We start from the raw sequence: 72,089 nt of genomic DNA on the forward strand, positions 1-72,089 counted from the left end.
AAGAGGAAAAAAATACAATAGAAAAATGACCTTATCAACAGATTTGCTAATTGAAGACATTTTAGGTACTGAACCAAAACACATTTCACAAGATATCTGCACAACGTTAAATGAATACCTCGAAAATAAGGGACTTGTTAAAAGGAAAGCACTTTGGTGCAAGAGGATTTGTTAGGTTTCCACTGCATTAATACTTCATTGCAAGGTCTGTTTTCCTTGGGACAGCTCCTCTGCTGGCGTAAATCAATGTAGCTGCATTGATTTCAATAGAGTTATGCTGATTTATACCAGCCGAGGATGTGACTCCCATGTGTGTAACACAGATGTTAATGGGAGTTGCATGAGGGGAAAACAAGCCATTTTCATTGCACACAATTAGTTCATCAGGCCACCCAAATATGGGAGTTTGACAAATTTGCCATTCAGCTGAGATCATATCTCTGCAGGGTTCCTTTTTCACAGACAAGCCTGGTTTCTCTAATTTTTTTCTTCTTTAGGGCTTCCCTGTGTTTTTGGGGTTCATTTTCCTAAATAAATATATAGTATGAGATTTTCTTGCTTTTTGGTTAGGACTCAGACCTCTTTTACTGTTAATGTTTTCTCTGAGTAACAGAATCAGTATCCACAACAGCCGTGGCACTTTGTATTTGGAAAAGGATTCTGGAAATATCAAGCTTTGCTGGGACATTTCTTAATCAAATGGATTTTGTTTGGAAGCAGTAGAGAGAGATGGAGCAACCAGAAAAAAAAATAGAAGAGAAAGAATGGGAATCTCTCATTCATTGTCTATTAATAAGGCAGAGAATTTGTAAACTAGGCCCCAGATTGCCTCCTCAGACAGGAAAACCACAGAAGAAGATCAATGGGGGAAAAAAACATCTTTAAGTTCTACTCAGGTTGTTTTCTCCTTGACATACCTTTCCCCTCCAAAGCAAGGAGGTTGGCCCCCAGACTCTGGATCTCAGGGGATCAGCTAGGCAGTGTTATTCATGCAGAGGTTCTGCACCTCTCATGCTTCCTGGCTTCCCGCTGCTTTCTCCTTTTTTCTCCTGCCATCTGCTGGCTCCAGGAACTTCCCTTGTTCCACAGCATGAAGTGACTCTGCTTAGGAATTATTGCACTGTCAGACTGGTTAAACCCCTGTGCCACTATTCCGAACAGGAAGGATGTTAACTTCAGTATTCTGGTCACCTCAGTTTGGGCAGTTAAGCATTGTCTAACCTAATTTTCCCTCTACCTACACCATTTCGTATTATTGCGGCGTGCTGTTTAATACTTGCTATGATCCATCCCAGAGAAGGCTGCATTTTCCTGGTCCCTTATGTTCTCATTAGCCCCCTGTCTGTGTGAACTGCCAGGACAAAAGACACCATATAAAGAGGATCTCTATTATTACAATTACCTTGTATGAAACTAGTGTAAATCAAGGAGTGTATTTAGCCATATTTAGGTGAGTAATTCTTAATAAGATTTCACTTTACAGTCACATAGAACTGTTTATGGCACAACATACCATACAAACAGAAGAACCCTCCAGGATCTATGTAAGCAGCGAAAGAAGAGCTTACTCAAAGAATATATTAGGCACATTTGATTAAAACTGAGAACATTCCATGGCCTTACACATAACCTCAGATTGGAACAAAGTCAATGGAATCATTGAAGGGGATCAATTTTTTTTCTGCCCAATATGAACGCATAGGTACTATTAACGATAATGGGAGTTACAAGTATTCATCAAAGGAAGAAATGACCCATAAAAGCAGTTAGCTCTGTCCCGCAGCACAAGTCAACCTCTTTTCTATATATAAAATGATGGGGTTAGGAAGGAATGTTCATCAGCCAATCCACTGATCTGATTGGCTGCACATCCCTAAGTACTTTATAATATGTAGTTATAAATAAATATGTTTTTAATAATCAATTGGTATTTAAATAACATACAATAACTGTCTTATTAAATCCAGCTCTTTAAAATGAATAAGCAGCTAAATGTTAAAGACGTGGGTACCAAATGGCCACAAGAATCCAGTCTATTTTCTTTTTTATATACAAGCCATAAATATCACTATGGAATTGCTTGGTTAGCCAAGAGCCTAGTGGAATCCAGCAGAAGACCTTGTTCTCTGATGTCCCTTTAAGCGCTCATATATTTTAATGCTAGCATGTCTTTTTAAACAATAACCACACATTGTTTTCCTTGGCCTCTGCTCACATTTCAAAGGGGATGGCCTAGAGCTCCAGATTTGAAGCAAGTAATCTGTCCTCAAACCATAGCTCAAAAAGCAAGGAGCAACTAATAGCAGGTTTGAAATTATGGTCTCAGTCATCTGGAGCTACAGTGTTTCCAGAAGTTAAACTCATGCATTGCTTGAAGGAAAATCAAATCAAGAATTAACAAAAAACCAGCACCTACTCCCTTCCAAAAAAAATTGCCTTTATCTGGCATACACGCACAAACACACACACACAGACCTCACACATGTACATATGCACACAGAGAGACTTCAAACCTATGCACACATTTCTTTCCCTTGATTTTACTTTTTTTTTAAGGAGAACAATTATGTGTTGACTGGCCTAGAGTGCTGGTCCTCCACCAAGTGGTGAATATAGCTGAACAGCTCGGAATAGCAACCATAATATAATTGAATTTAACATTCTTGGAGGGAGAAAAATGTCAAAAAACCCCCCACCACTGTAGCATTTAGCTTCAAAAAGGGGAACTGCACACAAATGAGAAAGCCTGTTCAATGGAAATTAAAAGGAACAGTCACAAGAGTAAAATGCTTGCAAGCTGCATGCAAACTTTTTAAAACACCATAATAGAGGCTCAGACTAAATATATATCCCCAAGGAATAATTTAAAAAATACAGTAAGAGGGCCAAAAAAATAAATGTTGCCATAGTTAAACAATAGAGTAATAGAGGTGGTTAGAGACAAAAATACATTAAATCCTGCTGAGGAAAATAAGGAGTATAAACTCTGGCAAGTGAAATATAAAAGTATAATTAGGCAGGCCAAAAAATAATTTTCAGAACAAGTACCAAAAGACACAAAAACTAACAGCAATTTTTTTTTAAGTACATCAGAAGCAGGAAGCCTGCCAAACAATGGGGCCACTGGACAATCAAGGTACTAAAGCAGCACCCAAGGAAGACAAGGTCATTGCAGAGAAGCTAAAGAAATTCTTTGCATCAAGTCTTCAGTACAAAAGATGTGAAGGAGATTCTCATACCTGAGATGTTCTTTTTAGGTGATGGATCGGAGGAACTGTCCCAGACTGAAGTGTCAACAGAGGGGTTTTTGGAGCAAATTAATAAATTCAAAATAATAAGTCACCAGGACCAGATGGTATTCACCAAAGAGTTTTGAAGGAACACAGGTATGAAACTGCAGATCTGCTAAATGTGATATGTAACCTATTGGTAAAATCAGTTTCTGTATGAGATGACTGAAGAATAGCTAATGCGAAGTCGATTTTTGAAAAGGCTCCAGAGGTGATTCTGGCACCTACAGGCTGCTACGCCCAACTTCAGTACCAGGCAAATCAGTTGAAAATATAGTAAAGGACAGAATTATAAGACACATAAATGAAAATAATATGCAGGGAAGAGTCAACACAGCTTTTGTAAAGAAAAGTCATGCTTCACCAATCTATTATAATTCCTTGAGGGTGGGGAGTGTCAGTAAACGTGGACAAGTGTGACCCAAACATAGTGTACTTTGACTTTCAGAAAGCCTTTGACAAGGTTCCTCACCAAAGTCTCTTAATCAAAGTAATCAGTCATGGGGATACGAGGGAAGGTCCTCTCAAGGATCACTAACTGAGTAAAATATAGGAAATAAAGGGTAGGCATAAATGGTCAGTTTTCATAGTAGAGAGAGACAAATACCAAGGTCCTCCAAGGATCAGTGCTATTAAACATATTTATAAATTATCTGGAAAAAGACATAAACAGTGAGGTGGCAAAGTTTGCAAATGATACAAAGTTACTCAAGGTAGTTAAGTCCAAAGCTGACTTGAAAGAGTTACAAAGGGATCTCACAAAACTGGGCAACTGGACAACAAAGTGGCAGATGAAATTCAATGTTGATAAGTACAAAATAATGCACACTAGAAAACATAATCCCAACTATAAACACAAATGATGGGGTCTAAATTATCCGTTACCACTCAAAAAAGAGATCTTGGAGTCATTTGGAAAGTTCTCTGAAAACATCCACTCACTGTGAAGTAGCGAGCAAAAAAGCTAAGAGAATGTTAGAAACTATTAGGAAAGGGATAGATAATAAGACAGAAAATATCACAATGCCACTATATAAATCTATGGTACACCCATATCTTGAATACTGCCAATGGGTCTGGTCATCCCTTCTCTAAAAAAGATATATTAGAATTGGAAAAAGTACAGAGAAGGACAAAAAATGATGAGGGGTATGGAACAGCTTCCATCTGAGTAGAGATTAAAAAGACTGTGCAATTTAGAAGAGAGATGACTAAGGGGGGCTATGATAGAGGTGTAGAGAAAGTGAATAAGGATGTGTTATTTACCCCGTCACATATCACATGAATCAGGGGTCACCTATTAAATTAAGAGGCAGTAGGTTTAAAACAGACATAAGGAAGTACTTCTTCACACAATGCACAGTCAACCTGTGGAACTCATTAGCAGGGGATATTGTGAAGGCCGAAAGTATAAATGGATTAAAAAAGAATCATGGAGGATAGGTCCATCAGTGGCTATCAGCTAAGATGGTCAGGGACGCAACCCCATGCTCTGGATGTTCCTAAGCCTCTGACTACCAGAAGCTGGGACTGGACAACAGGGTGGATCACTTGATAATAGCCCTCTTCTGTTCATTCCCTCTGAAGCTTCTGGTGTAGGCCACAGCTGGAAGACAGGCTATTAGACTAGATGGCCTACTGGTCTAACCCAGTATGGCCATTCTTATCTTCTTACATTGTGATGAGAAGGAGGAATTGCTTTTTGTGTGTGTGTAAGCAAAGCACATGTTACTGTTGGTTTTAAGTATTGTGAATTTGTATGCCCAGATTTCCACTTGCTGGTGCAAATTAAACCTTTTTGCACCAGTGAGCAGTACTGGACTCATGGAGAAATTATATGAAGGAGACAGTAAATGATGGCTCTATAGTGGCCTTTGCTGGGTTTCTTTTGGGCAAAGGTAGTTTTAATCTCGGCTTTGAGCTTTACAGGTTCATTACCAGCAGACATTACTGCAGCAATGCATTAAATCATTGCATGCTTCAACCATCCTGGCCATGTCCCCTCTCCAGGTGTTGCTATCCACCCTCAACCATCCATTATGCTGCATCAGGTTACATTAAGATTTTTTTTGTACTGTGAACTTAACTGGGATTAGCACTGGCACAGCAGGTCCCCATGTAAGAATGTTTGAAGTCTCCATTCAGTGAAATTCCTGCACACGTGTTGGAATTCACCCATCAGCTCAGGAGACATGGAATGCATTGACACTGTGGTGGTCTTCTGTAGAGGTATGGAAGCAGATGTACATGGGAAGCAGAGGGATTGCAGAGATGGACTGGGAGAGAAATGTGGGTGTAGCTATTGGATCTGTGACAAATGGATCCACAGGTCACAACCTTCCATATTGGAGATGTGGAAGGGTCAATAGAGTTGTCCTGAACTGTGCTCGCTTAGTTCCCCTGTTGATTCTGGCTTTGGGAAGAGTTGGGGTAAGATGAGATGTCTCTGGGCAGAGCCATCCTTAGGTTCTGTGGGACCCTGTGACAAGTAAGGAATGTCATGCCTGAGGCAGACTTTTGAAATCTACAGAGGCTGTGGTGGTGACATGCTAAATCACTCCAACCTTCCACCATCCTAGCTGTGCCCCTTCCCCAGCTGGCACTGCCCACTCTCAGCAGGTGAGAGTTATGCAGTCTGGATCAGGGTATTTCAAGTATGCGTGGGTGGAGTTGAGTGATTACAACTGAGGGGAGAGGCTACACATTTTGCTGGGTTGTTGCGGGGTTTGATTGGACAGAAACCCACATAATGTGGGGCCTTATGCAGCCACCCATCAGCACATACCTAGGGCCGGCTCTGCTGTTACCACCAGCTGGCTGCTCCTTTCCTCTCCTCCAGCAACATAATGATCCCTTTTCCTTTTTAAACCCTATCCATACAGCTGAGATTTTCTCCTCAGTACAGAGGCTTCTGCAATTTACTGTAGCTCCCCTCCCTCAGTAAATCTGAATGTTAGGGCAATCCAGCACCAATTCATGCAGTGCATCAATCTGTCTTTGGTGCCTGCAGAGCCAAAGGGAGCCCAAGATCACAACATTTTGAAATCGTCCAGAGCCCTGAGTGGCAAAGCTCCTAACTCCCAGAGAATGAGAGCAAGTCAGAGATAGCTTACCAACATGCTTGCTCCAGTAACTTCTCCCATCACACTCTTTTCCCAGTTATTATTATTTTTCTCCCTTCCTTATTTTATTTTAGGCGCCTCCGAGAGTTCAACTGTCGCCCAAGGCTTCAAACTAATTTTCTCTTCAGAAATGATTGCAGAGAGCAGCATGCATAATAAATCCCGTTATTGCTCTTGTTATTAAAATAGGTTGTTAGGGAAGTGGACTTGGAGGCCTTTTCATCTGATGACAGCAGTTCTTCTTAGCTAGGCGCTTATGGCTTATTGACTGAGGCTGCCAGGTTAAAGAAGAAAAAAAAAATAAAAAAAAGAAGGAGCTGTGACGGCTGTTTAATAGTAAGAAAAGTTGGGATGATTCGAGGCAGTTCTTTTCATCACATCCATAGGCCATGTTTGAAAAGACAGCGTATTCTCAGTGTCTCTGAGACTCTATCAGGAACCACTGCAGGAAAGTGTGCAATCCTTTCTTCAAAATGATTTTGATTTATTGTTTATATATCAATAGGTGCTAGAAGCCCCCTCTGAGATCAGGGACCCATTATGCTAGGTGCTGTACAAACACATTAAGATACAGATCCTTCACTGAAGAATTTATAAACAAATAGCTAAAACAAGGCAAAAAGCAGACATGGAGTATTATTTTAGTTTTACAGGGAGGGAACTGAGACATAAGGACACAAAATGATTTGCACAGAGGATGGGTATGGCAGAACTGATAACTGAACCCAGCTCCCCTGAGTGCTAATCCAATGTCTTCCCCACAAGCCCATCTTTCCTTTCCTTGCTTAAATGAAACACCTGTTTCCCAAGCACCAAACTGAAAACTCTAGTGAGCTAAAAGTGAAAACTCTTTTACAATGAAGCACAGTGAAAGAAACAAATCAGCTGTAAGAATGAATTCCTAAAGCAATGCCAGGTTTTAAAGCAATAAAAAATAGATTTGATAAAGAGAAGCATACTTTCCATCTACTAAATGGAGACATTTTCTGGTTACCTGCACACCAAAATGTATTTCATAAATACCATTGCCCTGTGAAACGAATATCTGATCTAGGGAGACACTTGTTAAGGGGAACAAATGGGGGGCATTTAGCAAGTTTCTTGTGCATGTACAGTATGCTCTGAAGTATAATATATTCCTACTTGGCTAAGCCATCCACATGGTAACCATACAAAGCCAAGTACTATGTGTTCAATGCTTTTATGCAGAAAACTCCCATGGTGGCAATTGTCCCTATAAATGCAATTGCATGCCAGTTGCAAGTTGAGTTTTCAAACCAGGTAGCCATACCTGGGAACCATGGATGACAATTGTTTAAGCAGTCACCTCAATATGTATTATTGACAGTAGCTTATCTTATGATAGTTACTAAGGGAGACAGTTCATAAGCACCTAACTTCCCTTTATGCCTAACTCCCATCGACTGATGTCTTGTTGTGCCTTTCAGCATCTCCCTTTTAATATATGCATACCGCTGCTATATATCTGAGGATCTGCAGTAAAATTACCACTATCAGCACAACTATTTGCCTTGGAAACATGAGTTTTTTAATAGGATACTGCCCTGAGGCAGGACGTGTTCTGCACACTATTCACTATAGCTTCCCAGTAAGTCTATGGGAACTGTGTGATGACTGATGGCACTCATGGATAGGATACTTTACTAACTACGGTACTGTTCCCACACTCACATTGGAGTCAGGGCAGGTTTTAGCCTTGTATATATAAGAATAATTTCAATCATTGCTGTCTGGTAAAATGTGGCTGCCATAAAACAGTGCACACCAATACAACCTAATTTAAGACAGGAAGCAGAGAAGCATACTGCATGCAGTTGTAACTGAAGGAGAAGTTTAAGTACAGAAAATATATTAATCTCAGTGCCCTGGCTGAATTCCAACTCCATCTGAGCTTGGGATAGATGCTTTTAGTATATCAGGATAAATAAACTGACTGTTTAACTAATATTCTTAAAGAAAGTGACAAGGATGTTTAATGAGCACGTGAACATGGAGAGATCTTGGTTTATATCTCGTCTGATTAGACTGAACCTCTAGCATCACAAGCCTAGATCTTCACAGGCATGTAGGTGCCTAATTCACATTGAAATCAATGGGAGCCAGGCTCTTAAATACCTTTGAAGATCTGGGCCACAGTGCCTATCTCGAACATCATACTGAGTGACTGGTGCAGTATTTACTCGGATTAGAAGCTTGATCTGCTGAATTCCTAACACCCATATATCTAGGAGAGAGAGACTTAAATGAAACCCTTAGAGTTCATAGATTCATAGACTTTAAGGTCAGAACGGACCATTATGATCATCTAGTTTGACCTCCTGCACAATGCAGGCCACAGAATCTCACCCCCCACTCCTGTAACAAACCCCTAGCCTATGTCTGAGTTATTGAAGTCCTCAAATCGTGGTTTAAAGACCTTAAAGTGCAGAGAATCCTCCAGCAAGTGACCAGGGCCCCATGCTGCAGAGGGAGGCGAAAAACCTCCAGGGCCTCTGCCAACATGCCCTGGAGGAAAATTCCTTCCCGACCCCAAATATGGCAATCAGCTAAACCCTGAGCATGTGGGCAAGACTCACCAGCCAGACACCCAGGAAAGAATTCTCTGTAGTAACTCAGATCCCATCCCATCTAATATCACATCAACCCAAACTTTCTTTTCTTCTTTTGCAGGCATGTGAGGAATTAATTTGGGTTCCAAATTTTGAATCTTTTGCCTCATACTTTCTAAGGTCAGATCCAAGAATCCAGTGTAACATTTAGACTCATAGACTCATAGATTCTAGGGTCAGAAGGGACCAATGTGATCATCTAGTCCGACCCCCTGCACAAAGCAGGCCACAGAACCCTACCCATCCACTTCTATAACAAACCCCTAACCTATGTCCGAGTTATTGAAGTCTTCAGATTGTGGTTTGAAGACCTCAAGCTACAGAGAATCCACCAGCAAGTGACCCATGCCCCACGCTGCAGAGGAAGGCGAAAAACCTCCAGGGCCTCTGCCAATCTGCCCCGGAGGAAAATTCCTTCCTGACCCCAAATATGGCGATCAGCTAAACCCTGAGCATGTGGGCAAGACTCACCAGCCAGCACTCAGAAAAGAATTCTCTGCAGTAACTCAGATCCCATCCCATCCAACATCCCATCACCGACCACTGGGCATACTTATCTGCTGATAATCAAAGATCAATTGCCAAAATTAGGCTATCCCATCAAACCATCCCTTCCATAAACTTATCAAGCTTAGTCTTAAAGCCAGATATGTCTTTTGCCCCCACTACTCCCTTTGGAAGACTGTTCCTGAACTTCACTACTCTAATGGTTAGAAACCTTCGTCTAATTTCAAGTCTAAACTTCCTAGTGTCCAGTTTATCTTCCCTTAGGAACAAAATAGGAGTCTAAACAGACTGAGAGGCCCAATTTTTAAATTTGGCCAAATAATTTAGAGTGCCCATTTGGGTGCTCAAATTGCCACAGACTGTAGATGTCATTTGGACACATAAGCAGCACTCTAAGTCCCAAAAAGAGCACCGTATGTCCTAACTGAGTCACTCAAAGTTAGACAATTCAGTACAATCTCTGTAAATGGGTTTCCTCCACAGGTGAACTTTGAAGAATATAATTCATGTGGTGGGAATGTAAAAACAGTTACAGAAATGGAAGATGACTGAATCATTGTCAGGTATTCATAGGCAATTGGCACCTCCTGAATATTGAATTGTACAAGTACTGGCTTTGTACTAAATACAGAAAATCAATACTTCTCATTGAAACACTTCACCAACATCTGAAAGGTGGCACAGATGAAATAAGAAATGCCATTTATCTAGTACTGCTTGAAACACCACCACCTCCGTTTGGTGATTATGTCTGGTAGCCTCATGGTATGGAATGATTCTGCACTGTTACATTTGCACATTTGAGAAAGGAGTGAATGAAGAACGTCCAGTATATTCACTACAGTTGAGTTCTATTTATTCTCCCACTCGTCACTGTTACAACTGGGAGCCTAAAAAGCTGGAAAAAGTGTTCTTGGAGAGGTGAGGAGTGTTCCACAAAACAAATTTATGGGTCTACTGTGGTCTTTCCCTTGGAGATTCTTTGAGTAATGATGATACTTAGCTCTTGTCAGCTGTAGATTTCAAAGCACTTTGCAAAGGAGGCAAGTGTAATCACAATTATACAGACTGGGAAACTGAGGAACAGGTAGGTGAACCAAACTGTTTAAGGTCACATGGCCAAGACAGAGCTGGGACTAGAACAGAGGTCTTCTGATGCCCAGTCCTGGGCTCTATCCACTGGACCACACAGCCTGCCATATTAAGTTAGCTTTCCGGCTCTTTTGAAGTTCTCCTTTTTGGAGATCCTCCCAGGGACTCTCCCAAGTTCAAGGCTCTTGAAACTTAACTGCAGCAGATCTCAGAGTTTGGGAGAAAAAAGGCCGAAGGGAATAAATAAACTAGAAAACATATCATCATTACAAACATAAAAAGCCAGAAATCTGTCACACTGCAGAAATTCTCACTTCACTGTTACTGTGATTTATTGGGGAGTTAATTTTAAACAAGTTTTCTTTTTCAAAACCACAACACACAAACAAACTGAACAAACAAGCCAGAGGACAGAAGCTAGTCACTACTGGACCATTTAAGCAATAATTTCATTTGCTTTGTAGTATAAAAATGAAGTAAAGGGCTGTTTACTGAGTGAATAAACACTGAATGAATCACAAAAAGCTCTTTATTGTGATTATACTCCAAGGCAGTGGAGATTATTGTTGTTACACAACGAGGCACAATGTGAAAATTTAACTCAGTGCCCCAGATTTTCAGACAGTTTTGGTGCACAATTGCAGTTGCAATCCACAGTGTGTCTTTAATTTTAGCACACTATTCTGACAATTGTGCATGCAAATTAGGTGTCTGGGTGCAAATGCATTTAATTAGCTATTTATAACCAATCTATGCCTGCATGGTAGATAGACACACTTTTTGCACAAGCAGTTGCGTGCTTAACTGGTCTGATAATCTAGCTCAATGGGATTAATTGCCATGATACATGTAGTGCTACAGAAGAGCAAAGCAGATACGGTTGGAAACATTCAAAGCAGCACATGGCACATAGAAAGGCAAACAATATCAGGTTTTTCACTAGAGCTGCTTAGAAAAATTGAATGTAAACATTGGTTTTTTTTGGGGGGGGAATTCTTTTCATGTGTTTTTAGCAGCTATTCTCCTGGCAAGAGGTGAGACATGTGCTCCTCAGTGAATATCCGTCCTATCCAAAAATTGTTGCTCTGCTGGAAAGGTAGATGTGCTAGGGAAAAGGTTAACTTGCATGGTTCATCATTCCCTCAACCAGGCTTCCCAAACCAGAGAGTGCAATCCAGAACAGGTGAAGGCCTCTCTGGGATGTGCCTCTTTGCCCCATGACTCAGTAAAAATTCAGCCCATTGGTCCAGAAGTCAGGAGGCGTGCATGAATAGAGGTGTGCAGTACTCACCACTGCTCTCATGATCTGCTCTATGTTTCCTCTGTGCATACATCCTGCTGCAAATGTGTGCCAGACCAGGGGCTTGTCTAGATAAACTGTGTGTGGCAAGCTGGGGTGTAGATTTACAGTGCACCTTTGTGCTGCTGCTGCGCACTAACTGTCAGTGTGGACCCTACTACTGCACACTAAAAGTTCCTTCTTGCACTTTGATCTACTTCCATTTCAAAGAGGAGTAGATCAAACCACATTAGGGAACTTGTAGTACACGGTAGCATGGTCCACACAGACACCAGTGGCTTTATACGCTGCCTTGCTGGGCACTATCTGTTTTTCTAGACAAGCCTCTGGTGTTCAGGTTACACCACTGAGTAACCGCAACACTAGCTGTGCATGAGGTTGTTAGCTGGTCGCCTGAAGTGGTTCTACCTGCACCTTGTTCAGTAGTGACTCCTCTTTCACTAGAGCCTAGGTGTATGCTGCGATGGATGCCATCTCCTTTCAACAGCTGTCTGCTCCCTCCTGCCCCCTTCCCCATTACAGTTATAGAATCATAGAAATGTAGGGCTGGAAGGGACCTTGAGTAGTCATTAAATCCAGAGCCCTGTGCTGTGGAGGACCAAGTAAACCTAAATCATCCCTGACAGGTGTGAGTTTGCAGAAAAATTGTCTCTCCTGTTTTACATATGACATGCTTGTTCATACATACCTGAATGATATTAGCATTTTTTGCAGTTGCCTCACACTGTTGACTCATCCATCATGCATCTGACGAAGTGGGTATTCACCCACGAGAGCTCATGCTCCAATACGTCTGTTAGTCTATAAAGTGCCACAGGACTCTTTGCTGCTTTTACAGATCCAGACTAACACGGCTACTCCTCTGATACTCATATTCAATTTGTGATCCACTATAACCCCCAACTTCCAGGCAGTGATTCCTTATCTTATAGTTGTGCATTTCATTTTTCCTTCCTAAGTGAAGTACTTTGCACTGATCTTTACTGAATTTCATCTTGTTTTCAGACCAGTTCTCCAATTTCTCAAGGTCGTTCTGAATTCAAATCCTGTTTTCCAAAGTGCTTGCAATCCCTCCCAGGTTGTCGTCATCTGCAAATTTTAGAAGCATATTCTCCACTTTATTACACAAGTCCTCCTTGTTGTTAATGTGAATTGTGTTGAGTATCTGGTCACCATTAACTTTGTTAGTGAAGACTGAAGCAAAATAGGCATTAAACATCCCAGCTTCTTGATGTCATTAGTTATTAGTTGTCCATCCCTGCTAAACAGAAGACCTACATTTTCCTTCATCTTTCCTTTTCTTCTAATGTATTTAAAGAATCTCTTCTCATTGCCTTTTATGTCCCTTGCGAGGTATAACTTACTTTGTGCTTTAGCCTTTCTAATGTTTTCCCATACATGCTTATGCTATTCTACTGAACTCCTCCTCCTTAGCAATTTGTCCATGTTTCCACTCTTAGTAAGATTCCTTTTTGATTGTTCAGGTTATTAAAGAGCCATATTGCCCTCGTACTATTCTTCCTCTCTTTCCTTCTCCTCAGGTTAGTTTGCAGTTGTGCCTTTAATAGTGTCTCCTTGAGAAACTGCTAGCTCTCTTGAATTACTTTTTCCCCTTAGATTTTCTTCACATGGGACCTTACCTACCAGTTTTCTGTGTTTGTTAGTCTACTCTTTTGAAGTCCATTTTCCGTATTCCACTGCTCTTACTCCTTCTTTTCCTTAGATTCATGAAATCTATCATTTTGTGATTACTTTCAATCAAATTACCTTCTACCTCCAGATTTGTGACCAATTTCTCCGTTAGTCAGAATCAAGTCTAAAATGGTTGTCTCCTTGGTTCCTTCCATGGGCGGCCAGTGATCAGGCCACTGGGGGAGGCTAGTCCCCAGCCCCTCCCCTTGTGCCCAAGGCCCCGCTCTTCTCCTTCTGTCCCCCCTCTCCCTCTCTCTTTCTGTGCCCCTCCCCTGCCGGAGCCCAGAACACTGCCACCACAGCCCTTGGCCCCAGCACCAGGTGGATGGGGGGTGCTCTGGGCAGTGACTCTAGCTCCCGTGCACCAGACAGCCCAGCCCCAGAACACCAGGTGGTGTGGCTGCAGTGCACCAAGTCCCAGAGTGCCAGGCAGCACGGCTCTAGCACCAGCCACCCTGACTTCTTGCGGGAGGCAGGCCAGCCAGCCTGAGCCAGCCACGGCAGCATGCTGGAAACTGAAGGAGGGGGTCTGGCCTGGGGGTGGACCATGGGCAGGGCCATGCTAGTCTGTTTGGGGACGCACAGCCTACCCTTGCCTATGATACTCACTGCCCATGGTTACTTCCTCCACTTACTGGAACAAAATGTTTTCCCGAATACATTCCAAGAACTTACTGGAAATTTTGTGGATTTTTGTATTACTTTTCCAACAGATGTCTGGGTGGTTAAAGTTCCCCATTACTACCAGGTCTTGTGTTTTAGATATTTTTGTTATTTATTCTAGAAGTGCCTCATCCACATCCTCTTCCTGTTTGGTGGAATGTGGCAGATCTTGACCATGATGTCATCCCTATTTTTTACCCCTTTTATCTTTACCGAGTGACTCTGAACTGGTCTGACTCTCACCTCTTTCTGGACCTCAGGACAAGAGTATATATTCTTGATGGGCAATGCAACACCTCCTCCCTTTTTACCCTGCCTGTACTTCCTGAATATGCTATACCTTTCTATACTACTGTTCCAGTCATATGACGTATCCCACCAAGTCTATGATGCCAATTTAGGCATATGGGACTTGATCCAAAGTCTATTAAGTGGACTTTGGATCAGATCTTGACAGAGAGATAGCTAGTAAAGAGGAGACTGTTCCCTATTGTCTTGTCCTCAGATGACAGCTGCCATTTTGGCAAACACATCAGGGACTGAACTGGGGACTTTCAGAGCTAAAAGCGTGAGCTGCTACATCTTGAGGTAAAGCTATCTAGCTAGAGCTGGGACAAAGTCATATACTCTGTGAATCAGGCACAGAGGAGAACTACTTGTGGGTCACAGTAGCTCATATCATCGTGGTTGGAGGGCTGCCAGTTAATGGCTGAAAGTGAGCGGATTTACAACAGCACTTTCCATCCTCATGTGGTCAGAGAGCTACTGAGAACCACTTTCAATGCAGTCTAACAGCAAATCTTCCAAAAGTACAAATCAGAACCGGATGAAAAATAAATACATGAATTTGCCAATATTTAGGTGAACGCTAGTATTGATTTCAGTTTTCTCCAATTTGTGGGATCTTATGACTTTTATTTATGAGATAACTATCTGTATTCATGGAGATAGTATTGAACTCTGAGACATTCACCATTTTGCACTGAATCCAAAACACAGGAGGGAAGATCATTATGCCTTGGTCATCATTGTCCTGCTTGAAGAGTTTCAACCATGCCATCAAGAAACAAAATTATACCATGTGACTTGAGTGACCAGTCACACAACACAAATAATTAACTAATAATCAAATCAAACACTTCTTGACAGCTGAAAGTCTTTCATTGAAGACCCAAATATTTGGCAAAATCTCAAGAATAATGCATACACTGGCAGAAATAAGGGCTGTCTCCTGAACTATCCACTACCCAAGCAAGAAGCTACATTCATAACAATTATTATTTGTAACAAATATTTCAATCAGCTCTGGTGCTCAGACATTTTTGAGGCAACTACTATAGATTACAGTATATATTTTTTATTTTATTTTACAGAGGATGATATGTGATTGTTTTAATGCGTAATTCTAATGCAAGTTAAACAGACTTGTTTTTCCACTGTAACTGCACTCTTAGGAAGTCTCATATCTCATTTGGCATGTGCAATTATCTGCAGAATATGCAGACTTTGCAGGAACAATATAAGGGCTGATATTTGCAAATGTGGCCCTACATATCTATTTTGGGCCAAATCTTATTTGACAAAACTATTCAGATATAAGCCTCAAGGGGACCATGACGGTAAAACAAGGAGAAGAAGGTTTGGCTTTTTATCATTAACATTTCCCCACTGCATCCACCAGTCAACTAGAATAGGGGAAGCACAAGGGCTGTAATTGTCAACAAGGGCTAAAATAAAATACCAAAAGGAAAAAGAAAATATGAAATATTATGGGAAATGTACATGGAAAATCCCCCTCATAAACCTGAAAAATATCAATCCCCTGAGCTCAAAGCAATGGATTTATTTTTTAAATTGTTAAATAAACATGAAGGCCGGAATGGAGGGGGCTGCCGCAGATGAGAATAGAAAGGGTTTTGTTGCTGATGGTTCTGAATCTCCTTTGAAGGTTTATTTTGTGAAGGACGGAGCTTTCATGATTCCTGAATTCAACTCCTTGGGCCGCCAGCCTCTGTAAACACTTCTGCTGACTACCAGTTGGGAAAAGGGAGCTCTGGCCCTTGAGAAGGAAGCCTTTATGTACAAGACACGTTTTTCTCAGAGTAAGATGTGGTTTTGGCGGTCCTGTGGAAACCACTTACACCTGGTTTACTTCAGCAGTGCTGGGCAGGATATGGCATAAGACCTGGAGTGCTAAGGCCAAGAATACCAGATGTTCCTACACAGACAGGATAGGCTTCCATAGCCTGTCACAGTGAAGCCTCAGCAAGGACCCTGTCCCCTTTCTCTTTGCTTGACCGTAATTCAACAATGTAAGCAAAACATTATTTTTGAAGAACAGTTCTTTTTTCTTTTTCATCTCTGACTCATGAGACCCCTTTGGCCAAGCCCCTGTTTGCCTCAACCTTCCTTCTGAGCAGAAAGGCTCTGATAATTTGCTGGATTTCTACAGTTCATCTGCAGCACGTTTCAAACTCAGAGTCTGGTCTTTGAAGGCACAGGAGATCCATTTGTACTTCAGATAGCACAAAGATGCCTGTAAGCAGAGCAAAGAGAGACTCAGGGGTGTGTATGAAACAGGGTTTATGCAAAAATGTCTCGGCTGCAGTTTAACATGGCTGAATGACTTGACTCAATAACCGAATCACTGTAAACCATGTGGTTTACGCTTTTCTGCTCCTTTACAGTACATCGTGTGCAAGGACTGGCCTAACAGAGTAAAACAACAAACTGGAACTTTTTTTCTATATCTATATATTCCTAGTACTTTGAACCATCTTATGTTAGACAATAAAATGTTTCAGAACTTTTAAAGTGTATTGCTAGCACATGCCTGTAATACAGTGCAGAGAATCAGAGGTCTGTATGGAACAGGAAGCCAACCACAACCCTAGCTGCCAGGAAGTGTCTAGATCCCCGCAGACTAAAGAGCCACATGCATGTTTTGGGAAAGCCAGAGGCTCAGGGTGTCTCTAGATACTACTGCATACAGGAAGCACAATAGGGGAGTGTCCAAAAAGCTCGACCACTGTGAAAGCTTTAGCTATCAGTGTAAGATCATAGCACTCCCTTTTGTGTATGCCTTATAGTTACACTTAGATGAAGCATTCTGTTTTGGGGGAAATTAGGAATTCTGATAATATATTATTTGTATTACTCTAGCACCCTGGCCCAGGGCCTCTTGTGCTAGGTGCAGTACAAACATAGAACAAAAAGTGTTGGTTCTCTCATTTCCTAGAAGCAATAGAGATGGCCTAAGGGTGGTTCTATCAGGAAGTGTGGGCACGGAAGCAGATGGTGTATGAGAAGAGGAGGGAGTGCCAGGCATTGCTCAGTAAAGCCCCTCTAATTGTTTTTAAAAAGATAACATTCCCAACGAATCCATCCCAGGTTTTCATGCTGTTCAGATCTGATCAATAAATCTCCTGCAGTAGATATGTATTGGTTTGTTTAGCATACACACAGAGAGCAACATGTATTCTTAGACTGACTGAGTTTTATTTCAGATTAAGGAAAATGGAAAAATAAGGAAGAATAAATGTAAGATTTCCAGAAAAGCCCAGGGTTTGTCACTCACTCTGTAGCAGGAGCCATTTTGAATTTCCCCCACAGACAAGGAGAAAGAGAGAGACTGTTCCTCAAATTTAAAGATGAAATGTAGGCGAAACAGCCCTTATAGATACATATGCGACAAATAACTCATTTAATATTGAATATTGATGATTTGATTGAAGTAGTCTCCAGTGATGTAGTCACAACCAGTCCCTTTCCCGAAAACATAGTAAGATCATTCTGAATTCCAGTCATGTCATGCTAAACCTGTTCAGCATTTTACCTTTAATTTGTTTGTGACTATACACAAATTGTTTGCCATGTTGTTGAGTAGGGTGTTATCAGAGAAAGTGCTGAAGGAATAGACCTGTGCTGACACTTCCCATCCCACAACTTTTGTCTGCCTGTCTCCAGGAGCACCACCAGCTTTTTTTGGCGCCCTAGGCGGCAGAAGGTCCCACCCCCAAAATGGCGCCCCTGACAGAAGTGGCGGAAGGTCCCGCCCCCAAAATACTGCCAATAACTTGGGCAGCCGAAGATCTGGCCGCCGAAGTTGCCGCCCACCAAATGTTAGTGCCCTCGGCGACTGCCTAGGTTGCCTAATGGGTTGTGCTGGCCCTGCCTGTCTCTTTCAATTGTAAGCTCTTTGGGGCAGGAACTGTCTCTCAGAGCGGGTTTATACAGGGCTGAGCACACTGGGGCTGTGATCTCAGTCTGAGTCTTAAAAAGCTGCAGTAATACAAATAATGAAGGATAATAATTAAATAACAACATCTCGATTTCACTTGCTGAGAGTATCACAGAAAAACTTACATAATTTCAAGAGCTTTGTTTTTTATTCCCAGATTTTGTCACCTTTCCCCATTAGCCATCCTTCTATTGCATATGACTGTGTCATTTTGTGAGTTTTTAAATTGTTTTTGCAAGATGAAAAATTGTCTCTGAGATGGATGTATGCAATTTCTGTTAATGTCAGAGGGGATGTGCACAGGTCTGAAAAGGGCAGAATTTAGCCCGTGCAAAACTTCACTGTAGAAAAGAAATATCTAGTGTCTGCTTTTTTGTTTGTTTATTTAAATAGAATACCTTATTTGTACAGCATTTATCCTAACAGATTTCAAAGCCCTTTGCAGTATAAATGGGAATTATTCTGCTCAATACTGAAATGCAGCCACCTCTGGAGTGTAATAAGGCTGCTGTGTAAAACTTTAGGACATGAGTTCAAGAAAAATGGCTTATTCAGCTGAAGTTCCTGAGCTAATTTTGATTGACTGAATGTAATTAGCCATCTCTGTATTTGGCTAGGACCTCTGGTTCTTGTAAAAAGAGCCCTGGGTTTTTAATGACCACAAAGTGGCCAGTCCCTCAGTTTTAAGGGCCACCCACAAGATTAGCCAGACATTGATTCTGGGATAAAACTTGGCATGTACTCAGTCAGGGAAACATTTAATTTTCAAAAGACAGAGATTTAAAAAAAAATGTATCTCAGTGGAACCTGGCTAAAGAGACTGGGAAGAGGATTTTCCCTGCTAGGCTGCACTAACTTGTTGAATTAATGCTTTAATTTCATTTATTCTTTTATGCACAGTGTGGCTTGTTGTAGCTACATCCAGTACAAATCGTTTTTTTCTCCCTCTCCTCCCATCACACTCCTTACACTGACAGGAGCAGGCTGCCTCTGCAGTAAGTTATGTGGTCTGTCAGTTTGGTAGCAGGGATGCAAATCCATGATGAGTATCTCTGTCTGTCCCCTTGGGGTGCCATCGAAACTTTATTAAGAGTTTGCCTCTTTCTTTGTCTGGGGAAGTGATGGACTAACTGCATTTTCCTTTGTCTCCAGTGGTCTCAAAGGGCAATAAATAAATAAATACTCTCTACAAACATCTAGTAAATAACAGCTGAAGGAGGACTCATAATTTATCTGCATTTTCTCAAATCTAAAATTTGTTAAAAATGTATATTTTCAGTATCGCTTTTCTCCTTTTTCCAAGGGCCATGTCATAAAATAAGTAGGTGGGACAGGCTTAGTTTGAATATCCCAAACTCTGAATGAATACAGCACTGGGGCATGGGTTCATGCCATTTTGAAAGTACAGGCTATGTGCAGAACTTAGAATCCGCTCCTGGTTTGGATTTGAATTGGGATCAAGTTTTGGGATGGTCAGCTCTGGGGTTTAGTTTTGGGGGCAATTTCCAATAAGAAACTGCTGAAGCTTCACCAAAGCCCCAAACCAAATCATTCCTGAGGTTTGAAAACCTTCACAGAACATTTTCTCCACATTAATTTTCTTTTTCATGCTGTCTCTATACTTCCTGGTTGCAGCTGAGACTCAGAGCAGCCCATTTATAAATGCCAGGAGAAAGGCTCTGCTAACAGTGCTTCTAGGCCTGACTCGAAGCAGAAAGCACTCACAAGAAACTCTACTCTCAGGAGACTGGCAGCCAGTCAAGAGGTTTGGATAAGTCTCATCATTTTTGGTGTTTATCCAAACCAGTTTGGCAAAGCTCAGTATTTGCTTAACTGTAAGCATTGTAGTGACATCCTCAATGGGACTTCTCATGTGCTTAAAGTTAAGCACATGCTTAAGCATGTTGCTGAATCAGGACCCCAATCTGTAACGTTCTTAGATGTACCTCCCACCGCTGCTTAGTTAAAATGGGGCAGGAGAAAAGGGGAGATCAAATTCCCAGAGCTCATATGAGACGCCGGAAGAGAGACCAGAGTTCCTCAGAGCTCAGATGGCACCTGAGAAGAGAACAGTCCAAGAGAGAATTCCAAAGTCACCTGGTGGCTATAGATACCCAAGTCCCATTAATTTCAATGTAAATCCCTTAGGAAATTTTGGAAATCAACATGCTCAGAGCTCACTGGGTGCAATACAATTATAAAGGAAGGTAACTTATATTTCTTTTGAAATAATCACTATTTCCACATCTGGAAGAAACATAGGTGAGCGTATGGTGGTGTAATTGGGTCCTTCACTAGCTTGTTTGTTTGTTTGTTTGTTTGTTTGTTTGTTTTGTTTTGCCTTAGCTCAGATCTTAATTGGTATCATTTAAATAGAAATAATTTTGCAGGAATCATCTTACTTCACATTTAGGGCTAGATTGAGCAGGATTTATTCACCCTGGTAATACCATGGACTTTAATGGGGCGGCTCATGTGAGCAAATGCTCACTGTTGTGAATAACGATAACATAATCTGGCCTTCCTGTGAGAACCTCACATAAACATTGTGCTATTTGATACACTCGACAGTCTGGGCTTGAGGGCTGGTATAACAGGGGAGCGGGTGCAGTTGCTAATCAGCATGGAGGGGTGTTGGCAGAGCTTGGCAGGAGAGCAAGAGAAGAATATCAAGGAATGTTACAAAGCAGGCCCAAAATGTGCGAGGGGGGCTTGCATATGTTCATTTTAATGAGCAGCAAATTCACACACGCATCTATTTTAGGTGAGTCTCAGTGAAGCTACTGCATGCTGCAGCAGTAATGATGAAAAGCTAGTATGAACTAGAGCAAAATCAGAGCCATTCTCTATTAGCAAATCAGACTAAGCTCCCTATTTAGCAATAACAATTGTATGATACAGAGGAAGATTAAGTTTCAGTCCATGGCGTCATTCTAACATCATTGCTATGGCAGGAACATTTGTCTGTCCCAGATGCTGTTGGTGGCTGGTGGGAAGAAAAGAAACATTATGAGACCTCCTGAGGAATACATAGTTGCACATTGCTTGCCTGTACCTGACACAAGACTCGGCACTGAAGCAGTTAAAACGTTTTACTTGTGTGAAAATGCAAAGCAGCTGCTTAGTGCTGTGCTTGGCACAACACACCAGACCTCTCTGCACTCCCTGTCTTCTGCTGCTCTTGGATCACTGCAGAGTTAACCAGCTGTTGCATTCCAAATGCCAGTTATACCAGTTTGGAAAAGCAATAGCAGGGGTAGTTTTATGGCTGTACAAAGGGAATGGGAATAGTATTTGTTACTGACCCAGAAAAGGCAATATTTATTTAACAAACATGTTCAGAAATATAAGGATTCCTTTGTTAGTAGAATATTTTGTGTGATTTGATTAATTGTGCCTACAAAAAAAGTACCTAATTTGCATGCACGATGGCAGTCAAGTGCAAATTGTCAGTTAGCTGCATGGTTGGCAAGCTGCACAGATACTTACTGCAAATGCTCTCACAAAGTGGGCACTCAAATGTTCATACATTTTTTCAAATGCAGTTGCTTGCATGCAATCCTAAAAGTAAGCTATTTAATAGCTTCATATCATACACACAGGGCCGACGAGAAAGGGGGGGAAGCCGGTACAAATTACCGGGGCCCGGCGGTCAGGAAGGGGGCCTGGGGCCTGGCTTCCCCAGCTTCATCGGCCTTGTTTAACCGGTCCGCCCTTGCTGGGAGGCCAGAAATTTTTTTTTCACCGGGGCCCAAACCTGCTCTTGGCAGCCAGGCATACACATAAGATTGTAACTTGGTGAAACTTTCACTTTTGGGGGGCAGATTTTGTTTCCAAGTCAGAATGTCAAGGTATCCAAATTGTTTATGGTTTCAGGTTTCATTACAAAAGGTTCACACTTGAGCTAGGCCAAAGTTTAAGAATTCCTGTGCAGGTGCAGGCCAAATTGCAGGGGTGTTCAGAATAGGGCTTTGGTCAGGCCCCCTTGTACAGATAGAGAACAGTGGAAAATACAAGATCCAGACTGAAGTTCAGATTCAGAACTTCTCTCTTCCTGAGGTGTTTGTAATGAGCTGACTTCCAGTTTATACAATTCTACTTCTGACTGAAATCTAAGTGAAGCATTTGCACTGGAACCTCCCAGAAGAGGTTGTTTGTTGTAGGTTGGCTGAAAGACAGTATGCAGGAAATCCAGTTGCTTGGTAGTGCATTTTACCAAATGCTCATTCTTCTCTTCCTAAATGCAACAGGGGGATTCTCACGATAACCCGGCAGGTAAATTAATGAAATAGCAGCAAACATTTGTTGAAAATGAAACTCAGCCTATGCCTACACTATATACTTCTGCTGACACAGCTCTGTTGGTCGGGGTGTGGAGAGGTGTGATGCCTAAGTGACTTAGTTGTGGTGATGGAAGGATGTAATGTAGATGAGGCTATAGCATCCAAACTGCACTTTTACTGATAAAGATTGTTTTGTACAGGGGTGGATGAAGTAAGCTATGCTGAGAAAAGCACGACTTTGTCAGTATTAGCTACGTCCACACTAGAAGTGCCTTGCTATGATAGTATCCCGGAATGCTCTTGAAGTGGTCCTAGTGTAGACATGCCCTCAGTGAAAGTTCAGACTGATACCAAAACCAACCTGCTATAGGTTCATTTGCATCAGAAAAAAAGTTTGCAAAGAGAAACCCAAGGAGATTGCTGCAGGCCTAGGGTTTTAATAAACATCTCAGTGTATATCACATGTTTGTGATTTCCTCTCAGGGTTCCAGAGCAGAGTTCTTTACCCTCCCCAGAAACGCCAGGTGCAAAGAACTTCCCTCTCTCACCGAGGCAGGAAGCACAGACTCTTCAACTTCCTCTCAGAGTTACTTACTGACATAAGGATCCTTCCTCCTTGGAAGATACCACATCCTTGAGGGCCTTTCTATATATGTGCCGCATACAGAGACCCAGCCAGAACAGTAACTGTTGACAGCTCATTCTTTGATAGGATAACGAGCCTTGTGGATAAGGGAGAAGCGGTGGATGTGATATACCTAGACTTTAGTAAGGCATTTGATACGGTCTTGCATGATATTCTTATAGATAAACTAGGAAAGTACAATTTAGATGGGGCTACTATAAGGTGGGTGCATAATTGGCTGGATAACCGTACTCAGAGAGTAGTTATTAATGGTTCCCAATCCTGCTGGAAAGGTATAACAAGTGGGGTTCCGCAGGGGTCTGTTTTGGGACCGGCTCTGTTCAATATCTTCATCAACGATTTAGATGTTGGCATAGAAAGTATGCTTATTAAGTTTGCGGATGATACCAAACTGGGAGGGATTGCAACTGCTTTGGAGGACAGGGTCAAAATTCAAAATGATCTGAACAAATTGGAGAAATGGACTGAGGTAAACAGGATGAAGTTCAATAAAGATAAATGCAAAGTGCTCCACTTAGGAAGGAACAATCAGTTTCACACATACAGAATGGGAAGAGACTGTCTAGGAAGGAGTATGGCAGAAAGAGATCTAGGGATCATAGTGGACCACAAGCTTAATATGAGTCAACAGTGTGATACTGTTGCAAAAAAAGCAAACGTGATTCTGGGATGCATTAACAGGTGTGTTGTAAACAAGACACGAGAAGTCATTCTTCCACTTTACTCTGCGCTGGTTAGGCCTCAATTGGAGTATTGTGTCCAGTTCTGGGCACCGCATTTCCAGAAAGATGTGGAGAAATTGGAGAGGATCCAGAGAAGAGCCACAAGAATGATTAAAGGTCTTGAGAACATGACCTATGAAGGAAGGCTGAAGGAATTGGGTTTGTTTAGTTTGGAAAAGAGAAGACTGAGAGGGGACATGATAGCAGTTTTCAGGTATCTAAAAGGGTGTCATCAGGAGGAGGGAGAAAACTTGTTCGCCTTAGCCTCCAATGATAGAACAAGAAGCAATGGGCTTAAACTGCAGCAAGGGAGATTTAGGTTGGACATTAGGAAAAAGTTCCTAACTGTCAGGGTAGTTAAACACTGGAATAGATTGCCTAGGGAAGTTGTGGAATCTCCATCTCTGGAGATATTTAAGAGTAGGTTAGATAAATACATATTAGGGATGGTCTAGACAGTATTTGGTCCTGCCATGAGGGCAGGGGACTGGACTCGATGACCTCTTGAGGTCCCTTCCAGTCCTAGAGTCTATGAGTCTATGAGACAGTATCTTCCTTGGCATGATCAGCTCTCCCACCCTACCTCTATTGTTGGCTTCCTGTGATGCCGGTATGTTCCCGATGCCTGACAGTGACATCCCATAGCACACCTTTCCTGACTGTCTGACCTCTGGGTTTGTTCTTTGTGGCACAGCATCCTGGAGTATCCGTTTCTCTTGGCACATTATTCCAAACCCTTGGCACTGGTTTCTCAAGGCTGTATCTTCACTGATTCCCAAACTCTGGTACCAATTTCCCCATGACACATCTTCTCTTGTTGCTCAGTCTCTGGTGGAGAACTCCCTGTGGCATGGCTTCCCTGATATTCAGCTCCTGGAAGTGCTTTCCTTTGGCCTAGCTGCCTTCCCCACTCCATGTTGGCTTATAGGTAGCCTAGATTACGTTTTTATTAATGCAAAATAAAGGTTAAATGGGGGAAAGCCAGGCAAATATAAAATCAAAGTTGGATTCCATGCAGGCCCAAGTAAATTTCACTATAAAGCTAGCCCTTCTGTAAATGGCTCAGAGAAATATCCCAAATCAACATAATGAACTATGATGCTCCATTTGTTTTGAGGTGGTCCTGCTTTGGCAGAGAGAGAGTTAACTGGGGCCAGAGAGTAAATAATGCACTTGGTTACAGCTGGAAGGTGGACAAGGCCCAGTTTAGGATTAGGCCCAGCTGGAGAAGAGCTAGGTGGCTGAATTAAGGATGAATCTCAGCTGCAAGCAGCCAGGTGACTAATAAAGGAAGAATTTTAGGGCAGTAGAAGAGAAGCAGAAGGCCCAGGGGGACCTCAGGAGCCTCTCCTGAGTAGGAAGCTCTGGCCAAGAATCAGAAAGATACTGGGAAGCCATAGGGATGGAGTGAACTCCTGTGATGACCCTTGACCTGGGGACAAAAGTCCAGGAAGGCAGCCCAGCAGTTGGGTTTCCAGAATAAAGAGACACAGAAATTGAGAGCTTTAGGAGAGGCAGACAGGGTATGGGCCTTCAGAGAGAAAGCCCTGGGAGGCATTGCTCTTTAGAAGAGCTGGAAAAATCTCTCCAGAGTCCAGGAAGGGATGAAAAGTCTGGAGAAGTGAGCTGGGGAAAGGGTCTTAGAGATGGGCCAAAGTAAGGAGTAGCCCAGGATGGCAGCAAGGAGTCTGAGGAAAGAGACCTGAGCTGCTTGTTTCAGGGTCTCTGGACTGGAACCCAGAGGAGACAGAGGGCTGGGTTCCCTTACTGGCCACCAAGGAAAATGATGTGAAAGCACCCTGAGATAAGGGAAGCAAGGATCACTGAGCCCAGAGTGTGGCTGAAGACTTGTCGTTAAGTCACTGGATTTTTTGATGGGACTCTCTGTTACCCTAGAAGAGATGGGCCAGAAAATGACCTGGCCAGAGGGCTCTGTCATGAGAAGCAAACCATTGCAGTGCCAGCATAGCCTGTCAGCAGGGGCACCAGAGATGGAGAACATGTTACATCATGCCCAGCCACGAGGGAGTGCACCAGACGGTGAGTCACTTTTTTAGAGGGTATCATAATATGGAGCCATTTATGACCTGTGCTACTTTTCAAACAGCGTTATGTGCGCCATTTCCTTCCCTGCACATCTAGGACGTGGCACTAAACTGGAGAGTGATACTCTGCAGAATAATACCGCCAGGTCTGGCAATAATGATTGGCTGGCATGCTGAAGTTACTTCTGAGAGTGCCATGTTCCACTGTGATGAAGTCATAGGAAAGACAGCTTGGGATACCCAAATGGGCCTGCCTACTAGTTATTGTTTGTGGTATAAAGGCTCACCTAGATCATAGATACACACTCCAGAGGAGTAGTTTTATCCTCATAATGGAGTAAATTATTATCCCTAGACAGCACTGCATGGGTTTGGGGTTAAATTTTGTAAACTGATTTAGTAAGGAAATGATGGCTTAGTTATGTTATTAATTTTTTATAAAATGACTTTTATACCCTGGTTACAGAAGCAGAGTAATGAGATTAGTTGCCCATGATTTTCACACTGTGAAGGAAAGGTATCTATCCTTACTTTTCAGTTTTGGAGAACTGGATGACTCAGAAATTGGCAGTGAGGCACAAAAAGCCTTTCACCACTAAGATGTCAGCTCTAATTCATTGTTCATTGATGTCAGAAAGTGGTTATCATCTGGTGGCTACCTACAATGAATTCAGTCCAGTTCCTTGTGAATAGATGTGCACATCACAGAAAGTATCAGCACAAGTGGGACTAATTGGCCCTCTTTTTGGTTGTCTAAATGGCCAGTCAGTAAACAGAGACTCCAAATGTGAGTTGAGACAGGTGATGGGTGGGGAAGCTTATACTGCTCTGACCATGCTGTTCCTGTTCTGTGAATAGAGAATTTCTGTGTACAGAACTGTCACCCCAGCATGTTTCATCAGGAGAACACTCTTGGAATTAATATACATATACATCATAGAATCATAGACTTTAAGGTCAGAAGGGACCATTATGATCATCTAGTCTGACCTCCTGCACAACACAGGCCACAGAATCTCACCCATCCACTCCTGTAACAAACCCCTGACCTATGTCTGAGCTACTGAAGTCCTCAAATTGTGGTTTAAAGACTTCATGGTGCAGAGAATCCTCCAGCAAGTGACCCGTGCCCCACACTACAGAGGAAGGCGAAACCCCCCCCCAGGCTTTCCTGCCAATCTGCTCTGGAGGAAAATTCCTTCCCAACCCCAAATATGGCGATAAACTAAACCCTGAGCATGTGGGCAAGACTCACTAGTCAGAATTCTCTGTGGTAACTCAGATACCACTCCATCTAACATCCCATCACAAGCCATTGGGCATATTTACCTCTAATATTCAAAGATCAATTGCCAAAATTAGGTATCGCATCATACCATCCCCTCCATAAACTTATCAAGCTTAGTCTTGAAGCCAGATATGTCTTTTTCCCCCACTGCTCCCCTTAGAAGGCTGTTCCAGAACTTCACTCCTCTGATGGTTAGAAACCATCTAATTTCAAGTCTAAACTTCCTGATGGCCAGTTTATATCTATTTGTTCTTGTGTCCACATTGGTACTGAGCTTCTCCCTCCCTGGTATTTATTCCTCTGATATATTTATAGAGAGCAATCATATCTCCCCTCAACCTTTTTTTGGTTAGGCTAAACAAACCAAGCTCTTTGAGTTTCCACCTTTCCCTTCAGATGACTACTGTTATTCTGAGGGGGAAGATACCCAAAAGTTGAAATTGAGGGGTAATTCTGATACTTTAAAAAAAAGAAGTGCATATTTCATGGTCCCTGAGGTTTCAGAAAGGAAGTGCTGATGGGAAGAACAGTGAGATGGGGCATTCTGGTCAGTTGATTGCATGTCACCATGTTGGCAAACCAGAGTAAAGAGTGTCCTCTGGGCCCACTGTATAATCAAAATAGGATGGATAAGTGTTACAGAAGTAACTGGTTTCTCTGCACCACACACAGAAAAGGAGTAGCCCTTCTGAAATGTTCAGAATTCATCAAGTCCTGATTCAAGTCACTCAGACTTCAACCTCATGCTTCACATAACACCGCCACAGGCATATGCGATAATCGGCCAGAAATTCACTGCCTGCCGTGCTTGACTGCCCTGTTCATATGGCTCCATGTGAAAGGTCATGTGTGGGCTGTTATTGTTGGGAACATCAGCCCACTCGCCAACCAATTTTTAAAGCATGTCACTGAGCTTCAGAGTTAACTTTTTAATGATAATGATTGTTATTGCATTACATTTATAAAACAAGCCCCGAATCCCTGCGAGGTTTCTTGTGATTGTCCCAGAAAGAAAACATTTTCATTGTGTGGGCTGTGATTGGGAACACATGTACTTGCCACACCCCACGTAGGTCTGCTTTCTCTGTTACTAATTAAAGGGGGAATGGAGCAGAATGTAGAGTTTCCTTTCATTCCTTGGGTTGGAAACTAGGCAAGCGAATTACCTGAAGATGTTCTGGATTCCCTGGGGTATAATCAGTCATGCAATTTGGGGATAGACCGGGGTGGGGAGACATGGGTAATTTACACATGCCACCAACATTATGTATCCACCCAACAGAGTAAAAGGAATTTCTCTTAATTAATGGCATGATGTCTGACACGTTAGCAGCACAAACACTTCAGTAAATCCCAGTGCCTGTTTTACAACTCACATAAGATGAAAGCAGGCTGGGTTACCTGAAGGAATTGAGTATTTGCTGGCAGTGAGAGCGTTTTAATTGGTGCACATGGTAATTTTGATTCTGCAGTCAATTTTAAGCAAAGCTGCTTTGAAGCACAGAAAGAGAGCTAAAATTTCTAACCTCACTTCTCGATGATACCAGGAGATGATGATAATGATGAGGAAGATAGCAGGAAATGGAAAATAATCTGTGATGAGACAAACTCAAAAGGTTTGGAGATTTGATTCAGAGAAGTTTGGATGAATCTGAACCACTTGATCTGAAATACTGCCCTGGAAAGTTGAGATGCAGGTTTTCGTTTGGCACAGGAGAGAGACAGAAGCCAGCTGTGAAGTTCAGATCCAGACCCAAATCTGCCCAAGGTTTGAGGGTGTTCAGATCTGGGGGATTTGATGCAGGCCCATCCCCAAAGAACAGGTTTATAGTTTGACTGCATGTAGCCTTCTCCCAGAGTAAAGGTTATTGGCATATGTCTATTATTTTGGCCATGCTTTATCCATCTTGTATTTCTTATTTCCTAATTTACACTAAGTTTCAGGAGATTTCTGCATCAAAAATTAGAGAAAGAATACAGATAGGATGTGAAGAGAGAGGGACTCTAGATTTCGAAAAAGAAATGTGTAGTCACTGTTTTATTATGCATTATGATTTATTACAGGCACTTCAGTGGTGCCACTCACCATAGTATCTGAATGCTCTGTGTATGGTTAGAATAAATGGAGACAAAAAAGATATAACCCTAAATCACAGGGAGAAACCCAAAGTTCAAGGGTCTGACTCAAGGCCAATTGAAGTCAATGAGAAGTTTTCCATTGACTTCTGTGGGCTTTGGGTCAGGTCCCTACAGAAGAAGGAGCCCAAATTTCAAATATAACATGGTACGCAAACTTTTCCATTCTGTGACCCTATGTGCTACAGCAACATAAAAGTTTCAGGGCCACTCTCACAGTTTTTGCCCCCCTTCAACTATAAAAAAAGGAGGATGGTCATTTCCCTCCTTAGACCTGTCATGACCAGCAGGCTGAGAACTCTATGAAACAGAATATTCAGTGGTCAAATTCCAGAACTTAACAGGGACAACATAAGGCACAATTCCAGGCACCCAAAACTCAAGTGCAACACTGTAAAGGACACTCCTCATGCTACATAGCACGGTCACAGGTACTTTCTTCCGTGCCCTCCACAATTTAAAGCATCAACAACAAAATTAGTTAAGAACAAAAACTGTGCAGTAGGTATAAATTGCATCCACTGAAAGAGAAAGAAAAAAGGAAAAGAGCCTTGTTTCAATCATCCATCCTTGTTCTGCAGTAAGAAATATATTCTTTTTTTCTGAGAACAATTTAGTGTGGCCAATAAAATCCCAGCTAATTTCTAAATCAGCATGTAGCCAAGTCAGCCACCCAGTAGCTCTGTCCTTGGGCAATATTACTGAAGCACACACAATCTATACTAAAGCGATCAGCTTCCCTCCGGCCTGCCAAGGGGATGCGTTAGGCAAGCCCAAAATATGACAGGAGGAAATTTATGTGCAACTTTTACACATAATATCTCATTATGACTCTCCCCAATCTTTCAATTTTAAAAGTAAACGGCCTTTGTAATGATTTTACCAGGAGGATGTTGGACGGGAGATTGAAAAAGAAAAAGGAAAGTAGCCTTGGCTCCATTTATTTCTTATGCTGTTCTCCTCCTCTCGGATTTTTCTTTAATTTTCTTGAAGATGTTTCCACTCAATTTAGGAAGAAATGGAATCTCTTGCCCCTGCTCTTTTTTTCTTTTTTGTCAGTGTTTTCAAACACTGGAACGGCCGACTTAATGAAGCCTCTGTCAATAGGAAAATCATTTTGACTGGTTGTAAATAATGAAAGTTTCCACTTCATGCACAGTCCAGCTCCCACAGGAGACCATTGTTTGATCCCATTCCAGGCCATCCCACTACACACACGCGTACATACACACATAATATCTGAGTGCATTACCTTGTAATAATAACCAAAAAAAAAAAAAAAAAACCAGTGAGGAAACTGTTGGGCTGCATGAGAAGCAGTTCATTTCTCCTTTGCTATAAAGCAAATGAATTTTCATGCCCCAGCTTTTGACTCTGATTGCACACCCATAGAGTCTTTGGTTGCACATCCATTTTGCACTGGTAGCAGGATTAGGCCCCAAAATCTCAGGTGGTGAAGAGTCACAAGTAGCATTAAAGGAAACATTTTTCAGTGGTGAGTGATCTGGACAAAATACATTAGTCAAAGAGTTTAATTCTGTAGCCCAGTTTTGTAGAGAGAGATCCTCTGACTTATTTAACATCCCAACTCCTTACTGCCTGATTTTCAAATGTTTCATTGTGAGGACCTAGCAGGAAGAAATTGGGTCCACAAACCACAGTTTGAGAATTGCTGCCAGAAAATTTACCTGAAGTTAAAAATCAGTCATTAGCATTTTGGGGAATAATTTCCTCTTAGGACAGGGGGGCATGGGGGTGGGGGACATCTTACAACTTTTGCTGGTGGCAAAATGGGTTATTCTCAGCAAAAGAAAAGCAGAATCTCTGCCAATGTATACTGAAATGAGCTTTCCACTGTGATTCTTATGGAGAAACTAGCATTATCAGGCAGAAATAACTGAGGCAAATGGAACAATATTCCAGGTCATATGAAAACCCTGCTCTCTGCTATCCTGCACTGCAACTCTTTTTCATTCCAGAATCTTGATGTTTCTCACCAGAGGTTGATCACATCTTCTGTCTGCTGTATCTGGAGCACCGTTAGCCCCCATATCAGGTCAGTTCTATAGAATTCCTTGAGGGCTTTAGCTATATTTGCACAATACGTGGTATATTCCATTGCTCACTATTTGTGTGTTAGCATTGTCTTGTTTTCACTTTTTTCTTGTATATTTGTGAAAAATACCTTTTAGGGACTTTATGGGTAGACTCAAAAGTCACTTTCTCTTCATCAGGCCATCCAGCTAGTTCTGCATTAATGCTATCTTTTGAAAACCCATCAATAGCTGTTATGAATGAGTTAGACAGGTTGGTCCCTGTCCTGGAGTGACTCTTTGCTCTCCCTTTGCCTCAAGGGCTGAGCAGTGATTTATTTGTGAAATTCCTGCGAAGGCTGGGGAAACCACAGAAAGGTCTAGACCAAGGTAAATAAATGGAGTGTATATATATTTAGTCAATGATTGCGAAAAAAAACCCCACTGGAAAATACATAGAAGGGAGGCAAAAAATATACACCCTGGCAGAGAAATTATATATTTACAATATATTAATTATACATTGGAACCAGGATCCAGATGATTTAGCAAAAAATTACCAAAAAATTACAGGACTTGAGTGTGTGGTCCTCGATAACCTAACCCTTATAATAGTCCCTGGACCTGAAAATTCAATAGTCCCTCACAATGGCTTTTTTTTTTTGAAGTGCAATCTGTATTAACAATCTGCTCAAGGTCTTGACCAAAGTTGATGCTTAATAGAGGTGGCCTTCTAATAAAGCTGGAGAAGAAGAGAACACATTATGTTGAAGGATACTTTAGGGTGATCTCCTAAGACTGAAAGATGGTGAACAAGGATTGTCTCTTGGAAAGGCTTCAATAATACAAAGAAAAGAAAATATGCACAGATAGACACATGTTTAGCTTGTCTTTGTATATAGGAGGTGCAGCACAGTTAGACTGAGTTAGGGACTAGCAGTCAGGAGATCCCAAGTTCTGATCTTGGTTTTTCAACTAACTTGTCATGTGTCCTTGGATAAGATACCTGAAATCTCTGGGCATCTGTTTTCCCATCTGTAAAATGGGAATAACGCTAATCTACTTTCTAGAGGTGCTGTGAGGATGAATTAATGCTCTGAATTTGGCATGTGTCACAGATACACTGTCAACATATGAAACAAAGGGACTTCATTTAATCTTCTGAGCTGTCTTCACCACAGATGTAGCGTGATATGTTTGACACTAATTAGCCTGAGCATTCAGTGTGCAATGTGGGATTCTGTGATTCTCCTGATTGCACTGAATATATATGTGTGTGATTTTGCAATTGCTTATGTTAAAAAATGTATAAAATATTTGTTTTACAGTTAGGAGCTTGACTATATATTTCATATACTCTATATGCTGTGCCCTTTATTTAATGTTTTACATGAGAAACATTTAGAAACGACATGAGTTTTCCACCCTAATCTAACTGAACTGAATCAAATATGCCTTAGATATTTCCAAGGAGTCTATCACCATGGCCTCTATGCACCATCTGAGTTGAAACCCTGACTATGTGATATATCATTCATTCTGATTCAAATTTGCCTTCTTTCCAGGTAAACCTCACCATTGCCACTTTACTGTAACTGAAGAGGCAGAGTGGTCTGGGGGAACAAACAGGTCTGGGAATCAGGAAGTCTTAGTTCCCTCATTTACTTCCTGTGTGGCCTTGGACAAGTCCCACTTTCTACATCAGTTTCTCCATCTGAAGAATGGGGACCCTATCTTCTGTTGTTTTTGTTCTTAGCCTGGCAACCATTACCCTGATATCTGAATGCATCCTAGGAATGTCTTTCTAGTTCATGTATAAACACTATGTACATGCTAGTGGTAAGTGAGATAGGCTTCCATATGAAAAAGTGAACCAGCAGATTGAGAATCTAGAAACATTTCTACCTGTTAGAGGGCAGGGGAGGAAAGGTGCAGAATGGGGCTTACTTCAGGTCATTCTGTTTTTCTTTGTCCCTCATTTAGGTTCTTTACTGTATTTCAGAGGCCAGTGTCACACACTTAGTTCCTGGCACGTTGAGAGCCATGTGTAGGACTTGACCTACCCATATAAGCACAACATGCAGTTACCTAGGGCTGCAAAAAGTTCAGTAACTGTTTGTGATTCCAAATCCCAGAACCCATAAAACTCAAATACACGTTCTAACTGCAAGGCTATGACCTCTCCACTCACCAATAAAACATGCTGAGACTCACAAACAAAACATTACAATTCAGGATGGCACAGCATAAACCAGTCATATGTGTTTTCTTTCTGGCCACTAAGCAAATCTTTCTCTTTACCAAAAATTATCTCAGCGAACTAAGTTAGCAAAACAGTCCTCATTACAACATACTTTTTTTAATTAAAAAAAGTAATATAAACTTAACCTAGGTTTCTCATGGGATGTTTTATGTTCTTGTTGTTGCAAAGCAGAGTGTGGGCCAAAAAAAACATGGAAGGGACATAAGTGTGATAATATAATGATACCTTTTATTAGTTCAATGAAGAAAAAAAGAATAACAGAGCTTTGGATACATCAAAGGTCTTTTTCCTCCTGCTTTCAGGATGCAGAAGGGAAAATAAACCACAGCTTGTATATTCCCGACAATACTAATCTTGCTAGCAGCATGAACTCACGGTGCTGGCTTTTCATTTCATAGGTTCTCTGGTGAAGGAGGGAATTAAAAAAGAGTAGCTTTGTAGGAACAGAAGGAGTTGACATCTGGTTATACAAAGATACAAATTTCTAGGTCATATTTTACAGCACAAAAAATACAACAAAAAGAGTTTCTAGCTAGTTTCAGCTCTGCATGGTCATTATCTCGTCAAAATGTTTTCCATTGGCTATCTTTGGAGCTGTAAGAGATAACAGGAAGGAAAGGAACAGGAGTCAGACTTTTAGATTGTTGCTTTACCAGAAGATGGGGGATGGTAAGTAAAGGACTGAAGGCAAAGATCGGCCAGATGGAAGTGAAAGAATGAATGTTATGGCTGAGCTCGGGTCCACTGAACCTGTAGCTGAAGCTAGCAGCACTGGGGAGAGAATACAGAGCCTCTGGGCAAAAAGCCATGGGTGAAGAAAAAACTGAGTGAGATGTGTTAGTTGCCAAATATTTGCTTGCTGTTATAAAATCCAGGCATGACTCTTATAGTGGATGTGTGACATCCCTCCTTCCTACTCCCCAAAAGCCCTGCATTCCTTCCCACTACTCAGCTCCATTTCTCAAGGCCTCTTTGTTGTGTGGATGAAACTGATACAGAGAAAACAGACTACACTACCCCTGTTTTCATAGGCAAGTCCCCTTCCCCAGGAAGTGGATCCTAAATTTTACACACAGTACCCGTGCACCTCCCCCACTAGCATTACATAACTTACTCCAGTACCGCAGTGCTGAACAATTGCCTTCTCACAGTGGAGGAAGAGCTCAAGATGCTTCAGATGGATCTATCAAGCAATGACTGATTAGTTCATTTTACTCTATGACCATTCAAAATGAACCTCAGATTTCCTCCCAAGGATAGGAGGCAGTTTCCAGGGGAGGAAGAGGGCAAAAGGGATGAGAAGGGTGCAGGAATATATTGAGAGGAGGAACCATTTGTAAGGGAGGTTACAGAACATGGGTGCAACCACCTGGTGAGTGTGGGTTTACTATCTTGTTAATATCCTCCTTGATCTGGCTATAGGACTTGTGCACTTTCACTACTGTTTCCTGATTGCACCTCTGCTTCAGGGAAAGTGGAAAGAGCCTGGGTCAGGACTGTTAGGAGAGGTTGAGGGAACAAGTAAGAAGCGATCAATTAATCAGTTGTCTCAACTGAGTGACTGGAGAGAGGGAAACATTTGAGGGGAGGGGTGTGTGCAGAGAGTGATGAGGATTGTCTGGAAAATCCAGTAATCTCATTGGCCAGCTAAGAATTAATCAACTATGCAGACATTTGGTTTGGGTTGCAGACCTGGCTTTTGACCATCTTGTCCAATTGTCCAAACACAAACCCACATCTCCTTGATGCATGATTTTCTGAACCATAATACATTTTATTTGAATAAACAAACTAATAATTTAAGAATCTTTTCTTCCCCATCAGTGTAATCCTGAAATAAGAACAGTCCAAGAGTCACAATGGAAAAATAACCTAGGAGCAGTTTCTGTACTTTCCACAGTCTGAGGCATCTCTGTGCAACGCCAGAGGGCCAGGAATATTCCTTCAGTCCAGCCATCTGAACCTTCACAAGCACTTTATATAACTGCAGTGGAATCTAACTGTTGATCAGCAGGGCCCACCCGCTCTGCTGTGCTCTGACACTGCAGGCAAAACCTTGATTGAATGTACAAAAAGCCTGAGGGAATTTGGTAAACTTCCATTCTATTGCCTGGAAGCCTGGCCCAGAGCACAGAAGGAGTTTAACCAATTTAAGAGGAGGTTGGGGATGGTGGTTTTGCTGACTTTGTGCTTGCTAATTGATGAAGGATAGTTAGGTACTAATGTGATGGGTATCCATAGACTGATATATAACACTAAAAGCCTGTCTTCTACCTCTGACTATCAAGGAAGAACACAGATAATGATGGTCATATCTTATGTGTATACAGTATGGCTGGACCATTGTCCAGCCACCACACCAGCCTTGCAATAGGTAGTAGGGGAAGTGAACAAATGGAAAGAAACATACATTGCTTTTTTGCCATCCTTAAAATAGCTGTCTTTTTGTGTTCTTATGGTTTCTCTGCACCATTGTGCAAGCTATTGTTTGTTGCAGCAGCAATATAAACAAAAATTAGGCCTGCTCAGAGTTAGTTTCATGATTACACAGTCCTTATTTACCAATTACTATACCACTAAGGCAAACATGAAAAATGTGGTCTGTTTTGTGGGAGATCCATTGCTGGCACATGAACACAGCTAAGGATGCCAGCCATCATAATGCCTATGGGTTTCCAGTTAACACATGGGTAAGTTGGTGGGAAGTACTTCACTTTTTTATGTTTATTTTTAATGTTATTGTTGTTTTTGTCGACCACTTTTGAGGATTTTCTAGAGACGGGCATGAAATGCAAAGTTTAGGTCTGGAACTAAATATAGACTTTCCATAAGTTTGGGGGTGTTTGGATCATGGTCTTTAGTAGCAGGGCCCATCTTAAATATTGTCACCATCACAATGAAGACTGGGGTGGATATAGGAAAACCAAATAGATATCTTACCTTTATCCACCCAACCATTTTATCACTACATGGAGATTACAACTCCCTCTCTCCATCAGTGATTGGTCTCTTTTTCCCTTTTGCAATAAAAGAGGTCAGGTAGATCAGCCTGGCTTCCCTGTCCAGGTGCTTGCATATCAATAGAGAGGTTCCCCCTCTGCCCGCCGCCCCTTTTCATTGAAACCAAATTTAGCTTTGAACCAGGGAGCAGCAAAGGAAATGAAAACATAAGGCCTTATTCACTGGAACTGGTTCAGTTTATCCTGCTGGATCATGTGCCCGCAGCTTCGGTTTCCCCTTCTTGATTCCCCAATGAATGGACACAAACCTGCATCCCGACATAGTTAAAGTATTCTTTCACCACATGGGGTCTGGTTTATTGGATGCACACATAATAAATATAAGCAGCAAGGGTTTCACAAATAGTCTATCCTGGTGTCCTCTTATGTATAACCATTTACCTGTCTCCTTCGAGCAGGGTCTCACAGCCCCATATGGGCTTCATAATCCCTAAGCCCTCTGCTTGGCTCAAATAGATTCTCATCCCTTGCTGCAGGGTTCTCTGTTATCTTTCTCCTAAGGTTTTCAGTACAACCCACTTTGATTCCATCATCCCTCTGGCAACTATGGGGAGATCCATAGTGGCACTTCCCCCAAATATGGTCTTTCTTCCAGTCCATCCACCTAGCCCGTGTGTACAGCCCTGTCCCAACTCTTTTACCAAGTCTGGCTATCTTTTGTCTATTCCCCTGCCTAAGATGCAGGAAGACTTAGATTAGGCTTCCTGTGGGTCACACACTTGCTCCTAGTTGTATGCCATGCAACTACAGCGCCCCGCTTTAAAGGGATAGGGCCCCCAATAAATGCACTGGAGTACATGCATGCATTCATTAAGTCCATGGCTTTGCTTATTGAGTTAGGCTCTACTTGTTTTGAGTAAGAGTGTCACAGTCTGGCCCTAAATGAACAACCAAACTTTTAAACTTGGAACGTAGTTCATTTTAGTTGACTGGAGTCATTATTCCCCATAAACACTTCAGAAATTATAGTTCAGCTGACAAAAGATGGAATATCAGTGGTGCTTCATTGAGAGGGACAACACGAGGCCAGTAAAAGTAGATGGTATAGCATTAAAATCTGTGAATCAATTTAAATACTTTGTTTCAGTGTTGAGCCATGATGGGAGTCTAGTTGCAGATGTTAGGAGCCATCTGAAGAGTACTTGATTTAAATGGAGGGAGTTGACAGGAATTCTCTAGTTTAAGAATAGGGTAAGTAAACTAAAGAGCAACGTGCATAAGATCATGTTTAGGCCCATCATGATGTATGAGTCGGAATACTGGCCAATGAAGAAGAGAGAAGACCAACTACTTCACACTGCCAAAATGGGAATGTTTAGGTGGATGCTGAGTAAGACAAGAGCTGATAGGCTACTCAATGAAATTGTACAGGCCAAGATGCAGGTAGCTCATGGAAAAGCTGAGGGAGTATCAGTTTAGATGGCAGGGTCACATGAAATAAAGAGACATGGTATATGTTGTTCAGAGAGTACTAGTAACAGGACAAAAACCACGAGAAAAACTTAGAAAAAGGTGGTTTGGGACACCGAAGGAGGACATGAAGCAGATTGGTGTTAGCTTGGATGATGCACTTGACAAGAATGCTTAAAGATGAAAAACAAGAGCCGCTGACCCTGATTGACATGACAAGGCAAAGAAGAAGAAGAAAAAGAAGCTATCTCCCGAACTAGTTCATTCTCTCCCTGCAACACAAGGGAATAACTTCATATCAGTAAGGCCCTGGTAGGCAAATCTTCCTTTGGCGTTACTGGGTGCCCTAAGGCTTGGTCACCACTGTATCTCTTTAAGAGCACAGTAATCCTCCAACAAATTGAATCTTCTCTGACAATTGGCAGCACATCAGAGACAATGCACAGGCATATTTTGTTTTCCCTTTCCTTAACAGGAAATAGGACTTGTGTTACATTTACCATGACCTGGATCTCCAGGGGCAGACTAATATCTCACCTAAACAAACACAGTATTTCTTCACTGATAAGGATGAAACGTCTGAAAGGGAAAGCAGATTTGGCTGGAGTTTGACCAGCTCCCAGCAGCAGTGCGCACAGCTGCAGTGCGGGAGGTGTCAACAGTGCGCTAACTTATAAACATGAACGCAAGAAAATCAAATGCCACTCATTATCCAAACAATAGTTAAGAAGGCTGGAAACTGCAGGTGATTTGGGAGGAATCAATCCCGCTGTGGCCCCCATTCACAGTACATCTTTTAGTTTTGTTTAAAAAAATTGGCTGTTTTCCCATCAACCATAGATCTCAGCAGAGTTTCCCCAGCAGATGCAGCTTTTTTTCCAGAAGGACTGGAAGATTTCTGTGCTCAGTCCATGGCAGGCCAGAAAGACACTAATGTTTTAGAGCAGCCTCCCTTAATACTTTGTTCTGAGAAACCTCTCCACCTCTTCGAAGTTTACAAGGTCCATTCAAAGCTCCCCAACAGTGGCAAAGGGGATGAGCTATGACTGTAAGTGCATAGATCGTACAGGATGGAAGGGGAGCTAGATCTTCACAATGGATGTCCACACACCCAGGAACAAACAGTATTGGAGGGAAGAATTCCTGGGAAAGGAGATGGTTCTCCCCCCAACCAAAAAAATGAAGAAAAAAACAACAACCCAGTACGAAGGAGGCAGAGCTAAATGAAGGGGCACCCAGCCATGATAGAGCAAGATAACAGCACCAGAGTTAAAACCCCTGTTAATATTGACTGCAGGATGGGGAGGAGGGGCATATTTCATATGGGTGAGCCCCAAACCCCATTCAGGGAAGGCATAGCCATGATGGCCTCAACTCTCCAAAAGTCCATACCATATCCCAGAGGAGTGTTCCATGTTGCCATATGAAATGTGTTAACACTGAACAGTTCTGGGTGCAAGATAGACATCGTCAAAGAACTCACCTGCTACAGGATTGTAAATGTTGGCATTACAGAGGCTTATTGGACACAAAGCAATCAAATCACTGTGGAGGGAGTAACCTTCCTCCACTCCATTGGCCTAAACCACACTCAAGATGTGGCATCTTTTATTAGACACCCTTAACGACATGAAGCCCCATCTTCTCACCTTCATGTATGCTTATTGGATGTTCCAGCCTACAAAGCAATGCAATGCAAAACATATCACCTGCAGGAAAGGACACATTCTATCTCCAGTTTAGCAGCAAAAATCCAGTCACCTTCACCACATGACACACTGCTAATGCTTGGAGATTTCAGTGCTGTGACTGGCTGTGATCAAACTGGGTATGAAACTGGGAAGACCCCTCTGGTTCAGGTTCCCCAAATGACACCCCCTCTTGGCTTCAGACATTGTGTGCTGCCAAGGGTTTGTCACTGATTTCAGGTTTAGGCACCTCCGTAATTATCACTGGACCTGGACTTCAAACAGTGGAGGTGCCATGAAAGAAATTGACCTCATACTTGTCAGAAATAACTCCATGGTGAAATCTTATTCAGTCCTCAGCAGTGTAGAAGCACCAGCAAACTCACAGCATAGACTAGTTGTCGGTCAGCCCTCAGTGCATCTTCCAACTGCTTGCAAGCCAAATGTCTGGTTTGAGAGTGGTAGCCATGATAGTCTGTATCAGCAAAAACGACGAGGACTCCTTTTGGCATTTTAGAGACTAACAAATTTATTTGGGCATAAGTTTTCATAGGCTAAAACCCACATCATCAGATGCATGGAGTGGAACATACAGTAGGGAGGTATAAATACACAGCACATGAAAAGATGGGAGTTGCCTTACCAAGTGAGGGGCCAGTGCTGACAAGCCAATTCAATTAAGGTGGAAGTGGGCTAGTCTCAACAATTGATAAGAAGGGATGAAAATCACTTTTGTAGTGCTAATGAGACCAACGTAAACAAGGTGGCCCATTTCAAACAGTTGACAAGAAGGTGTGAGTATCAGCGGGGGGAAATTAGCTTTTGTAGTGACCCATCCACTACCAGTTTTTATTCAGGCCTAATTTGATGGTGTCCATTGTGCAAATTAATTCCAGTTCGGCAGTTTCTCGTTGGAGTCTGTTTTTGAAGGTTTTTTTTGTTGAAGAATTGCCACTTTTAACTCTGTTATTGAGTGTCCAGGGAGATTGAATTGTTCTCCTACTGTTTTTTGAATGTTATAATTCCTGATTTGTGTCCATTTATTCTTTTTCATAGAGACTCTGGTTTGACCAATATACATGGCAGAGGGGCATTGCTAACACCTGATGGCATGTATCACATTGGTAGATGTGCAGGTGAACGAGCCCCTAATAGTATGGCTGATGGGATTAGGTCCTATGATGGTGTTCCTTGAATAGATATGCGGACAGAGTTGGCACCAGGGTTTGTTGCAGGGTTTGGTTCCTGGGTTAGTGTTTTTGTTGTGTGATGTGTAGTTGCTGGTGAGTATTTGCTTCAGGTTGGGAGGCTGTCTGTAAGCGAGGACTGGCCTGTCTCCCAAGATCTGTGAGTGAGGGATAGTCCTTCGGGACAGGTTGTAGATCCTTGATGATGCATTGGCGAGGTTTTAATTGGGGACTGTAGGTAAAATGTCTAGCATCTTGCCGATCCCACTGAAACTGTAAAATACATGCAGGCTGTCAAGACCACAGTAGGGAGACGTCCGAAAAGCTAAACAATCGAAAGGCATTTTCTGGGTCCTGGAAAATTGTGATCAATAAGAAAATCTTCAGAAAGGATGATGTTTTATTTGTATTAGTGTTGTACCTAGGAGCCCTAGTCCTGGAGCAGGACTCCATTGGCCTAAGTGCTGCACAAACACAGAACAAACAATAGTCCCTGCCCCAAAAAGCTTACAATCTAAGTATAAGACGAGAGGTTCGATACTGACAAGGGAGTACAAGGAAACAACCAGACAATGTTGGTCAGCATAATAGCCAGCAGTCTCAGCACACCAGCAGCCTGGCTGTTGCTTAGTTTTAATAAGCGTTGGAGATAATAAGTGCCTATGTATGATAGATGATAAGATAAATAAATACTGGACTGATATTCTTGTTTTTGGATTTTCCCCACCAACGTACTATTGCTTTCTTTGCCCAGGACCAGTGTTCAGTTCTTCCCTCATAAAACCAGAGAACTAAACCTAATGAAGAAGCTAATGAAGAGATTTGCTATTTGTGAAACTCCATGCAATAAATGCACATGACTAAATCTACCTTAGAGGAAAAGAGGGAGAAAGGCCAGTTCATCTTCCACATATGAGGAACCCACATAGGGCAACAGAAAACCCTGCAAGCTTCCACTCCTGTTCATGTCAGCAGAGGAACAGGCTCTACCCTTCAGCTGAGTGAGCAGACTTATTCAAAGTCCATCTGCAGGGTCCTTCTGTTGATACAAATGAGCTCTGGATCAGACCTTTCACCCCCCCACACCTGCATATGATCAGAGATCTCACAAAAGCCCCATGCACCTTATGACACCCATGTAGGACAGAGCTTTTGTGCTAAAGCCATGACAACTGCGCTCCCTGGGTACCCTTTGTACCCATGCAAAAAATGAATCAGCATTATCTTAAGCGGCTGTGTCTCTAGTTTGATGCCATGGAGCAGAGCCATCCCAATAACTACACACCCTCCCATCTCTGGCAGGCCATACCTGTAGAGCCTTGACTACCAGAAGTGAGGTGAAAGGGCTCCCTGAGGAGCAAGGGACAAGGGACAGTGTGCCATGGAGCCACTGCTCCTCACATATCATGCATCCCTAAGCACAGATCCACCCTTTCTAGTTCCCCTCCACTTGTGCTACCAGAGAGGTGCATCAGTCCCTGAGTATTCACTCTGTGGACCAAAACAATATAGTGTGTGTGTGTTGGGGGTGGGCGTGGGGCAGGAATCCTTAGCATTTAAAACACGTGGACGATACAATGTCTATAGCAGGGAGTATTCTCTTAGGAATCAGGAGAGACAGACAGTGATAGGCAAGAAAGTAATACTACTGGAGTGAATTGCTTTAAGATGTTCTTTTGGCTCTGTCAAAACAACCACAAGTCTGTTCATGCTAGGAACAGACCTCTCTCTCTCTCCTCTTTGCTTATTTCCAGGAATCAGCCTTGTAGACATCAACAGTTGACAATTAAAACCGACTCTAACACAAACACTGCAGCTGGCCACTTCCAGTAGATCTGAGGGCTCTCAATTTGTTTTTGCAACAGAAATGATCTATCTCAGGCATTTCCATGGCACCCACCTCTGTAGCGCTGAATCAGGGGCATGGTTTATGATAGTCAAATATAAACGGTCATGACACATCCTCTCAGGATCTCTCAGGATTCCAGTAGGTGAATCATGTATGCTTGGGGGAGAGGGGTGGAATCTGCAGGCCAGGTTGCCATATTCCATGTTAAGCTCTGCTAGTCTGGAGGTTGAAGTTGGAAAGAAAACTGAATTTCAACTAACTGTTCTGGAGATCCAAGAGCCTTCTGTTGAAATTCAGAACAAAACTTATGGTGCCCCTGAATAAGTGTGAATTTTCTGAGGCTGAATGTTGTGGTTTCAGCTGGTTTTGTAATCATGTTCATGTCCTACTTTCATTTTGAGTTTCTGCTGATGCCATGTTTAATTCAGATAAATCAGAAAAGTAAAGTAAAACTCAAGAGCTGTGAAGACGTGGATGCCCAAATGAACTTGATTCTCTTTTCCACTCTCTGTCCCAGTCTTTTTCTCCTTCCACTCCTCTCTCCACACCATTTCTAGTCACTCTACCCTGGGTTATCTTGGGATGAGCAATGCAGTTCGGGTCATCTTGCTCTTCTTATAGTGCAGACAATGAGAACGTTTCATAAGTGTAGTCAGGGGGGAATTTGCAGGCATCCCCCTCCAAATGCAAGTGATCCAACAGCCTTGCATTACTGCTATCTTGTCCTAGCCTGCAGATGCAGAAGAGAAGAGCAGTAGACTCAGTTCTCCATCTTTTAAGAGTTGAATATTGTTTGCTTTGGGTCTGTATTATGTTTGTAAATACTGGGCAAGGTTTCCCAGTTTCAAAGCTGAACAGTGTGCAAATCCAGATGACTGACAAGTATACATTAGAATGAGTTTATCTTCTGTGGCAATGTTCTTTGGCCTGAGAGACACTTTCTTGCTTTGTCAACTGTCCAGAGCATGAAAAGCAGCAAAGATAAACAAGCATTAAAGTGAAAGAGAATAGCCAAGTGGGTATACTCTAGGGCTTTACTGTCTTGTCTCCTGGAGCCTGAAGCCAAGTGGCTAAGATTCGGTCTACAGCTCAAGAGCCAGAGGTCACACACAAGGGGTGGCGTGTATGTGTGAAAGTTAAGTTTGATGTGATTGTGCGGTTTTGTTTTCCTGGTTAAATGTGCTGCCTACATCTGTATAAACAGGGATCAGGGGAAAGTTAGCATTATTGTTAAAATGAGCTGCAATAGCGACATGCTCGCCTGGGTTATGGCCTGAGACTGAAAAGACTGGATGAGATTACGATGTCAACTCAATTGTGAGCCCATTATGAAATCCGGATGAAGAGATAGATGAATGAATGAACAAACAAAAGAAAGAAAGAGGATGTTAAATGGACTGTGGTGGCGAGGCCAGAAATGTGACCTATAAGAACTTAATATTATTGTAATACAGTGGGAAATGTGCCTGGAATTCTACATAACACTGTGTTTTATATAATGTTCTGTAGGAACAAGGTCCTAAGTTCACAGCTGGAGGGAAACTCAACATGACTTCCAAGTCAGGCAGCAAAAACCCTCTGCATGTTTCAGGATAGTTGCAGTTTTTTGCTTTGTTTTGCTGGTTTTTAATAAATAACATCAAGCAGAAAAGTTTCTGGGCACTTTTCTGTCATGCAGCCTATGAGCCTTTAAATACCAAACAAAACCCTTTTGAACAGGCAGCTTTTTTATCTCCAGAGTTCTCTGTCTTGCTTTCTAGTCAGCAAACCTCTATCTATTGTTCCCCGCTCTGACCTGCAATACTTTTTTATCAAGTCTCTAGTCTAACTAGGCTCAGGTCCAGGTAGGAAGTGAGGAGTTAACCCTATGGCACTGTCTGAATCACTGTGGTCTCCCATTGGTAACATCACTGGGCAATGGAGTAGCGGCGCTAGGAACCACTGTGGTTTAGTAGAGTACTGGCCTGGGAGTCAAGAGATCTGTGCGCTAGACCTGGCTCTGGCACTGACCTGCTTAAGTCATTTCCTTGCTTAGTGCCTCAATTTCCCCTATCTATAAAGCACTGTTATATCTGTGTGCAAAAACCTCTCTGTAAGAGCTACGCATTAGTATCCTCACAAAGATATGCACAAAATAACTTTTAACAAGCTTGTAGAAATAAGGGGGAAAATTGGTGGGTCAAAATCCAGGGCCAGCCATAGGTGTTTTGTCACCCAAGGCAGGAAACCAAACAAAAAAGACCACAATTTGGTCACCCCCTCCACCCCCCAAGATTGATTTGGTGCCCCCAGAAGTCAATACTTACAGCTATCACCCTGATCGCCTGCCCTGGTCAAATCCTGGGAAAGCGAACACCTCTCATGTTTGCGACCTGGATCGGAGGGGAAAAAAATGTTGTTGTTATTTGTCAGCAAGCAAGAGAATTAGAAATGATGGACTAAAGAAAAATTAATCTAAAGTACAAAATCAAGCATCCTTCATAGCAGTCTTCGGACATCGTTAGCCTTGGAGCACTCCAAGGATTTGCCTGTGGTACCAGAAATCTTCTCCAAAGTGGAATCTCCTCTCGCCATCAGGAACACTTTGTGAAATTGCCTTTTCATAGCAGCAAGTGAGCATGTGGGTCATACAGGGCTTTAATTTTTTAATAAAGATATCAGATAATAACAGCTGCACACTGCTTTCCCCCTAACCTCCCACCTCGCGCACACTCACACTATCTAAGATCAGATCCAAACCAGATAGTGTGGGCAGAACAATGAGAAACAGATAGCATCTGGTTCTTAAAAAAAAAAAAAGAGAAAGAAAAAAAAAAGCCTCAAACTCTGCATATACTAGCTCCTTAAGTAACTATCTTTCAGGGTGTTGTTTTCTTTTCTTTTTTGGGGGGGAGGGTAACTTGATTGACATTCAAACCACAGGACAATCTTGTAGAGGTAGGAACAGGCGGGAAGAAGCAGAGGAGGAACAAGATAACCTGTTCTGTCAAAGGCCAGTACCCTTCCTCTGCAAACACAAACGGAGTGGAAGGGAAACTGGCACTTGGCAGAGTATCTAATTTGTGTCTCTGTGTGACATAATGCAACCAATTGCATTAGCCAATTGTGCCCTATCAAGCACTGGAATAGTAGAAAGTCTAATATGTTTGCATGCATTTTTAAAATGCTTTCGGTACCTGCAGTTTGCAGGCATGGATTAGGCTATGGCTGCTCTTCAGGGCCCCAATCCAAAACCCACTGAAATCAGATGAAAGGCTCCCATTGACTTCAATGGACTTTGGATCAGGCCCTATATGAATACCTGCATTCATGCGTGAATAGGAGTATTTGCAACTTATTTCCTATTCACTACTTACGATATAATTCATTATTCTCCTGCTTAAAAAATTTTAGTTAACCAATTGCACAGTAGAAAAAAATGCCATGTGATTTAGGACAGTGGTTCTCAAACTAGGGCCGCTGCTTGTTCAGGGAAAGCCCCTGGTGGGCCAAGCCAGCTTGTTTATCTGCCGCGTCTACAGATTCGGCCGATCGCAGCTCCCATTGGCCGCGGTTCACCAGTCCAGGCCAATGGGGGCAGAAACTGCTTTCTGCAGCCCCCATCAGCCTGGAGTGGTGAACCATAGCCGGTGGGAGTCACGATCAGCCAAACCTGCGGACGCATCCGGTAAACAAACCAGCTTGGCCCGCCAGGGGCTTTCCCCGAACAAGCTGCGGCCCTACTTTGAGAACCACTGATTTAGGAGACCAATCACACATCAGGAAGAATGAATAGTTGCCATGATCAGCTTTTGAATATGTCTTAAATCAAGACTGCAAATCTTTCTGAAGACTATGCTCTAGCTCAACCAGAAGTTATGGGCTTGATGCAGAAATTACTTGGGTGACATTCTCTGGACTGCATTATGCAGGAGGTCAGACTAGGTTATGCAAAGTGGTACTTTCTAGCTTTAAGATATATGAACTTATGAAAGCTTGCAGGCTTAAAGTTGTTTGTCCAAACTGTTTGGTGAATAGTGATGAACAACATATACTGTCACAGAAACCACATCTGGAACAGGATCAGACAAAAGTGTGAAATTCATCAGACATTTTATTTGAAGCGTATACTTTGACCAGCTCTACCTTACTCAGGAAGAGAAGTGCTATGACTAAGGCACTCGGATTCTGAACAACTGGATTCAATTTAAAGGCTCTGCCTTCTGCCAACCTTTGTCTTGTCTATTTAAATTGTAAGCTTTTGGGGCCTGGAACTGTAATTTATGTGTTTATATAGTGACAAACAGAATGAGGCCTTGATCTTGATTGGGGCATCTAGGTACAAACAGAGGTGATTGAAAACTTCAGAATATCTTTGTAAAAATTTGCCTGGACTTTCAGATTTTTAGAAAAATTCAACCCTTATATCAGCTGGTTGGAAAACAGACAAAAATAATAAAAATTAGAAAATGTAACATTTTCCAACTGCAAATAAATGAATAATAAACACCATTAATAATAATAATTATTAATAATAATAATTGTATACTTAATCCCATGTTTAGCACTCCATTTCCAGCTACCGCTATCTTTGTCTATTTAAAACATGTAGATTTTTTAAAAGAGTTGAAGCAGTTAGTACCTAACAAAGGCTTAGGTCCTGAACACTAACAGAGTTTAAAATGCTGCAAAAAATCCTCTTTAGCTCTAAAATCTTAGCTCTTCTCTGTTTCTGTAATTCAAAAATCAGCAAACCAGTTTTAGTGAAAAATCAGAGGCCACTTTTGAAAGATTGGCCATCAGAATGTAACAGCATTTCACAATGTATGAAAAAAATGAAGCTTGTAACTGTAAATAACTAATAATGTACTATAATCCTTCTATTCCTCTTGGATGCATAAACTATTCAAAATCAGAGGACACATGTCATTTGCACAGACAGGCAAGTCATTACTGCTTTGTCTGCCAGGAAATTTGTGTTGTAAACTAATACTAAGGTCAAGTTTATTATTATATTGACATTTAGACCAACAAGTAAATTGAAAGGTTACATCGCTGACATACCAGATGTTATGCAAACTGCATTTCAAATCACAGTTTCCATACATCTCTACAAATAAATAAATTAGACACTTACAAATGGTGTGTAAATCACCCATTAATATATATAAACACAGAGGAAACTACTGTATGTAAACCTTATTTTTCATGCAGTGCCAGAATCTTCTTTGCCAGCCCCTCAGCCCTCCACCCATACTTCTTATGCTCCTTAATATAACTGTAATCTATACAATGTGCATATTTTTCCCACCATGACCTAATGCGCTTTAAAGTAAGAGGCCTATTTTCAAACTTGGGTGCTTAAATCAACACCTAAGTGCCTAGAACAATTATTTTGGTCCCAAAGCCTCAAAGGTATTTAGGCCCCTAACTCCCTCTAACATAAATCCAGCAAACACCAACAAGCTATTGATCTAATTTGATCTTTTTGGGTGTAATTCTCCTCTCGCAGCTGTCAATGGGCTAGAAACTCTAGCCTAGATGGGTTAGCCTTGGCACAGCACTGAAGGGGCAACAGTAAAGCTGACTGTAATCTGTTTCTTGCACTCCCTTGCTCCTGGGGCTGCTAGAGACCAGACTGATACCCAGCATAAGCTAGAGCAGCCTTCATGGACCATTTTTGTGGCCAAAGAGAATGGTGTCTTGCCCATGCCCTCTTTGGCCAGCCACAGGCATTATGGCACCAAAATACTCCCCCCAATGCCAGATGATTCCTTCCCTGTCCAGATTCACCATCCATACAAGTCAATGACATTACTCTGGTATAAACTAAATGAGAATCAGGCACCATCTATTGCAGGGAGAGAGATGAAATCTTTAGGAATAGTGCTGAAGCCTTCTGCAAGTTATCCCATCTCCTAATCAAAGAAGTGTCATAACAAATCATTCCTTGTGTAAAATTTGCATCACACACACACAGATGCAGTATGGTCTCAACATGTTCTAAAGTTCTCCTCCTGACAGTGCGAAGCCTTGCTAAATTCTGACCCTTTTTAGTCAGCCGAGACATGGCATTGTGTCTTTCCCACTTTATAATTTTTCACTGAGTGCTCATGCTGAAATTGTTTCATAACCACATGAATTTGGAGTTTTCACTTCACCCCTGGAAGAAATGTAGAGTCTGGCAGAGTGACAAGTATAACAGTGTGTAAAAGCACAATTAACTTATGCTTCCACCCCATTTTTTTACATTTCTCGGGAAGCACAGAGATTTCAGAGTGCTTGTTTTCACTTCAGAGCCAGCAGCACACAGTTCCTTCACTTCATCAGCAATCCCAAACAAACTCGTACTTTGCTATCAGCAATGCACGCCCTCCAACATTACACAAAAATCTGCAAGAGAAACCACTGCACAGGGTACTCTTTGGGTACCTTGGAAAATCTCAGAAGAAATTCATAGATTAAAGTCCCATTCAGATGTACCTGTGTGTACGTATGCTGTTACAACCAGGGATGCAGACCATAGCTTCTAGTGTTTCTGAACCACTACTCAGGGCTAGTTCATGCAAACATGAAGACCCTGCTAAATCATTTGTGCAGTTCCTCTTCCTCCCCCTTCTACTCCCCCTTGCCAATGACTAAGCATTTGATACTGCAAACGCTTACACACTGGAATAGTTTTATTCATGTCCCATTGAATTCAAAGTTAATAAAGAGTCCTGTGGCACCTTATAGACTAACAGATGTTTTGGAGCATGAGCTTTCGTGGGTGAATACCCACTTCGTTGGATGCATGTAGTGCCACAGGACTCTTTGCTGCTTTTACAGATCCAGACTTACACGGCTACCCCTCTGAAAGTTAATAAAGTTATTCACAAGTGCTTGCAGTATTTTGCCCTATATGTTTTATTACGCTATCTGACCCAAATGTCTTGACTATGCCATCTGGGCAAAGCGGTGAGTGAGGAGGGTAGGTTATGTGTGTTAGTGGCTGGAGTTACAGTAATCCCGATGGATGATCTCTGTTACACATCAGGCGGAATCTGTAATGCTCCTAGCCAAGGCTTCAGAGCTCCTGGACAGCACCAAGCAGCTGTTACTTAACACCACACGGAATATCTGACTAGCATTTCAACTTGCCACTACTGAGCCCCAAACCCCTAAGATTCTCAGTGGCAGCATTGGCTGAATCAACCACACCCAAAACCACAGTGAACCTACCAGTATCTCCAAGCATTTGGCTGACTATTACCCCTTTTCCCTTTCATGGCAGCTGCCTTTAGAAATTCCATTAACAACTAGTAGAGATACAGATTAGAGGATAGGTTCAGCTCTGATCACCCTAGTCCCTATCTCCATCATGGATCAAAACTAAACTTTGGAGCTGGACTGCCCCAAACTTTCTGAAGGTTTGGATCATGTTCTAGCTCCAGGTCTGAACTTTGAGGCTCAGGCTGGTCCCTACTAAAGAGCTTCAATTCAGAGCTAGGACCAAATGGACAATCATCAGTGTAGGACTAGCATAATCTGAGCCTTAGGTGGGAGTAAGTATCATTCCAACGCAGGATTTCCATCTGAATCAACATAATGCAGGCTTTTCTCTTCCCAACCAATGCCACAAAGACATCCTGCCAGGTATATTCTAATTTCTCTAGCATAGCAATCTCCAAGCTATCCTAAGCACATGGTTTGAAGACCTTGTCATTAAGAAAGGAATGTATAAAATTGTGCTCTTCATTCAAAAGCAGAACAAAAACAGCACCACCACCAAACCTTTACGAGTTCTTTTATGAGTCTGGGCCTAGTTTTGCACAGGGTTTTATAACACGGTTTAAATAAAAGTACTGTGCACCACTAACCGTTACAACCGGAGTAATTAAAAAGACCCATCCACCCACCCACCCACACATACACAGTTGAGATGCAAATGAGACTGTGCAGATTTTACATTATGGGGGTTTGCTTTTCAATTCAGATTCCTTTTATTTGTTGCAATCTCAGCATTTTTAACTGGGTTATAATGAAACACCCTTGAGCTCTATAATGGTTTGTATTTGTTGTTAATGAGCAAGGTACTTGGATATTTTGTTTCACAAGAGTCGTTACAGATAACAGAGGGCAAGACTGTGCTCTAGTTTTATAAGGCCACACAGGTGAATAAGGGCCCACTCACCCCTCCTGCATGGTCAACTTTGGTCATGATATGATGGTGGAGGGGTCAGGATAAAGGGTCATGCCTATTTCCCCCATGAGCAAATGGGGGGGAAGGATTCGGAGGGGCTTTGCCCCATGATTCATACGCATCAGCAGACTTAGCCAACTGTGAGGGGAAGTGAACTATTCCCAGAAAAGGGGTGTGATGACTTATTTCCTCCCCTTCCCACGTAAAAGGGGAGCATGGAAGGAATAGTGATTCTGAGCAACATTTTTTCCCCTTGGGTAGAGCATTTATGTGCCAACCCATACTCAGGGCTGAGCCAAAAGGCTCAATTTGACCCAGACTGTTTATATGTACAGAAAATTGCATATTCAGGAGTTACCATGAAAAAGTCAGCATTCCCCTATGAGCACCGATATGTCCTATTCTAAGCATAGGCAAATGTCATCATAATCTCAGATACCATCGTGTGGGGAGGTGAGGCAAAAGGCTGTAGGTGGCTTTGGGGAATAGGTAGAGGAGGCTATAGAGACATTCTCTCTCAGAATCTTCTGATTTTAAAAAGAGATTCCTCACAGCCATCTAAATCTGGAGAGGAAATGCAACATCACCACAATTCTCTGTAAAGCAGGGCGGGAAGAAAGGTGCACTATGAGTTTGATCACAAATTTCATTTTTAATTAGTTTTATTTAAATGGCATCATGTGAAAATTACAGCTGAGGTCTGTCAGATATTAACTTTCCACTTTTTATAGACATGCAGATCCCTGTTTGGCAAGATCCATGGTTTCAGCATGTGCCATATGGCTTCCATGAGAATCACATTGGCACAGAGCAAAACTGTGTCACAATAGTCTCTGGTGAGCCAGTGATTCTGTTCTCCTGCTTACCAAATGGTTTACTATGCACTCCATCATCCTGTTGTGGTTCAACACCTCTGTGGGCAGGATCATCAGAAAAGGTCCTCATTATGTCTCATTGGAGTCACTGGTTCTCCAGCTGACTTTGGTGCTAACACATTGAGACATGAAAAAAGGTTTTATTCCAGCCTCCTGGGGGAGTTAACCAGGGCTTCTGGGGTCACTACTCTAACAGGCTCATGAATCTGAAGTAGGCTAAATGTATCACCTTCCATTCATTTTGGCACTAGCCCCTGTCTGGGGAGTATGTGTTCAACTCAGGATCTAGCCAGAGTGTGTTCCTTTCTGGAAACAAGAGCCTCTCCCATCAGCCAAGCTCTTCCTTTCAAAGAAGGCCAAGTAAGGGGAGCGTAATTTCTTTTAAAGGCCTGTTGCCTGATGAAGGCCCAATTTTCAGCTCTGCTCTTCCTCCCCCAGGATCAACTGCTTATACTCTTGCAGAAAATGTAAGGCAGATATTTTTCTTCCCTTCCATACACCTCCGCACAGACAGCATCCTAGACAGAACAAGTCCACAGCTCAGCATTGGTCCTTGCAGAACTTGACCAACAGCTTGCACCAAAAGAGTGGTAGCACGAGCATTCCCTCGTTGTCCTCTTCAGAACTGGAATAGCATTCAAGGTGGGCCACCATTAAGGAGAGGAATGGGTGGCCTGTTCTGGATAAAAACAACCACTGTTGAACAAGAGATTGTGGATAATCACTGTGTTACAATTTATTATGGAGTAGGTTGTGCACAGGGTGAGGGGAGGGAGTTCATGAGGAGGCTGTGGAAAGAACAGACCAAGTTGCAGTCACTGCACTCTGATGAGCACAGGGTCAGCTCCCTGCCTACCCATCTGGATAGAGTTTCAAAGGAGTTAGTAGAGCCAAAGAGGAGGCCAGGCCATTGCCAGATAAAGGGGAGTATCTACCCTTTGCAAAGTGCATCAGGTGGGCAGCCTCTGGGTGCCCAGGAGCTCCGGCAGGCATTGGCCTCCCACCGCACCCGCTGGGGTGGTGCAGCTCCACCCAACCCCCAAGCCTAGCTCAGTGTCCAGAGGGCACAATAAAGCTCTGCCTATGGAGCTAAAAAAGATGTATGTGTTAGAACAACAGAGCAGAAGCTGAAACACTGGAAAGAGGCAGGCGTGGTATCAAATGCAGGGGGAAATGATGCACCAAGGGAAAAGAAACTGAAGTGATGAGTCACCCAGATTCTCAGAAATAAGATAGGAGACCAGATGCTCTCGTGACAGAAAGAGAACCAATTCACAGGAAGTCCACTTGAAATATAAACCTCAGCCAAGCGATCCTTGATGTAAGAAACTGAAGGCAATGGGAGCAAGTTTTTCTAGGAGATACTGTGACATCTGGCTTACGCAGAATGCAAGCCTGGTCTCCAAGCGGGCACTGAATGAGGAAGTGAGGATGATGATACAAAAATTTTTGCTTGGTCATGATATGAGCAAACTTTTCCAATTTTTTTTTGTGTGTGTTTCTTTTTAATTTACACTTAGATCTGCAGTTTGCTTCTGAGATTTTATTTAATATTCACTATCATTATTATTTGTGTTGCGTTAGCACCTAGGAGACCCACAATTGTGCTCGGTGCTGTACAAAAATAGCAACAAGACACTCTCCGCTCCAAATAGCTTAGAATCTAAATATAAGAGAAGAGACACCAGAAGGAAATAGGCAGGCAGCCAGGCAGTAGAGAGAAACAGTGAGACAGTATTTGTTGGCTTGATAGCTAGTGGTCTCAGAACACAAGCTGCCTAACTATTGTCAAGTTTGTTGCAGGCATCCTAGCAAAGGAGAGTTTTACTCTGTTCTCACAACAATATGCTATTATTTTTAATACTCTGTTATAACTTTGTTTCTAACAGTGATGTGCTCTTTGGTGTGAGAATAAAGAGAGGACTATTTTTTAAAAGATAAAGATAACCTACTGAAAAAGGGCTTATCATTTAGGTGTAGTTCCATCGCAACAGTTTGTGTCCTGGATTGTTTTAAAAACATCTTCTCTTTACTATTGTTTCTGGACATTATCTAATGGTTGTTCCTGGTTCATGAGTCCATGGCTATGTTGGTCAGGAGAGCGCCTGTCCTATATGTGTATTAGAAACCAAAGATCCTTGTTCATGCAAATATGCTCAGATTGAGAAATCAAAACAGAAACTATAGATAATATGGAAGCAGAACTGGTCTTTAAGAACTTGATTCAAGTCACACTGAAGTCAGTGGAAAGACTCCTAATCACTTAAATGGAACTTAGGTCAGGCCATAAGCATGGTAATTATGGTCTGTAAAATGGGAGTATTCCTATATTTTTATTTACATTACAAGGGTGTTGCTTTTACAGCCCTTTGAAATAGATAAAAAACATAGTGAAAGGGAAAGGTTTTCACCTACCTGAATTATTACTGAGCTAGACTGTGACCTGGGCTATGCATCTGTGCACAGGAGTGAGAGGGGAAACAAACCTCCTAGACTCCTCTACAGAGGCTACTCAGGCTCCAAGTCTAGGCAAATAGGAAGGAATATGTGGATCTATTCACCCATTTTTCCCCAGACCAAGTGAGCAGGGGGTGTTTAAACTGCGAGAAACCATGACTCCACTCTCCCTACTTGCTGGCAAAAGCAGCGGAGCCAGTGAGCGATGAAGGTGGTGGATAGAAGTAACTTTCTGATAAGAACGATCCATACTGGGTCAGACCAATGGTGCATCTAGCCCTTTATCCTGTCTTCTGATTGTGCTTGGTGGTAGATTCTTCAGAGGGAATGAACAGAACAGGGCAAGTTGAGTGATCCATCCTTTCTCGTCCAGCCCTAGCTTCTGACAGGTGGAGGTTTAAGGTACACCTGGAGCATAGGTTTGCACCCCTGACCATCTTGGCTAATAGTCATTGATGCACCTATCCTCCATGAACTTCTCTAATTCTCTTTTGAACCCAGTTATACTTCTAGCCTGCACAACATCCCATGGCAACAAGTTCCACGGGTTGACTGTGCATGGTGTGAAGTACTTCCTTATGGTTTGCTCTCAATCTGATGACATATGTCACTGGTGAACTACTCCCCTACCAAATCCAAGAGGAAACAGGGGAGGAATTGTGACTCAGGAGGATGTCTCAGATTCACAAACCCTCCTAGGCCTACTCCACGGAAGCTTATGCATCATCCCTTGCTCAGGGCTGTAATGAAAAGCACACTCTAGCCCATTATTATTAAACAGAAATAGGCCCAAAGCCACGTTTGGGTTCCAATACTGATATGAGCCCAACTGTCCCCAAAACTCATATGTGGCTTCACCTGCATTTAGACTTGGCTCTGCTAAATACAGTAGAATGATGCGGGGAGGGTTGTTTTGTTTTGTTATTTTCCTAGTTTTCCCACGAACATTCTCTGTCTGTGGCATCACCATTGCGAAAGATTTTTGGTTTTAGTAATTAGGACTCCACAGCTCAAGGAATTGATTGGGAATGGGATCCTGAGGCTTTCACCTCTAGGTCACTGGTTCAAATCAGGCTCAGGTTGGTAGTGAATGAAAATAATTACCATCTGACAACAACAGTTCAGTAGCTGGAATATGCTATCCATTACATTGAATCAGACACCCATATGACCAGGCTTTTAGAAACTTTGTATCCCCTGTGTTAAGAAGCCTGTCAGTGTAAAATAAACTAAGAGTGTGATTGCTCAATGATGTCTGCAGGGTTAGACCAAGTGGTCCGCATTTTATTGTTTGTGTTGTACTGGAGTAGGCTAGGGCAGGACTGTCTGACTTTTGTTTCCCGGGTGGCCCTCGTGGATCTTATGAGCTTCTCAGTCAGCAGGATTTTTGAATAAAAATAAATAAAGGAGTTGGTGGTCTCAGCTATATTTCTAGTGGTCAGCTGCCCATATTGCAAAAACTACCCCCATAACTGGCACTAAGTGCTCCTCCCCTCACTTGCTAGCAGTCTCAACAGAAAGGCCAACAACTTAATTAAAATGGAAAGCGAGTTACACTAGGGCTGTGCGGAGGACAGCGATTCATTTCACAAAGGATTTTGAGATTTCAAAATCTGGCTTCTTTCCAAACTAGAATGAAGACAGAAAGTTGAAACTCCCTATGAAAGAAAATTCCAAAAAACATTTGTTTCAGATTGATCCAAACCTTTTTTTAACAAAAAAAAACAAATATTTAGTTTCAATTTTGACTTTTAAAATTGTATATTATATTATAACGTACACTATACCAAATTCAAAACATTCCAAATGAAAAGTCATTTCAAAATGAAAAATCAAAATGTTATATTTCAACCATATTGAAATGAGATATTTCAACCCAGTCAGAATTTTCCTTTTCCTTTTCACCTCCTGAACTTTCCGCGAAATCAGCACTGCGTCATACAGTGCTTCAGTTTTGTTTTGTTGGATCTGAATTCTCTAAGGCAGTGGTCACCAACCGGTAGATTACAGTTGACTGGTCCATTGTGGAGCCTCTGACGGTCGATCTCAGTCTCAGTCTAGGGTTGCCAACCCTCCTGCACCCAAACTGGGAGATCAACTGCTAACAGTCTGGCAGCACAGAGGGACTAAGGCAGGCTCTCTTGGAAGCAGCCAGAATGTTCTTGCAGCTCCTGGGAGGGCACCACTCCCGCAGCTCCTATTGGCTGGGAATAGGGAACTGCGGCCAATGGGAGCTGCAGGGGAGGTGCCTACAGATGGGAGCAGTGCATACAGCCACATGCCCTGTCCCCCCAGGAGCTGCTGCTGGACATGCCGGCCACTTCTGGGAGTGGTGTGGGCCCAGGGCAGGCAGGGAGCCTGCCTTAGCCCTGCTGCACCACCACTCAGGAGCTGCCTAAGGTAAGCAGCGCCTGGCTGGAGCCTGAACCCCGAACCCTTCCCACACTCCAACCTCCTGCCCCAGCCCTGAGCCCCCCCACCCAAAATCCCTCCCAGAGCCTGCACCCGCCTCCTGCACCTCAACCCTCTGCCCCAGCCCTCTCCTAGAGCCCGCACCTTGCACCCCAACCTACTACCAGAGCCCTAAGCCCCCTCCTCGAGTCAGCACCTCGCAGTCCCTCCTGCACCCAAACCTCTTGCCCCAGCACAGTGAAAGTGAGTGAGGGTTGGGGAGAGTGAATGACAGAGGAAGAGGGGATGGAGTGAGTGGGGCTGGGCCTCAGAGAAGAGGCAGGACAGGGACAGGGCCTCGGGGAAGGGAGGCAGAGGGCAGGGCAAGGGTGTTTGGGTTTGTGTGATTACTGTTATTTCTACATGTTCTTTGAGGTAGATCCTGGGTTGCACTTAAATTCAAAAGTGATCTTACACTTAAAAAGTTTGGAGACCACTGCTGTATGGAAAATTGTTCCCTCAGAGATTTTCTGACCAGCTCTGAGTTACCTCTCAAGGTGGTTCATGCAGAATGAGTCTTATTCCTCTTATCAGGTCAGTATGGAAAAGTTTGCACAGTCACTACCTGTATTGCAATGTGAAAACAGGCTTCACTCAGACAGTGGTATCTCATGTTACTCTGCTCCTTTCCAAATTATATAGTCCAAGTGTAAAATTTTCAAAAGTACATATGTGATTAGGAGCCCAGTCTCATTGAAGGTCAATTGGACGTAGGCTCCTAATTCACTTAGGCACCTTTGAAAAACTTGCTTTGGTCTTTTTAATCTCTCCTTGTTTGACATCTCCCCCACTTCTTCCATTCACCACAACCATCACTATAACCATTTGCTGCAGTGGGACTTCCCACAGAAGCACTACATAATATACCTGCTACAGTCCTAGTTAGGTCAAGTATTTTGGGGATTTAGATAATAAAACCGGTATTCTACTATCTACCCTGGTCTAAAATTAAAAGAGAAATGGTCAAGGCAGTTGTGAAAGGAAAATTACCAAACTGAGAATATCAAAAGAACTGGCTAAGAGAAATGCACAACTGTAACTCCTAGGAAGTGGTTAAATATCAGCTCATCAATCTGAATTGAAGGTATATCACTAACTCAGTTGTTTTCAAACTGGGGTATGCATAACCCAGGGGTACACAAGCTCTCATCAGGGGGTATGCAAGAAAAATCCTGTAATGGCAGACAATGCTTTTTATTTAGTAAGACTAGGCAATCTAATCATAGGTATATTATGACCCTAACTCAGATGGGGGTATGTGGTAGACTACATTATTTGGAAAGGGGTTCACAGCCTAAAAAAATTGAAAACCACTGAACTAATGTTTTGACATTTGCAAATCAAAATTTTTCATTCTGCAAAAACTTTCACTATTTCATCCAAAATAGGATGGAAACAAATGTCGAAATAGCAGAGTTTCCTGCAGGATGGAAATTCTGTTTTCTGAACAGTTGTGATGGACATTCACCCTTGTATCCCTCCTCCTTCTGGCTGTAGGTAGTTACTGTCTCTCAGAGTTTGGTTCATCCTGCTCATGAGCACAGTGAATATGTCACTGGTTCCAGTATCCAATTGCATACACGAGATGACACTATTATGAGATGACGGGTGCCCTGTTTGTTTTTTAAACGGAGTTTTGAAGAAAGGACATCTCGTCTGTTAAGAGATATTCCACTGGCAGGAAAAATATCCTCTTATTCTCCGGTCAGGAGAATTCTGAGGGGAGACACTCTTAGCCAAACAAACCAATGTCTGAAGTGCTGAGGACTCCTGGATGCTGACTGAGAAGGTGATAATCATCCTCGTGTGAAAGGCAATCTCCAGCCCTGTGTCTTTCTTAACTCCAGTTTTGAACAAATGTCAGGTCCCAGTGTAAACTTTCCCATCTGTGTTATTCTATTAACTGAAAAGAAAAGGGATTAGGATGTGTTCTTGTCACATCTTGTGACCTGCTGCATGCTGAACCAGAAGGTACCATTAAAGTCAACCATATTATTTTCTCGCAAGCCTCCCTCGTGGGGATAAGCAGGGGAGGAGGCTGGCACTTTAGTTTGTTAAAAGAAAAGAGATCCACATAAAACCTAGTCTGTACCCTCTGCAAAAATAAATCTTGAAAGCTGCAGGCCTCCAAAGGATACCTTAAACAGGGCAAGAGAGAGAGGAGGCGTGGGGAAACATTTGAAAGGAAAGTTTCCCTCTTTGCCAAGCTCTTCCAGATGGAAGGCCTTCCCACGGAAATAGTTACAGAAGACAGATCGCTGACAGAAAACCTTGCCAAGTGAAGGAGGTCCCACTAGTTGTGCTGGTTAGAGCTTAGTGGATGAGAACATAATACTCCGATTAAAGCACTTGTTCCAGAGAAGGGGGCTGGAATGTGGTAAAACGCTCTTCAATGCGACAAAGTGCATTTAGCACAGCCACATAGAGTATAAATTATAGAAGGTCAACGCAGCTGGGTTTATTTTTATTCCTTCTTTCATGTAGACTATTACTTTTGTAACTGTTAACTTAAAGAGGCACATGACAAAAAAGAGAGTCCAAACAATATGGCCCTCTGCTCCCTTCTCCCTCCTTTTATTTTTACAAATCCCCTGCCAGGATTCAGGCAGGATGAAGTGTTGGATGCTGACACTGATAGAGAATACATTTGGGTATAAAAGGTTTAAGCCAGCCAGGCACCAACAAAACCTTTCCCGGATAGTTCTGTTTTATGCCAGTTAACATGCCATGAAATTATTTATAAAAAGAAAGAAAGAAAGAAAGAAAGAAAGAAAGAAAGAAAGAAAGAAAGAAAGAAAGAAAGAAAGAAAGAAATGGAGAGAGTCTCCTCCCTTCCATTTGATAGTTGTTCTCTGGTTCCCTCTTAAGATCTGCAGCAGTGTATGTACCTGATCAAAGGAAGGAAGAAATGCAGCAATTCCTGGATGATCAAGGCAGTCAGACAGTGGGAAACAAAGTGAAAGCACAGAGAGCAAAATGAATGGGGCAGAACGCGCTGCACACAGTGTGTTCAGGAAACATTCCTCTCCATTGAGGCTACAGATACACCCTGATGTTCCCTTCATTTGAACAGAGGCCATTTTATTAAATCTATTGGCGAGACACAGGCACCATCCAAAATCAACAAAGCGGTTAATAAGAGTAATACTTGTCACTGATCTAGGCCTGCATTTTCAAAAGCCCTGCCTCCCATTTCTGTGCACAATTTATGCCCCCCAAATTTTCACCCACTTTTTTTTTCCAGTTGCAAACAGAAGGCTAGACTCAGAGACTTTAAGGCCAGAAGGGACCACCATGATCATTTAGTCTGACCTACTGCACACTGCAGGCCACAGAACCTCACCCACCCACTCCTGTAATAGACTCCTAACCTCTGGCTGAGTTACTAAGTCCTCAAATTACGGTTTAAAGACCTCAAGTTACAGAGAATCCACCATTTATACTAATTTAAACCTGCAAGTGACCCATACCCCATGCTGCAATAGAAGGGCAAAAAAAAAACCCCAGGCTCTTTTCCAATTTGACCAGGGAGAAAATTCCTTCCTACCACTAAATATGGAGATCAGTTAGACCCTGAGCATGTGGGTAAGACCCACCAGGCAGAGACCTGGGAAAGAATGATCTGTTTGTAACTCAGAGCCCTCCTCATCTAGTGTCCCATCACCTGCCATGTTAGAGTGAGGTTTAACTGAAAATATAGCCCATAGTGCCTGTGATTCTATAGGCTCTTAAAGCAATGTATCCAACTTCAGAACAACTCTCTGTGGCTGGTACATTTCGTTTCCCCCAGTTTTACAGATGGTAAAGGTTAACAGACTTGCCCAGGGTCACACAGGGAGTCTGTGACAAAACCAGGAAGAGAAGGTGGTATAATGTTATGAACGTTGCTCACCTGGAATCTGATCCAACTCCAGTTGATTTCAAGAGCTTTTGATCAGACCCCCAGTTATATTGCTTTCAGTCATTTCCATCATCAATCATCATAATCATTTATTTGTTCTGTGGTAACACCTAGGAACCCCAGTGAAAGACCACCCTTGTTCTAGGTTTTATACAAACTCAGAACAAAAATGTCTCCATACTTTGCTTGACTCTTAGCTTATGAATCCAGTGGACCCTTCTTGTACTACTAATTGTTTTTTTGGTGCCTAAGAAAGACAAACAACTTCCCAGCAAAGATAGTTTCTTACTGGTAGGCAAATAAATTCACTGGGATGGAAGAGTCTTGGTTTCCCCTTGACCTCAAACTAAAACAAGTTGGGAAATATTCCCCTGTGCCTGGCAAAGCATAAAGTATAGCAATTTGGGATGGGAGTGGGGGTGAGGAAGCTGAGAGAGAAGTAGAGAGACAGTGCCACATGCAGTAGGTGATTTGCTGGCGCTTCTGTTTTACATGGAGTTGAATGAGCTCTCTAGGACTTCTGGTGGAATTCTACAGTACTGGTACACTATTGCAAGGACTGTTATTAAACCCCCAGAACAGACTATTGAATCAAAGTTTATTGCTTGCTGTTATAATAAATATAGTCATTGGAATGTGGTGATTGGGAATGTTTCCAGTGTTTAATTCTTGGCTAAACAGAAAATGCATTTTTGGGGAGGCCATGTGGCACAGGACACTACATTGTTTGAAGACAGAGCACAGGATAAAGCAGTGGTTCTCAAACTAGGGCTGCCACTTGTTCAGGGAAAGCCCCTGGCAGGCTGAGCCGGTTTGTTTATCTGCTGTGTCCATAGGTCAGCTGATCGCAGCTCCCACTGGCTGCGGTTCGCCGCTCCAGGCCAACGGGAGCTGTGGGAAGGGTGGCCAGCACGTCCCTCTGCCCACGCTACTTCCTGCAGCCCCCATTGGCCTGGAGCAGTGAACAGTGGCCAGTGGGAGCTGCGATTGGCTGAACCTATCGACTCGGCAGGTCAACAAACCAGCCCAGCCTGCCAGGGGCTTTCTCTGAACAAGCAGCAGCCCTAGTTTGAGAACCGCTGCTTTAGAACTAATCCAAGCTAAACAGCTTGAGGATCCCTTGCTCATGCTTACAAGTATTGCCCTCTACAAATGCCAAACAGAATAGTGATACAGTTCCTGCTGGTAAGGGATTTGTATTCTCTTCCCCCCAGAGTTCAAACTAATGGGACAAGTGTTTATGTCCATGCCCTCTTCATGGATGATGATGAGGAGCAATCAACAAAGTCTGTGTCCTTTGATGCTTCACAGTGTCTCATTTGGTTTCATTTGTGTGGAGGACCAGCACTTCACATTAATTAATGCTTCTTTCCTGTTTGGTGAATTACACAGTTACAGAGGTTTACAATGCAAACACTCAATACAACTTTATACCATGGGATACATAAGTTATAAATGGGATCAATACATGCAGCATCTCACAAGCATGTCATAAAGTCTAAACACTAGACATACTCTTATAAACTATGTATCTATTTTAACAATATGAACACACAGGTGAGCCAGATTGGTTTCCAGCTCTGCATTTGTCAGTGTTCAGTGAGGCCTAGGAGCCTTGGCATGAGTTGGTACCTGGTCTGCCAGCATCACAAATGGTAAATGTATTAATTCATTGCACACACACTTAGACCTACTGACCAATATTTTTTGTGCTGAACACAAATATTGAGTATGTACTAAATCTGGACTATGGTGTATATATATATACACACACAAACACCCCCCATATATGTGACTATTAGAAGAGGATCCTACAACTCAAAGGAAGGTAAATTAATATAGAGTCTAAGTTCTACATGCAGATGCCCAGATGAATATTTAGGCTATTTTGTTTACCTACATGGTAATCTGAGCAGCCCGGTGTATATAATACTTCCTTGCTATCACAGGGTAAGCCCAATTTTCAAATGTGGGTGTATTAATATAGGATTTTGTGATAGGTAAATATATTGGACTAGGGCATTGACATTGCACTATGCCTGATAGATAAAGAGAAATAGCTCTTTTTATGGGCTGATTGAAAGCCCACTGAAACCAGTGGGAGTCATTCAATAGACTTCAATGGGGTTTGGATCAGGTCCTTAATTAAATGAAACTGCTGCATGCCAGTTGCCTTTCAGGCAGCAGTGCAGATTCAAGCCTATGCTGCCTAACAGGCATACGGCCAGACAAATACCAGTGAGTCCCATTTTGTGTTATGAACCCACAATTCTCTGACATCGACGGCCACTGCAAGTGCCCTCCAGGTCAATGGCAATTTTGTTTTTGCGCAAAGCCAAAGGCTTTAAAAAGCAAACAACTCCCCACAAGTAGCCTGCATTTTGCTCCTCAGAAGTAACTTGTACTTGGCAGGTTTATGGTCTAGCTCTCTATCTCTGCACCTGCCAATAATCTGGCTAATACATTTTAATCCTTAATTAGATTTTTCACATCTCTTCCATTTAGCCAGACTCTTCCTGCCTGAAAAGGGTATTGTTTCAAGGATCGGGGGGTTTTTTGTTTTGTTTTGGTCTTTTTTGGTCTGGGGGTGTGAAGGAGCTAATACTGTACTGCACATTCATGGTGGTCTAGGCACTATAATGAAAGGTTTTTGGTGCTTTCACTGCCCCCTTGCCACAATCACTTATAATAGAGAGAAAGAGAGAGACAGACTCAATGATTTGCCAACTAGTTCAGCACCTATGGAGAGAGAAAATAGTGCCATGACTTAGGATATTTTAGCATTTCAAATGATTTGCTTACCAGCATTTTTCTAATCAGGGTCTTTTCATTCATTCTTTCTTTCTAGCTTTCAACAGCAGATGCATCTGCCTTCAAACCTTGAACAAAAACCTGCCTGATTTTATTCTAGCCCCACTTCCAATTCCCACCCAAATACTTTCATTTCCTCAACATCATTTAGGACTTGAACTCCAGAAAGGATGTAAAAGTTCCTTACTCAAGAGCAGCTTCTAGTTTTCCCTTCATTTGTTTGGTAATAGGAATGGTTCTGAGCTGCAAAGTGAGGAATCAACATTTTCTCTAAGCTATGGATTATTCTTTATAGAGCTTGGTATCAATATCTGACTGACAGTGTGAAGAGTAAGTTCGCTGTGCTGGTAGGACCCCATATGGGAGAACCCAGGTGGAATTGTATGTGTGAAATCCTAGCCCCATTGAAGTCAATAGCAAAACTCTCATTGACTTCAGTGAAGCCAGGATTTCACCCATACCATTTAACAGAGGGTGATATACAGAATTTTAAAACATTTTAAGCCTTGTCCACACTGTGGAGTTACCCCAACTTCAACCATCAGTGGTCAGCCAGTGGGGCAGTTCTACCAGTGCAAATCCTTACTGTAGACAGGCAAACTTGATGTAAGATGCAGTTTGCCTTAGTGCACCTTACCCATGCCTTAAACAGGGATAAACTGTAGCAGTGCAAATCATGCCTTAAATCAGCTTTGCCTGTCTACACTAAGGAGTAAGGCTCAGATTTTGAAAGTAAGTTAGGCATTGCTGCAGTCAATGTTGTAATGCCTAACTAATTTAGGAGCCTCAATCTCATTTTCATCAGGAATTTTGATTTCTAAGTGCCTAAATCCTTTTGAAAATGAGATTTAGGCTCCTAAATCAGTATGTGCTCCAATGTTGAGCACAGCAGTGCATAAATAGTTTTACAATCTAGGTCAAAGGTACTACTTGACATGAGTAAGGGTATCAGAGCCTTGGCTTAATTGAACACAGAAGGATCCAGCTAAGGTTCAGTTTGAGTTTTGGGCCATGGGTTGGGTCAGTCCAGATGAGATCTGGTCTCTACCAGTTCATCTCTTCCCTAGTGCTAATAAAATCCTGCTACACTAACATAAAGCCCACAGAGCAGTCTTTAAAAAGAAAGAAAGAAATCAAGCTAAATCAACTCTCAAATTCCCATGTAAGCTGTGTTTAAGAGTGGAAAATTTCTTTTACCTATTCTTTGGGTGGTACAAAAATCTAAAATTCCTATAACCCTGCTTCTCCTGGCCAAGTCAAACAAGGATATTGTCCTTTTAATGTCTTAAAGGCTCTGTTTTCTTGTAATGCCAAATGCAATATTTTTTTGAAAACACTACACCAGAAGTTTCCCAGCTGAGAAAACAGGCTGGTGAAAAATGGTTTCAGAAAATGAAATAAACCATGCAAAAGCTGTTCAGGGTGTGTGTATGAAATGAACATCTGGATTTGGGTTGTTAAATTACCTCCTTTTCTTCTTCTTCTTTTTTTTTTCCTTCTTTTTCTCACAGCTGTTCAAAAGAGTCCTGAGGGCAAAGAGACAGGTCAATGGACTGGATTGCACCTCTTTCTTTCTTTTTTTTTTTCTTCAAACCTCTTTGCACCTAGGCAAGAAATCCAGGCCACATATGTGTTTAATAAGTAGGCACAAACACAAGAGAGAGAATAAAAATTCTCTCAATTCCTGTTGGTTCTCTGCAACGACAGCAAAGGAAAAATAAACTCCGGATTTCAAATTTTCTTTTTTAAAAATAAAAACGTATGGTTCTAATAAAAGATTCTGTTTAAAACCTGATGGATTTTTATCAAGAACTATACAGAGCATATATTTCTCACCACTTCTTTAAAGGGATATAGCAGGGGATTATTCCATTACAGAGAAAAGAAAGAGCAAAACGAAAAATGTTCTAAGTTCGCTGAACTGTGTCTTCCAATATCGCTATAAAAATATGTTTGTATTTAATGGGCCTGCATTTAATTTCAGGTTGTAGCTTCCCCAATTCAAGTGGTGTGGAATCCAAATAGAGCAATAAAACATTTCCTCCAAGAGAAAGGGAATCATTATTCTTTTTCTGCTGATATAATGTCTCCAGGTGGCCAAAACAATGGCCAGTAGTGGTGTGTCTTCCAGGTGGGCAAGCTTAGCCCAGCTTATGTTGGTACTGCTATAGGATACTCCAATCTGCTTCACTGCTTTGAGAGGCTGTGTGAGATCTGGTTCTAGTTTTGGCTGCAGTAATGGATGGACAAGCAGTGAATCCCCGCCACTGGTTGCGGGAGGTTAAAACAGCCCCGATTTCATTGACATCGCTTGTATGGAAAGGCTCTGTCCACTTTAAAGTGTAGCCACCAGTTGAGCATTGGCATTGTACGCACTCCCAGACACACACACACATAGACCAATACATTCCAGGGTCACCCACCCACAGCAAACCTAAACAGACATTGCCAATTAGCAGTGCATCTCCCATGCTGGAAATAATGTATGAAAGCCACATACTGTGCACACCAACAAAGCTTGGAGGGTGGTCTATTACTTAGAATGGGTGACTAGGACTCAGGATCTGGGGGAGGGGGTAAGGGTCTCTTCCCACCTCTGCCATTGACTCTCTTTGTGACCTTTGAGGAGCTGCTTAGATTTAATTTTCAATCATGTGTACAGTAGCTTTGGATTTACAAGATGCAGCCACCGCGATACTTGTGCATGCAACTGTAAGGTTCTGTAAGATGCTACGGGTATGTGCTCATTTTCACACATTTAACCATTGAATCACACCTCAAAGTTTAGTACTTAACTGCTCTGTGCATCAAAGGTATCCTCTGTACAATGAGTATAGGAATTAGAGGTGGCCTGAGGAGCTGGTGCTAGGATCTAGAGCCTGATTAGTCTAAACCCTTTTCAGTTTTGGATCTAATCAAACCTAAATTCATGCTGATGGGTTCAGATCCAGGGATTCAAACTTGACCATCCCAACCAACGCCCCAAAAATATATGGATGAGGGTTGGGCCCATCATTAATAACTAACAGTTACATACATCAGAGGAGAGTGTGTAGGAAAGGAGGTTGTTGTGTGGCTTAGCTCATGTTTGTAAAGTGCTTGGAGATAATTGGCGGAGAGGTGCTGTAGGAGGGCACAAAATTATTAAAGCTTGCATTTGACTCAAGTCCCTCAATGAGCTGTAGGCAGTAGGTTTACCAGGTGAATCAGAGAGGTATTCTGCAGGCTTAGCTAAGTTTTCTCAGCCGGCAGTTGCTCTCACAGATATTACATCTCTAATTGATTTTTGGAGAGTACATGATGGACATCCTGAAGTCACAGGTTGCATGTACCTACTCTTCCAGGTAAAAGCCTGAATCCCTCATAGTGGCCCTAAAACTCAGATTTGATTCTGCTGATTTCACCATAGGAAGAGAAGCATGGGTTTAGATGCAAAAGGAAAGGAGAGGGAATTTTAATCAGTGGATGCAAAGTGGGAGAATGCCATTAGATTGCAGCCAAATCAGAAAAAAAAAAGGAGTTCAATTGAGAAATTTTACATCAGCTGGAAAACTGAGGCTGAAAATCAAGTGCTTCTGTAAATCATGCTTCAGAAACAGTAGAGCTCTTGTGCCAAGACAGAGTCTGCAAAAACTAGTGTCAATACTGTAACTCAAGCAGCTATATTAACATTTACTGGAAAAGTGCCCGCACAGTGGTCTCCACCAAAAAGTCAGCATTTACATAACCACACAGGCAGGATACGGACAGGAAGTGCTGAGTTCTTTTGCTTATTTTCTTTTTTTTCTTAAATCCACCATTACCATTAAATTAAACAAAAAAAATCCTTAAACTAACTCCCATTTTAATATTGAACAAATGGAGCATGTGGAAAAAGAGTATCCTACTCCAATCACATTCTTCTCCATTATATCCCATCCTTGGTTTGTATCTGGTCTATTTAGGGCCCAGACTTGCATCATCACAGTTAAGTTAAAAAAGTATGGATTGGATGACTGGACTATAAAGTACATAGAATGCTGGCTAGATTGTCAGGCTTAATGGGTAGTGATCAACGGCTCGATGTCTAGTTGGCAGCCGGTATCAAGCGGAATGCCCCAGGGGTCTGTCCTGGGGCTGGTTTTGTTCAATATCTTCATTAGTGACCTGGATGATGGGATGGATTGCACCCTCAGCAAGTTTGCAGATGACACTAAGATGGGAGCAGAGGTAGATATGCTGGAGCGTAGGGATAGGATCCAGAGTGACCTAGACAAATTGGAGAATTGGGCCAAAAGAAATCCGATGAGGTTCAACAAGGACAAGTGCAGAGACCTGCACTTAGGATGGAAGAATCTCCTGCACTGCTACAGGCTGGGGACTAACTGGCTAAACAGCAGTTCTGCAGAAAAGGACCTGGGGATTATAATGGATGAGAAACTGGATATGAGTCAACACTGTGCTCTTTTTGCCATGAAGGCTAACGGCATACTGGGCTGCATTTGTAGGAGCATTGCCAACAGATCAAGGGAAGTGATTGTTCCCCTCTATTTGGCACTAGTGAGGCCACATCTGCAGTATTGCGTCCAGTTCTCCCCCCTACACACACACACACACTACAGAAAGAATGTGGATGAATTGGAGAGAGTCCAGCAGAAGGCAACAAAAAAAAATTAAGAGTCTGGGGCACATGACTTATGAGGAGAGGCAGAGGGAACTGGGCTTATTTAGTCTGCAGAAGAGAAGAGTGAGGGAGGATTTGATAGCAGCCTTCAACTACCTGAAGGGGGGTTCCAAAGAAGATGGAGCAGACTGTTCTCAGTGGTGGCAAATGACAGAACAAGGAGCAATGGTCTCAAGTTGCAGTGTGGGAGGTCTAGGTTAGATATTAGGGAAAACTATCTCATTAGGAGGGAGGTGAAGCACTGGAATGGGTTACCTAGGGATGTGGTGGAATCTCCATCCTTAGAGGCCTAGCTTGACAAAGCCCTGGCTGGGATTATTTAGCTGGAGGTGGTCCAGCTTTGAGCAAGAGGTTGGACTAGATGACTTCCTGAGGTCTCTTCCAACCCTAATCTTCTTTGAGTCTATGAAGTGTTGTTTTGCTGTTGACGCTGATAAGTTCTTTGCAATCTTAGTTGTCTGTCCAAGTGGAAACTACTGCAAGATTGTGGCCTTAGACTGGAAACTTTGCCATGAAGCGAATTTGAATTCTCACAGGTTTCTTAAGCACCTGAATCTGAATCCCACCTGCACTGTCAAACATCAGGTAGGGCATGAACAAGGATCTACCATCCACCATCTATCATGCTGCTTGCTAAGATGTCTACCTTGCTGTGTTTCTATAAGTTAATTTTTTTATGAGGCTAGGTTGTTATAACTCAACCCCCAGGGTAGAGGACAAGTGGACTGCTTTCATCTTGTCCCTACCCTGTGACCTGTCCGGCTTGGATTACTCTACCAGGAATTAAAAATTCCTGCCAGCATAGCTCTCAGGGTCATTGGAACACACAAGCCTTCCCACCACAGACAGATGCCTTCACCAGGGAAGGTTAGGCACCTATCACATTGTAAGAAATAAATTAATAAGAAACAATTACATAATAATTAGCAACACCATTAATCCTTCTTGTTACATGCTTGCCAGAGCCTGTGGGTTATCAGTTCCATTTCAGTTGTTCAGTGCAATTTCCATGTTGACAGGATAAATAAAAAATTTGAAATGTAAATGGTTATTTCCTTTTAATGTGCCTTGTGCCAGTTCTACTTATCTATGGTCATGTGGACATTGGATATAAGGCCTGCCCCGAGAGAAGCAGATTTGCTGTCATTTTCAAGTTCCTAGCTCCTTGATTAGTAATGTAAAGGACTCATCACCTCAAAGTCTAGCTGAATGGAAAATTAATTCTTCTCTTTCTCCCTCTTTTTTTTTTAAAGAGACCATGAGAAGAAGACAGCCATGAATATTAGTTATGGAACACCTAATAAAATATGCTATGGAGAAATAATTACTGGAAAAATCTGACTGTGTGACTGTAAATGCCTAGGCCCCAGTGTGCAGATTTAATGGACCACTGTTTTAGTCTCTTATACCTTGTACTACTGACGTGAAATCCGCTTGTCCTCCTATTAAACTGCTAACATTACCATTAGATCAGAACTTTATTCTGCATGTGGCAACTTTCCAGAAAGTGATAATGTCAGCAGGGGTGACTATATTAAGAAGGAGGCATGGAACTGGGCTTGGAAGAGATGGAGAAGTGTCTTTCACACAGATGCTGTTGCTAGATGTGGCTTTGTGAAGGAATAGGAGAGAAATGCTGAAGGTCTTGTGGCTCTGGGAATGAATGATATTTAATGGCCAGATTGTACGTGCTTCCAGAATAATTTTTCTGACTAGATGTGAATTCATCTCCTTTTCCTGTCCACGCATCATTCACAAACTAATCCTGATTTCCTTTGAAAATATTTGCTATTTGTAAATATCTGCTAAATAGTTTGGATGAATAATTTGAAAACTATGGTCATTTGTGAACTATCCACTTCAGCTATTCACTGTTACTTATTTGTGCTGTGTGGTTGGTCATTTGAGTTACATGGTATTGTTTCTGCTTCCTTACACTGGATAAAGCAAACTTCTTAAAGAGGAGACTAACCAATACCAAAATAATGTACTTTTGGATAATTACACATCTGTCAAACATTCAGAAGTCACATATGTTTTCAAAAATGCCCCATGGCTGATGCCTAAAACAAATACTATGACCCTCTCTCCTCAAGTCACAGAGACTGAAGTCAGTGCTTTCATTCATGAATCACAATTGTTCAGTTACTATTTAACCAGCTCTACTGCTGATGCAGATCTTCTAAAAAAAAAATAAATTCCTAGGTGAATGCTAGAAGGCAGAGCGTGGGCCACCACTTCATAGGAGCATGAGTAGTATCCTACCCATTCTTCCTATATGCAGTATTTAGCACACTTTTTACACTTTATTATTGATTTTAATATGAATTCTGGTGCTTTTGAACATGAGAAACTGATATAACATAGGGATAACAATACTCCCTATCTTCCACCCTTTATTGGTCTTGTCCATTTAGATAGTAAACTCTTCAGGGCAGGGACTGTCTCTTACTATGTGTTTGTAGCACAACTGGCTCCCAGTCTTGGTTAGGCCCCTAGACACTGCTGTATTATACACAGACACACATACATCAGTAATAATATAAGATAGCACTAGCCAGAGCCAGTCTGTCTCTTTGTAAGCTTCTGCATAGCTCTTCCACTGTAGTTGAATTCTCACTTGGAACACCCCCTGCTTTTCTAGTCCTGAGATCTCACTAACATAGCTCTGCTTTATCACATGTGATGGGGTGTAAAAACCCCACACTGGCAGGAAAAGGGTTCATAGGAGCCTGGGAGCTCTGTTAGCTCACCTGGCTACACCTAAAGGGATGGTGGCTAATTTTGTTATTTGGCCAGCTGGGGAGGAACTGGGTGGCTGATTTAAGGAAAGGAGCCCCAAGGCAGTGGTAGAGATAGAAGCTGGGGGTAGGGGAGGTCCAGGCTTAGATAGAGATAGACACATGGACACAGCCTAGAAAGAGGTACACAGTGAGAAAGCTCTGGGGGGCTTCACTCTATACAAGAGCAGGAAAGAACTTTGCAGAGCCAAAGAAGTGGGTCTGGAGGAAAGGCCTAGGCACTGGCTGAAGTAGGAAGTGGTCTGTGGAGGAAGCAAGAAGTCTGAGGAAGCAGACAGTAGCTGCTTGTTACAGGGTCTCTGGATTGGAAAAAAAGTAGAAGGAGGTCCTAGGTCCTGTGGACCCAACAAAGAAGGCGGTATAATAGGGCTGATTAAGCACCTGGGGCTTAAGAGAGAGTTGAGGGAACTCCGTAGAGGAGAGGATTGAAGAGGACGCAGGACTCTCACTTGAAGAGAAACCCACAGAGAGCAGGTCAGTCTCCTGTGGGGGGAGCCCAGTAACAGGGCTTAATATCGGCAAGAAGCCAGACAGAAGGATTCATGGGGAGTAGGTCAGACTCCTGTGAGGGAGGCCCTGAGGGAGGGTCCCTCAAAGCATGTCAGTAGAACCCAAAAGGGGCAGACAAGTGGTTAGCTCAGCAGAGATAGGGGAAGCTGGGAGGACCTAGGGAGAGGCCAGCACCCTGAAAACCAAAGGGAGGCTGTGTTAAGCACAGGCTGTGGGAAAGTAGCATAAGGGGGTTTAGGGGTAAGAAGCATCTTCAGGAAACAGCAGTATACTTGAAGGAGCAGACCTAGCTGCTTAACGCAGGGGCCCAGAGATCAGAGTATGGGTGGGCTGGGTTCTCCTACCAGCCCCTG

Source organism: Gopherus evgoodei, chromosome 14 (genome assembly GCF_007399415.2).
Source record: "Gopherus evgoodei ecotype Sinaloan lineage chromosome 14, rGopEvg1_v1.p, whole genome shotgun sequence".
Taxonomy (NCBI): domain Eukaryota; kingdom Metazoa; phylum Chordata; order Testudines; family Testudinidae; genus Gopherus; species Gopherus evgoodei.